This window comes from Urocitellus parryii, chromosome 7, assembly GCF_045843805.1.
Source record: "Urocitellus parryii isolate mUroPar1 chromosome 7, mUroPar1.hap1, whole genome shotgun sequence".
In the NCBI taxonomy this organism is placed as follows: domain Eukaryota; kingdom Metazoa; phylum Chordata; class Mammalia; order Rodentia; family Sciuridae; genus Urocitellus; species Urocitellus parryii.
This window is the reverse complement of record NC_135537.1, coordinates 146,228,480-146,289,427: the sequence shown is the minus strand read 5'-3', so window position 1 is coordinate 146,289,427 and position 60,948 is coordinate 146,228,480. Positions and strand designations below refer to the sequence as shown.

General features: G+C 41.0%; 2 protein-coding genes across 2 annotated transcripts; both read right to left on the bottom strand.

The window, feature by feature from the left end:
• Positions 1 to 739: 739 nt before the first annotated feature.
• Positions 740 to 14,239, bottom strand: LOC144256200 (ribonuclease SLFN12-like). Its single transcript, XM_077801270.1, has 5 exons — positions 13,210 to 14,239; positions 9,672 to 9,710; positions 6,829 to 7,411; positions 1,825 to 2,007; positions 740 to 923 (listed from the first exon to the last, which is right to left on the bottom strand). The coding sequence occupies exons 1-5, from the start codon at positions 14,237 to 14,239 to the stop codon at positions 740 to 742; spliced, it is 2,019 nt and encodes a 672-aa protein (XP_077657396.1).
• Positions 14,240 to 40,175: 25,936 nt separating this feature from the next.
• Positions 40,176 to 47,732, bottom strand: LOC144255905 (schlafen family member 13-like). The gene is made up of 5 exons (XM_077800993.1): positions 46,770 to 47,732; positions 46,673 to 46,691; positions 43,653 to 43,781; positions 41,186 to 41,909; positions 40,176 to 41,006 (listed from the first exon to the last, which is right to left on the bottom strand). Exons 1-5 carry the CDS (start codon positions 47,715 to 47,717, stop codon positions 40,217 to 40,219), a joined length of 2,610 nt encoding a protein of 869 aa, XP_077657119.1. The 5' UTR covers positions 47,718 to 47,732; the 3' UTR covers positions 40,176 to 40,216.
• Positions 47,733 to 60,948: the final 13,216 nt, after the last annotated feature.

Sequence of the window (60,948 nt, the reverse complement as noted above, 5' to 3'; positions counted from 1 at the left end):
TCTTAATAAAAATGGTAAAAAAAAAAAGATGGAATTAATACTTCAGTAGCTGTGTTATACATTAGTAAGTAGAACTGAGATGAGAATCTGTCATTTCAACCTATTGATGTTGGGATGTGTCCACATGAGTCTAACCCAGGACTGGAGGCATGCTTGGCAAGAATCTAGAAGACCTGTAGATTTTTAAAGACTTTTTTTCTATTCCTGTTCCTTAGGAGCTTATACACACCTATAGAATCTGATTCTGTTCCATAATACAATCTTCTGTTGAAATCCAGAAAAAAAAAAGAGGTGTATGTGTGCTTTCTCTTGGTCTAAAATTTCTCTGAAAAAGGGCAACTGAAGTACCTTACATATCCAGACCAGTGCTCTTTGTTCTGCCAAAATGCTTGAGATAATTCAGTGACTGAATTATCTCGGGAATCTTCCATGTCCCAAATCAATACAGCAAAGACAAATTTCAAGAATATAGGGAAAATGCAGATGCAGTGGCTCACATTTCTAATCTCTCTCTCAATTTGCATAGTTCCTTACAACCCGGAAGTTGTTCAGCTTTCATAAGCACCTCCAAGGACCCAAGGGGGATGTTGCATGGTGGTTTTCTTCTAATGACCTTCATCACTTCTGGTAGGTATTGGGCGACTTCATCTGCATTGGGGATCACTCTGGTGAGCTCTTAGCTACTGGGATGAAAGAGGAGGGAGACCACTAACATCCAAGTGGCTGGTCTGAAAATGGTTCAGAAAGTTCCAGAGAATTTCTGAGCTTCCTTTTCCCTCTGAGTGATGGCTTTTGACTTCCCATATAAGTCCCCATTTTCAATGTGGAAATTCTGAGCTTCATCCACAGTGATGTGTTGAATGTCTTCAAAGTCTCTCTTCATGAAGGTTTTCTGGGACACTGCCTCCCAGATCCTTTTATTACTGTAACAAGAAAATGACACACTCAGCTTTTCTTCACTTTATAAAGGAGAAAATCACTCTTTTGTGCTCCCCTGAATATGATACCGTTGTCACAAATCATTTCACCATGTAATTTTCAAGCAACAAGTTGGCTTAGCAGAAAAATAATCCCTGGTTAGATAACACATATAGGTATAAGATCCAACTGCTTACCAGATGAAGTTCTTCAGAGGCTGGTTGTGGGAGGCCATCCTCGCACGAGATTTGAGTTACTCCCTGGCTGGGTGAGAGGCACTTAGACATAGCTGTGTCTGAGCCTTCCCCACCCTGTCCCAGGTCCGAGGGCTTGTCAGTGCAGAGGCATGCCTGGCCACTGCCCTGAAGACCAAATCTTGACCTTGGGATGCTGCCCCCCTTAACCTTCATTGGATGGGATTTTCCCTGGAATTTTTTGTTCCCCAATAAAAGCCCACTCCCTGGCGTGTTCTCCCTCTCTCGCTAGTCTCTTCTGTAAACCTCACCACCGCATTAGGTGGCTGGACGCAGGAGCTAGGAGAAGCCATCTTGGAGCTGGTATTAAAGCTGGTATTAATGAGAGTCTTGTCTTTTAATTTTAAACTCCCTAGCAATTACTTATGAACCAAACCTTCTTTCATGAAGCCAGCACTGGTTGTGTGGCAGAGCTGGTTAGCAAATTCAAAATCTCACGGCCAAGCTCAAGAAAGAAATGGAGCATCTCAAGACAATCCTGGGTGTCTGCAAGATAACAGGACCAGAGAAATTGTTCCTTAAATGCACTCTTCATGGCTCTCAGATCTCAGGTAGAAGACCCTGGTAATGACACAAACTTTTCCCATTATTCTGCCCACGTTCACCAGCTTCTACTTCAAAGGAAAGAGGAAGTGGGTGCAAGGAGACCTACCCTTCTGCATCCTGCTCCCGGAGGACAATGCAGAGGAAGGAGATGCTGTTCAGTGGGATCAGCAGAGAATCCCAGATGACTCCCTGCTTGGCTTGCAAGTCCAGGTCCACAGCCCTGCTTCTAGAGAATTTCAGAATTCCCTGGGAGGAGGATGCATTTGCTGACTTTTTATCCCCTCCGGTCCTTCATGCCAAATTTGGCAGGATATCAGGAACATCCTGGTGGTTCTAGAATGAAAACATCAGAGATTATAAAATGTGTTGGTATTGTTTTGTATCAGTCTCAGTTAACACTTCAAAAAGAGAATAAAGCTCCCGTAATACAACATAAGAGAATTTCCCTCTGGGTCACCTCTCCTTAACCTGTATCCTAAAAATCTGGTGAAAAGAACGAGGTTGTTTTTCTATTATCTCATGGAGAGCACTTGTGCCAAATAAATGGAATTTGTTGAGCCCAAAGAAGTGAAAACCAGATATGCAATCACTCTTCAATCTCAGATCCTTGTTGTGGAATGTTTAAACACCTTTTTGTTAAGGACTAGAAAGATTTCAGGCAAATAAAATATTTTCTTGAAGGTGCAACTACAGGAGTCCTAATATTCTAATTACCTGACCCTTGACACAACTTTGGATATACATAAGACATGCCTATGTCACATGCTGTCGCATCTCACACTGAAAAGGTTCAATATGTGAAGGTAAAAAACACATTTCCCTCCTCAAACATGTACACTTCCTTTTCTAAGTAACAATTCCTAGACAAAATCTAGGTGAAAAAAGTCGGGGGCAGGGGTGGGAAAGGTCATCTAACATTGCACCTGATCTTGAATGATTATGTTGTGGTCCATTGGGACCTTAGTGATTTTTCCAAGAGAAATTACTCACTGTCTCTCCTTTCATATTCTATGAGCTGAATGCCTGTACTCTTTCTATAGGTGTTTCTCCTCTACACCTGAGAAGCTGAGAAGAGGGAGTCAATTAACCCACCATGTCCTCCAGTCTAATGCTCTCCCTATCGTGTCTAAATCAGTGGTTCCGACATGGGAAGAGCATCAGAATCCTTTGAGAAGCTTGCTCACGTGCACATGTTTAGGCCTCATACCTGGAAGTCATATGTGGACAAGTTCTTGATGAAGTAGGGACATCTACCTGTGTGTTTAACCACCTCCTCTACCATTTCTGACAATCAGCTGGGTTTTACAAGCACAAAGATGGATGATTTCTAAAGGCAGCTGAAACTCATTCCCCAACAGGCTTGTGACATTGCCTCTTGATATACCCTAGCTGCAGTACAAAATTTTCATCAATTTATAAATCAATGTTTTAAACTATCTCCCTCTCTCTTAAAGTAAACTGGCAGCTAACACCTGGAAAGAAAATTGAAAATCAGCTTTCTGTTCTAGACCTTTCCTAGAAGATACTAGTCTGCAACATGGAAGACACTGGGACAGACTCAGCTGAGATTCAAAAGTTTCAGACCACCCTGAAAGAAGAAAACATCTCAATTTAGGTGATTTCACCCCTCCTCACTGGAAGAGGCCAGACCAGGCTGTATCTCAATTTCACTTCCCCTGGTGTAATGCAGCCCAGCAGATGAGACGCGTCAATCTTTCTTGACCCTACACCCAGGTGCCCAAAGATCCATCATGAAGAGACTTTCTTTTGAATCTCCAGTCCTATTGCCCCACTCAGTATAAAGCTCCCTCTTGTACCTTTGAATAGTTCTTTACTGGAACTATACTATAACTTCAAGTGCTCTCCTAAAATTCTAAGCACAGTGTGTTTTATGCCCTTGCATTTCCTCTAAGCCCTTTAGAAACACTCCTGACCCAACATTGGCTCTTGCCTCCCAGAGTTGGTCTCCTGCTAGACTGAGGCACAAGCTAGTCATTATTCTGATGCTCCAGCCAACCCCAAGGAAAAGAAGCTAAGTAATGTAGAGTTCAACACGGGATCCCCCTCCGACATTTCCCTCTATTTCTTCTCTTGCGGAATATCATCATTCACCAAATATTTTATTTGGCTTTTCCTCATCCTCCCAATAAAACTTGTCCATTTATGAAGATCAAGGACATTTGGAGATAGCAAACTGCAGCAGGTTGGAGGAGCTCCAAGTCACAGAGACTAAAGGACCCAGAAGCGACAAAGAGGAAGAAAGGACAAGCAGGGTGGTGCTTTCTCCCTCGTACCTGGATCAGAGTCCATCCTCATTCCTCTCAGTCCTCAGGATGCAGATGTCCTTCCTCTGAATCACCATTCATGAACTGGGAGGAGAAGAGCTCCAGTCTCATCGCAAAGACATAACCATGCAATTCCCATGACAGACACTGGTGTTGGTGGGAGACCTTTTTCTCACTTCTCTCTTCTTCTTAAGTATGAAATTACCTCAGGGTAATGATGAGCCCTCAAGGGTCCAAAAGATAGTTGCATTTGCATAACGATTCTCAGCAGATTCACTGTATTCGAAAGGAATACTTCATACAAATGTCGACCACTCAGATTGGCAACTGTGTCCACATCAATTTTTTACTGCAGTCACTCGAATTCGGTGAAGGATAACCCAAGTCTACTGATGAGCCTGATCAAAACCAGGAGAGTCTCCGCTGCCTCTAAAACCACCCAAGAACTCGGATCTTTATAATTTTATCCTTCCAATCCCAGATCTACCAGAAAGACTCTCACTTATGGAGGGAGTTTCGCCATTTTTATCTATACGCACAATAATTCGCTAGAAAGTCAACACAACGCTATGGTAATGTACTTTCATGGAGTACAATTTGTAAAAGTGCAGAAACAAAATTGGACTCTCTAAAAGTCATTACACATCTATATTTCCAGTACTGGAAATGATATGAAGAAAAAATGCTCAAACATAGAAAAAAAAGATTAATTAAACTCATCGTATGACTGTGCATTAAAGGGATGCATTATATGCATGACTGTACTCCAACTCCATAAAATCTGGTTGAACCTCAGGCCTCCGGCTCATTATCGATAGATAGATAGATAGATAGATAGATCGTTGGGGGTATACCGGCCGTTAAACTCAGGGGCACTCAACTACTGTGCCACATCCCCAGCCCTATTTTGTATTTAGAGACAGGGTCTCACTGAGTTGCTTAGCGCCTCGCTTTTGCTGAGGCTGCCTTTGAACTCAGGATCCTCCTGCCTCAGCCTCCCAAGTCACTGGGATAACAGGTGGGTGTCAGGGAGCCTGGTTTACTGTGAAGCATTGACTGCCATGAATAGCTGCTTTTGAGCTTTAGGACTTGGATCTCCTGAGAGAACACATTGACGTCCATTTCCCTCATGGCTCTGCTCCTTTCAAAACTGTTGCATGTTCCATAAATACTGACGCAAGCAATTCCTATGAAATATTCGCAACCTCCGTGCTGTGTTTTGGGGATGTGGAAACCTATCCCACATGGCTCCCACACAGACCAAGGACTGCAGGAACAATAGAGTGACCGGAACAGTAACATGCATAGCGTCTTCTTATCATACGGCGCTGCTATCCATGTTACACAAGTCAGTAACCTCGCTGGCTCCTTCAGGCAAACTTGACATGAACTCAACATAAGCTCCTGGAGTTTCATCAGCAGGAGGGAACGTCAGTGCACACCTTGACACATTTACATTGAAGTTGTCACTGTTGCCTTGACACACCGCCTTGACCCATGGCCAGTCACTTGACCCATGGCCAGAATTCAGCTTCCTGTCCCTCTAAATGACCTCTTTTTTTCATGGGATTTGTGGTTTTGGGAATTGGAACTTTTTAGAATTTCACCATTGGAGATTTGAGCCTTTGGGGATTATGATTTGGGAGATTTTAGAATTCAAGTGTTCCAGGCTCGGCATTTTGATCTTTGGGGATTTAAACATCTGCAATGACGGAGTTTGGGATTACGTCTTTCAGGATAATGACCAGCACAGGTCATTAGCTTTTACATTCAAATGGCAACGTGGCTTGTAAATTTGGTCTGTGTAACGTTTACTTGTTCTCAGAATACTGAAGGCATTGCTCCTCTCCTCTCGACTGCGCCTTGCGGGGCTCCCAGCTCTATTCTCTGTTCCAAGGTCCCACTGAGCCTCCTGGATGTGGACTCAGAACACCCCAGCCAGGATGTATCTGGGTCCACTGGATTCATGGCCGTCCCCAGCTCATCTCTGATGAGGGAGAAACCCCAAACCCTGGTGCTCCTCTTCTTATGGAAACTCTCCATATCTGCGAGGCTTTCTACTTCCTTCAGCTGCTTTTCCCCAGAGATGAGTGAGAGAGCTTTTTTAGGATTTCATCCATTCACATGCCTTATTCAGAACCAATTGTAGAAAAACAACTTTTCGGGTGAGTATTTAAGGGTGCTACGAGAGTGATCAGGAAAGTTTCGACTCCTCCAAGTGAGCAGAGGTAAAGTAGTCCAAGAAGACCTAAAGAATTCCTGGGGTCTTTCTTTGGGGGAGATGACATTTCCCTTCTTTTTCATTCCCACTGGGGAAATTATGACTCTCATCAACAATGATATTTTCCAAGTTACAAAGTTCTATGAGTAGTTCCTGGACAGTTCTCATTCTTTTAAGGGATGGCAATCTGTCCTGATCCAAAAATGGAACAAAGTCTATCCATGAAACATGAACCGAGTAAATAACTATCGTGCACAGAATAGTGAACTGATTAAGTTTCCTAATCACCCTTAAGCATAACCTTTTTACATATGTAAAAATCTTTTTACATATGTTCGAAGTCTGGAACACTTGAATTCTAAAATCTCCCCAATCATAATCCCCAAAGACTCAGGAAGAAGTAAACACAGGCTACATTTATTTTTCCAATTAGGTGAAGTTGCTTCGCTTGCAGCATTTTTGGAGATCATTTTTCAGACTTGGAGATCATCATCCTCTTTATGATGAAAAATTTCTCTATAGCCCAGTGCACCTTCCATGATTTGGATGAGGCCTTGACACCATTTAAACTTCCTCAGGGAATTTTCCTATAAGCGATCTATACCAATTGAAAATCTCAGAGGCCCACTGCTCACTCACAGACCTGAGTTTCTTTAAGACCATAAAAAGAGCCTTCAGCTGGTCTACCATGGTTTCGAATGTTGCAACATAGTAGGACGCAGGATAAAATGCTTTCTCACTTGAATCATAAAAGGCAATTATTTTTCCCTTAGGGCTCAAGCAGAATATCTTCGTCATGATACATATTTTCTCCGTATAATTACCAAGTTTTACAAGCATCTGCTTTAAACTTTGGGCAGTTTGGGAAGAATACCCCTTTATCTTCTCATCTAGTTCCCTGTGGAGAGTGGAACCATTTTCTAACTCCTCATCCATCCTGAGGAAGGTGTACAGGACTGGTGGATTGTCCTTGGAAATCAGAAGCACATCGCAGATGACTTCCTCGTTCTTTGGTAAGTGCAGATCCACAGACCAGCTCCTAGAGAAGATCAGTATGCCTTGACCAGCGGAGCCCGTCTCCTTCTGCACTAACTGTTCAAGTGCTTCCTCTTGCGAGAACAGTTCTCTGCAGAGGGCTTCTGGAACACATCTCATCTTCTCTGTGAGCACTGGATATGGGGAAAATGCTAACAAAGCATAAAAAAGAAAACACTGAGAACATGCCATGGAAACTGTGACTACTGTAGCACCAAACCTCCCACCTGAAACAGCCACTAAGGCTGTACAAAATAGAGCCAACTGTGGCATCCAGAACTGGAGGGCAAGTGGGACAAGCAGGACGACAAGGCCAACACGTGTGATAGGAGCACAGGAAGCCGCTGCACACTCCAGCCTGCTTCTCCCTCAGATATTTCCGTGTCGTGGGATGGGTCCCCAGAGCCCAGACAGCAGTCAACAGGCCACTGGGATGAGGAGAAAGGAAGGGGTCCAAATTTCAAGGCTGCCAGAGGGGCTAGAACTTGAGACAGAAAAATCCCAGAGAAGTTGAAACTGCAGAGGAGGAGCCTAAGTCAATTTACAAATTCCCCTCAACTCACTGACTGATCCAGGATGAGAAGCTGGGAACACAGAAGAAAGTAGAAACTAGAGGCTTGAAAAACTAAACTAAAATTTCAATAGCCTTGTAGGACTACAAGCAGAACTACAGCAAGAATTCATGATGTCCCAGCAAACAGGAGGCCCTTGGTGAACACCCTGACATAAGTTCAGACTCCATAAGTCATAACCTAGTAGTAAGAGGAAAATCTTAGCTAGAAAAACATAAAACTAAACTTTAGTTTTACCTGGATCGCATCTACCTGCCAGAAAAAAAGCAGAACCCTCCAGGAAGGACCTGATCATATTCCAAAGGTTCTCTAATTCATAATCTCTGATACATGAGAAGTTAGGAGACATAATAAAATGGGACAAATTAGAGAGAGAGAGAGAGAAAGAGAGAGAGAAGAAACACATAACGGGAAAAGAATGGTAACTTCTTAGGACATAGTTACCAAAGAGTGACTTTAAAAATCACTGTAATTAATATTTACCCAAAAATGAAGAAATGATGAAAAAATATGAAGATGTCCTGATTTTCTGTCAGGATCATAAATTTGAAATTAATGAGTAAAGATTATGTTGATATTCTATAACTTAAAAGGATAGTATCTGATGTTAAGATTGTTATTGCTCCCTGTAATGGACAAACAGCAGAAAACACAATGAAGACGACCAAATAGGAAAAAAAAAAAAAAAACTGAAGCTGTCTGCAGTCTGCAATACCTGGGACAACAAGGGGACCGATTCTCTAATCTGTAAGATACTCCAACAAAGCAAAGAGAAAAAGACAAAGTCGAATTGAAATATGGGCAAAGGACAGAACAGGCACTCCAAAAACTGTGAAGCAATTCAACTAATAAGTATATTAAGATATAATCCATCAAACTATTAAGTATAAAAGCGCATACCACAAAGATAGCACCTCATACCCATATATCCCATCTTGTACCTTCTGTACTGGGCAGACAGAGAGGAGAAGAGAGCCAGAAAGATGAAGAAAAATCTGACAATTGGAGGAAAGGTGGAATGTCTAAGATGGTCCCCAGGGTAGTCAAGTGAGCTGTCTAACTGGGAAAGTATCAGCAGTATCTTGTTACTTGAATGTTCTCACACCTCCTCAACCAGCAATTCAACCACTAGGTGTGTCCTAAGACAAACTTCCACACATGCACCAGAAGACTGAAAAAGGATGTTGAATGTTCTCACACCTCCTCAACCAGCAATTCAACCACTAGGTGTGTCCTAAGACAAACTTCCACACATGCACCAGAAGACTGAAAAAGGATGTTGAAGGTGACATAAAACAGGAACCAGGAAAGTTCTATTGGTAAAGCAGAAGCCAGGAAATGAATCAGTTACCCATCATCAACAACAGAAACAAATAAATGAGAGATGTGGGGGGCTGTTGGCTTTTCTTCAGCAACTGAATATAGCCCTGTTGGAAGCCTGATCTCAAGCTAGACTTCCCGGAGACGTGATATCTAGGCTGCATATTTTGCTTCAACTAAACTGAGTTGGTTTTCTCTTACTTTCACATAAAGGATCTCCAATTGCACAAAAAAAAAAAAAAAGAGCCTATTCAGATGCTGAAGAATTTCAGGATACAAAATCAGCATACAAAACCCATTTCACAGAATGAGGAAAACACCAAGGTATTTTGATAGACACAAGTATCTGGTTCCATGACACATTTTAAGACAGAGCTGACTTGCAGTATGCAGGCTTGAATACCACCAGATCAAGACAAGCCAAAATGAAACTACTCAGAAGGTGGCATCTCTGCTGCTGATTCTCCAAACTCATATTCATAAACAGGGCGACTACAGGGAATAATTAATGTTGACATACCTGGCGGAAGACACGCTTCTTTAGATAAGCTGGAAAAACCTAAGGAAACAAAAATTACATGTTAAATTGGCCACAAGGAAAACTAACTGCTGCCTATACCTTAAAAGTTGACATAGAACTGACCCCATTCCCAAGAGAGTCCTGGTCAGATATTGTAGTTGGATTCCAGAAACAAATTGTAAAATTAACTCCTGGTGCTACTAAAACACTGTGTTTGCAATGAATTGTTATAGTGAAAATAACCGCAATCGTAATTGAATATATTACCAAATAACTTGGCTTCCTTTAAAAGCAGTTAAAATCAGGGCAGGTGAGGGCTGGTGAAGGAGTGCAGAGTTCTGTGCTGTCTCAGCAAAAGCTTGCATTTTCAGAGATTTGGAAAGTCGGTAGTGCTTGTCTGATTTCATGGGAGGCTTTCCTTTCCCAAAACAAGACAAAATACCAACATTTTTCTTTTCCATAGAATTTAGGGCTACGTTTGGTCTTACCAATGTGAGAAGAAGACGGAAGAGGTTTTAAGGTACAGGGGTCCATGAAAAGTGAGGGTAGAAAAATGAAGGAGCAAAAAAAGGAGCAAGTGTTCCTGAAAGACATGGTCAGTTTCTGAGACTGAGCTTCGGAAGAAAAAGGAGGAGGGAGCACATTTCTCTGCAGTGTGAGTAAAGAGGTGGTAGGTGGAACCATCAGGGGTTCTGGATCTTTCTACAATATAGGGGGCTATACTTTGCAATTTATGTGTTCCCTAAAGGTCCACGTGTGAAAGGTGTTCTCTGCAGGGTGGGTTATAGGGAGTGATGGAGCCTCTACCGGGAGGGTGCTGGGGGAGGTCTTTAGGTCATTAGAGAGCCCAGCCCTTGAAGATGCTTGTGGGGCCCAAGCCCCTTGCTCTTGCTCTCTTGCTCTCCCTGGCCATGATATGAGCACTTTGGGTCCACCATGCTCCTTCCACACCATGACACGCTGCCTCACCACAGACCCAAAAGCAATGGAGACAACTCTACTCAAACCTTCAAGACTGAGAGACAAAATACACCTGCTTCCTTTTTCATGTTGCTTTTTCATCATCTCAGGGATTTCTCACAGTGAGGGAAAGCTCACACAGAAAGTTGGTAGTGAGAATGGGATCCTTGCTGTGACAGTATCTGATGATGTGCTTCAAAAGTCTCAGGAATTGGTTCATGAGAGCAATCTGGAAATGTTTGAAGCCGGCTACAAACAGTGCCCTCAGTGGAACTTCAGCAATTCTGCTGAGGGCTCAGAAGGCCAAAATACGGAGAGGAACATGGACTATAAAGGCTATGCTGATGAAGTGTTGAGCAGAATTGAGGATTCCACGGGACACTGGACTAGAGGCTATTCTTATTATAGTGTAGCAAAGAATTTGACTGCAATTTGTCCATTTCCTGAGACTTTGGTGGAGGCTGAATTTAAAGGTGATGTGCCAGCTTAAATGGTGGAAAAAATCGTTAAGGCAGAAAAGTATTGCCAAAGTGGCAGTGGGTACCTACCACTCACTGGCTGCTTTTAGCCAAGTGAGAATCAGGAACATAAAACAACACAATGGAAATATTGGGAAACTTGCAGTATGACCCAAAGAGGTACACGTGTAAAATTTTAGCCTAGGAGGGGGTAGCTGCTGAAGAAATTAGTACCCAGAAAAAGAATCCAGGGGCTTTGAACATAAGACAATGGGAAAGACAGCCTGGGGTCTTCTGAGGAATAGAAAAGTGACAATTTGTTTCAAAGACGGCAGCTCAAGGAAACAGTCCCAAGGGCACACTGAAACCCAAGACAGCCTAAGGAACTATATCAGGGTATGGTGAAGACAGCGCTGCAGCCGAAACCCCAGCGAGAAAGAGATGCAGGCAATGACTGATGTTTGACAAAAGCAGCAACATTCAGCATACAGTGCCCCCCTAAGAGAGTTGTGTGGCCTGCAACCAGAAAAGCTATTGGAGCAATGTGCCCCCTGGATTGAAGATGCAGCTGTAGGATTCAATGCTGGCCTTGAGTTTCAGTCTCGCAGTGCTCCTGGGTCTCCCCACAATCTTCCTGTTCTTCCCTTTTGCCATTAGAATGTTCATGCTGTTTCCGTACATCAAAGAATCTTGGAAGTATGCCATCAGTTTTTGTGTTTTCTTTTAAATTTGGGACTTACAGCTGAGTTGGCGTCCAGTCTCAGAGCATGCTTTGAACTTGGATTTTGAGCAACTTTAAAAAACAGTTAAGACTTCTGGACCCTTGCAGATGAATTATATGCATTTTCCTTTGTGAGAGGGACATGAACCTTGGCAGAGTGGGGCTGCAGTAGAATGACCCAGCTTAGAACTTAAGGATCTCCCAGAGGGCCAGGTGTGAATGCCTTACTCCAGAGTGAAACTATTGGGAGGTGATGGAGCCATTAGAATGCCAGACCTAGTGGGAGGTCTTAGAAAAAGCTCCCCAGGCTGTAAGTAGAGCTGCACAGGGACTCTGGTGGGGGCTCAGAACAGCTCTGAAGGGAATTATGGCACCCAGCCTCTTACTCTTACTCTCTTGTCTCTTCAGGAGGATTGTGGGTCCCTCAACCCTTCCTTTTCCCCACTTTCACTCCCTGCGACATTACATGAACAGATTGCATCCACCACCTGCTCCCTGCCAAGATGATGGGTCCCCTTCTTTTCCTCCCTGGGTTTCTGAGGATCTGCCGCCATCATGAATGACACAGTGACTATTCAGAACAGGAAGTTCATGACCAACTGACTACTTCAGAGGAAACAAATGGTCATTTATGTTCTTAACCTGGGGAAAGCAACAGTATCTAAGCAGAAATTTGGAAACAAAAAAAAAATTCACCAGAAGGTACAAGACCACACCAGATGTCATCTTTGTGTTTGGACTCACAACCCTTTTTGGAGGTGGCAAGACAACTGGCTTTGGCCTGTTTTAGGATTCCTTGGATTATGTAAAGAAAAATGAACCCAAACATAGACTGACAAGACACAGCCTGTAAGAAAACAACAAAACGGCACAAGGAAGAAAGGGGGGGCGCACTGCAGAGGCAAATGTTAGTACTGGCAAGAAGTGAGCTGGAGATTGGATAACAGCCAAAGGAGTGAAGATTCTGCAAAGACTTTATCTGTGTTGATTGTGTGAATTTTTCACAGGGATTAATAAACTGTAAAAACTTACAAAAAAAATGAGCTGTCCCAAAAAGAAATGGGTCCAATCCACTTTGGACTGGAACCTCCAAAACTGGGTGCCTACGGGAAACTTTTCTCTTCCTAAGTGGATTAGCTCAGAAATCTGTCATTGTGTTGGAAAGATGACCAAAGCATGGGGCTACTGACGGGAGCTAAGGTGCTTGCTGTGTGTAATATGTGTCTTCTAAGTGGGCAGAGGAAAACAAGAGATAGTGAACTCCTGATGGGATCCACTAGAGATTGATAAGGTAGAGGTTGACATTTGAGGACTATTGATCTTGCTAAAAATCACAATGATAAAACTTCCCAACCATCCTGACCAAATGTATGTTCACTGCTAATCCCCCTTCCTCTACCTTGCTTGGCATCCATGAGGTACTTGATACACTCCTCCACAGTCAAATATAAAACAGGTTTCTTTTTCTCAAGCAGGATGGGCTCCTTGGCAAACACGGCACAGCAGAATCTCTCCACATGGAGTGCACAGAAATATCTATGCAGACCTCCTTCGTCATGGACTTCTAGGAATTTGCATGAGTAATTAATCTTTGCTTTCTCCTTACAGAAATGATAGACAGGCAGCCTGCTAATATGCTTTTCGATTTCACTTTCTATCTTCGAGAAATAACGCCGCTTTCTTTCAGGACCACTTCTTTCTATTTCCTGGGCATTTAAACCAACGAACAAATATCCGCCATCAGTATTTCCAAATGCAGAAACAGATCGAGCGACAATCTCCTTAATGCGCTGTAGCGCCTTTCCTGTTGAGAAAAATTTCATCTCAACGTTTGTGGATTCAGTCAAGTCCAAATGTTTTTTGTGTATAGGTTCCCTCATGTTAAAAAATTCAGCAGCCTTCTTTTCTAGGTCAATTTCTTCTTGTACATCGTCGGGGGCCCTCTTTGTGTGCAGCTGTGATCTTGAATACGAGCGGCTTCTACTTTTTCTCTCTCTGAGGAAGTCCAGTGCACTGGAAGCATTCATGACAACTGTATGTGTTACATTTCTTTGGTACAAATTTGTTTGCAAGGTGAAAATACTCATACCGGAGCTATTCTCAATCCCTGGTTTCAATAAATTCAAGATTTCCTCAGGATCCTGCATGGACTCAAGGTCATTCTGAGCATATGACTGGATATTATGCAAAGATTGGTCCAAATCTTGTCCTATTCCGTCTTTGTTATCCTCTTTCCTCTCAATTTCAGGCTTCATCACTTTTCCTCCAGAATTCGGTAAAGCACTCGTATCTTCTGAGAGAGAGTCATTCTGCCTTTTTCTCAGTCGACGATCCTCCATTTCTATCTCATTCTTCACTCCAGGAGGGACCTTTTCAGCTTGCCACATAGAGTCTCCAAGTCCATACATGTTCATGTCCACAGTGGCCATGTGATTCGAGCTGAAATTCTTTCCTGTAAAACAGACAAAGCCAATAGAAAGGGGCATAAGCAGGAGTGAGCATATTCTGAATTCTGAGAAAAATGGGGGCAAAATCTGCTGCAGAAGTCCCACTGGACGGTAATTGCACACCTCGGAAGTCATGATTTTTTCAACATATTTTCATCTAAGACTATAATATCTTGCACTTTTACTGATTTTTCAAATTTGTAGGTGTAGTTTTCTATCATCCTCTTCTAATTCTCTAAATCTTAACCCATGCTTACATCTCCATTCTAATAATTAATATTGTATAACACATATTCTGTTATTTAGAAGCTGCCTCCCCCACATCGAGGGTGATTGCTTATAGCACCCTGAATGTTCTAAGGCAGTCTGCCTTAGTCTGTGTATTCCTAATCCATTAGCTTGTGCCTTTAAGATCATTTGGACAACCCAACACGGCGGCTGGTGAGGAGGCAGCACTTTCAATACCTCCACAGTAAAGGGATCAGAGAGACCCATTAATACACCTACATGCTACCTGCTGAGAAACTTCTAGCAAAATTCCGCTGAAAATAGACCTGCCAGGAATTAGTAAGTTTATTGGGAGGTGTCAGTTCGTCCCAGATGAGTGAATCTCAGTCACGCGGTGCAGGGGCGGCGGCCGCTGCTAGCCCGGCGGCGAACGTTCGAACAGCCGCTGCCTGCCCAGCCCCTGCCGGCCCAGCTCTGTGAACCGCCCCCGGCAGTTCGGTGCTGCAAATGACCACCACCGCTGTTCGGCACTGCAAACGACCCCCCCTTCCCCCCCTCCAGTGAACAGCCCTGCCCACACGGCCAACGGCCCCCGCCTGCACAGCGCTGCGAACAGCCCCGCCCCCACGGAATGGGCCCCTGCCCGCCTGGCTCTGCAAACGACCCCGCCCAACTGGCAAAAGGCCCCGCCCACCCGGCTCAGGAGGTGACGTGAAGGGACTCTAACCAAGCCTTTATGAAATAGCGAACGGGGAGCTAAAACCAGAGATTGAGTCAGACCAGAGACAAGCCAGTCCCACCCCTCCCTTCGAATACTCCGGCAAGGAGCCAGGGGCCCGCCATAGCAGAGAGGGGAAGTCACCAGAGTTCGGCCAACGAGATTCCTTCCCAGCGGAATCTACTTTAGCAGGTGTATGACTCCCACCAACACCAGATACAAACAACCGGGAAAAAAAAATCTCTCTGTGGGCGTGACCGTAAGGGCCAAGGGACTCCCGACCCCCAACTCCCCCTACCGCCAGTGATGTGGGCTTGACGGTACGGGCGGAGGGAAACAGAGGGCACTCCTGACCCCCAACTCCTCCTACCGCCAGCGAAGTGGTCTTGATTGTAGGGGCTGAGGGTAGTAGAGGGGATTCTCGACCCCCAACTCACATTACCACCAGTGGCGACACCCAAGGTCTTAGCCGCCAGCTTCCCAGGTCATGCCCACCAAAGGGGTCAAAAAAAAACTATTGACTCCCAGACCATAGCTTCACAGCACTGGGGCTTAGATGAATGGTAGAGAGAGTGCTCAGTCGTTCGGGAAACAGGGCATGCAGTGGGGCTGAAAGTGTAACCAGATCCTTGGGGAACCGCCTCTGGTGAGCAGGACCTGGCTGACTGGCAAGAGGAAGGGGAGGAGGGGCCGGAGAAGTGGAACGACTCTGGACTAACAGAATTGAGAGACTCCCAGGAGCCGCCTTACAGGGATTGCTGTCGACACATAGAGGGCAAAACTCATCTCGGAGAGCACAGCTCTGCCTATGGGAAGAGAAGAAAATGGATCTCTAGGACCTAATTTAATTTCTTATTTTATTTTATTCTATTTTTTTTCTCTCCCCTTTTCCTTCTTTCTTTCCCCTTTCAAGTTTTATTGTTCTTTCCATTCGCCTCTATTCTATCTATCTCCCTCTCCTTCTTTCTTTTTAAGAGCACCTTCCTTCCCCTTCTCCCCAACTTTCATCCCAAGATTACGTCCTCCATTACGTGTAATTGTCTAAATGCAAATAGGTGAATGTTTCGAGGCTGTCTATAGGGCTCCTAAATACTTAGCTGCTACCAAAACCCTGATCCAATCGACGGTTAGTGTCCCCCCTTCAGTAGAGCAACCTTCTAAAGTAGCCAAGACATACTAACCCTTATACTTTCATAGCACCTAACCTAAACATAAAGTCCTAAGAACAAACAAAAAATCACTATATGCATACAGAGTCCGGAAGCCCTTTATAAATTGAATGAATCAGCTTTAAAATACAATAAAGCCCAACATCTCTTGGCATAATCTCCCACCACAAAGGAGAGACAACAGAGATATACAAAGCCAAAACAAATGTATAGGAGAAAGCAGTTACAAAGCAGTCAAACAGAGCTGGAAAGTAACGTGAACATCATGAAAAAACAAGGGAAAAAAGGAGTACAAACAATGCAGGACAACTTAAGTCTACAGGAGGACCTAGAAGCATCAGAAGCATGGATAGGGAAAGAATTCAAGGCATACCTAACTCAGATGGAAAGGAATATTAGAGAAGACATGAGACAGCAAGTCCAAGCAATAAAAGTATATTTTGAAAATGAATTAAACAAACAAATTCAAATGGCAAAGAACGAGCTTTACCAGGAGATAGAGATCTTAAAAAAAACCAAACAGTAATCCTAAAAATGCAGGAAACTATAAACCAAATTAAAAATTCAAACGAGAATATTACAAATAGACTAGATCAAGTAGAAGTCAGAACATCAGACAATGAAGACAAAGTTTATCAACTTGAAAAGAATATAGTCAACACAGAAAAGATGCTTAAATCCCTCAAGCAATCTATTCAAGAGATATGGGATGTCATAAAAAAACAAATTTGAGAGTCATCGTGATAGAAGAAGGCATTGAGATTCAAACCAAAGGAATGGACAACATATTAAATGAAATAATTCTAGAAAACTTCCCAGAGATCAAAGATGGAATGGATTGCCAAATCCTGGAAGCCTACAGGACCCCAAACATTCAAAACCACAATAGATCAACTCCAAGACATATAATTATGAAGATGGCCAACATACAGAACAAGTAGAGAATATTAAAAGCTACAAGAGAAAGGAGGCAGATTACATTCAGGGGTAAACCAATTAGGTTAACGACTGATTTTTCATCATAGACTTTGAAAGTCAGAAGATCCTGGAACAATGTATTTCAAACACTTAAAAATAATGTATTCCAATCAAGAATACAGTATCCAGCAAAATTAAGCTTCAGATTTGACAATGAAATTAAAATCTTTCACAATAAACAAAAGCTAAAAGAATTCGCAGCCAGAAAACCAGCACTACAAAGCATTTTGAGCAAAATACTACAAGAAGAGGAATTGAAAAATAGTGCCCAAAACTAACAGCAGGAGGTATCTCAGTAAAGGTGGAGGAAAATAACCAAAAAGTAAAAACTAGCCAAACTAAAATAAATAAACATGACTGGAAGTACAAATCATATTTCAATTGTAACATTAAATGTTAATGGCCTAAACTCACCAATAAAGAGACATAAGCTAGTAACCTGGATCAAAAAAACTAATCCAACAATATGCTGCCTTCAGGAGACTCATATGATAGGAAAAGACATACACAGGCTGAAGGTGAAAGGTTGGGGAAAATCTTACCACTCACATGGCCCTCGGAAGCAAGCAGGAGTGGCCATACTCATATCGAATAAAATCAACTTCAAACCTAAATTAATCAAAAGGGATAAAGAAGAACACTATATACTGTTAAAAGGAACCATCCACCAAGAAGACATAACAATTATCAATTTGTATGCACCAAACAATGGTGCGGCAACGTTCATAAAACAAACTCTCCTCAAGTTCAAGAGTCAAACAGACCACAACACAATAATTATGGGTGACTTCAACACACCTCTCTCGCCATTAGACAGATCCTCCAGACAAAAGCTGAATAAAGAAACTAGAGAACTCAATAACACAATCAATAACCGAGACTTAACCGACATATATAGAATATATCAACCATCATCTCAGCAGCACATGAATCTTACTCAAAGATAGATCATATATTATGCCATAGGGCAACTCTTAGTAAATATAAAGGTGTGAAGATATTACCATGCACCATATCTGATTATAATGGAATAAAACTGGAAATCAATGATAAAAGAAAGAAGGAAAAATCCTGCATCACATGGAAAATAAACAATATGTTACTGAATGATCAATGGGTTACAGAAGACATAAACGAGGAAATCAAAAAATTCTTAGAGATAAACGACAATACAGACACAACATACCAGAATCTATGGGACACAATGAAAGCAGTTTTAAGAGGGAAATTCATTTCCTGGAATTCATTCCTCAAAAAAAAGAAAAAAACAACAAATAAATGAACTCACACTACTCTCAAAACCCTAGAAAAAGAAGAGCAAAACAACAGCAAATATAACAGAAGACAAGAAATAATTAAAATCAGAGCAGAAATCAACGAAATTGAAACAAAAAAAAAAAACATTGAAAAAATTGATAAAACTAAAAGTTGGTTCTTTGAAAAAATAAATAAGATTGACAAACCTTTAGCCATGCTAATGAAGAGAAGAAGAGAGAAAACTCAAATTACTAACATACGGGATGAAAAAGGCAATATCACAAGAGACACTACAGAAATACAGAAGATAATTAGAAAGTATTTTGAAACCCTATATTCTAATAAAATAGAAGACAGTGAAGATATCGATAAATTTCTTAAGGCATATGATCTGCCCAGATTGAGTCAGGAAGACACACACAATTTAAACAGACCAATAACAAAGGAAGAAATTGAAGAAGCCATCAAAAGACTACCAACCAAGCAAAGCCCTGGACCGGATGGGTATACAGCGGAGTTTTACAAAACCTTCAAAGAAGAATTAATACCAATACTTTTCAAGCTATTTCAAGAAATACAAAAAGAAGGAGCTCTTCCAAATTCATTCTATGAGGCCAACATCACCCTGATCCCAAAACCAGACAAAGACACTGCAAACAAAGAAAACTACAGACCAATACTTTAATGAACATAGATGTAAAAATTCTCAATAAAATCCTGGAGAATCGAATACAAAAGCATATCAAAAAAATTGTGCACCATGATCAAGTAGGATTCATCCCTGGGAAGCAAGGCTGGTTCAATATACGGAAATCAATAAATGTTATTCACCACATCAATAGACTTAAAGATAAAAACCATATGATCTTCTCGATAGATGCAGAAAAAGCATTCAACAAAGTACAGCATTGCTTTATGTTCAAAACACTAGAAAAACTAGGGGTAACAGGAACTTACCTCAACATTGTAAAAGCTATCTATGCTAAGCCTCAGGCTAGCATCATTCTAAATGGAGAAAAACTGAAGGCATTCCCTCTAAAATCTGGAACAAACAGGGATGCCCTCTCTCACCACTTCTATTCAATTTAGTCCTTGAAATACTAGCCAGAGCAATTAGACAGACAAAAGAAATTAAAGGCATAAAAATAGGAAAAGAAGAACTTAAAATATCACTATTTCCGGACGACATGATCCTATACCTAGAAGACCCAAAAGGGTCTACAAAGAAACTACTAGAACTAATAAATGAATTCAGCAAAGTGGCAGGATATAAAATCAACATGCATAAATCAAAGGCATTCCTGTATATCAGCAACAAAACTTCTGAAATGGAAATGAGGAAAACCACCCCATTCACAATATCCTCAAAAAAAATAAAATACTTGGGAATTAACCTAACAAAATAGGTGAAAGATTTATACAATGAAAACTACAGAACCCTAAAGAGAGAGATAGAAGGAGATCTTAGAAGATGGAAAAATGTACCCTGTTTATGGATAGGCAGAACCAACATCATCAAAATGGCAATATTACCCAAAGTTCTCTACAGGTTCAACGCAATGCCAATCAAAATCCCAACGGCATTTCTTGTAGAAATAGATAAAGCTATCATGAAATTCATATGGAAAAACAAAAGACCCAGAATAGCAAAAGCAATTCTAAGCAGGAAGTGTGAATCTGGAGGTATAGCGAGTTCAAACCGTACTACAAAGCAATAGTTAGAAAAACAGCGTGGTACTGGTACCAAAACAGGCGGGTGGACCAATGGTACAGAATAGAGGACACAGAGACCAATCCACAAAATTACAACTTTCTTATATTTGATAAAGGGGCTAAAAGTATGCAATGGAGGAAGGATAGCATCTTCAACAATGGTGCTGAGAAAACTGGAAATACATATGCAACAAAATGATGCTGAACCCCTTTCTCTCACCATGCACAAAAGTTAACTCAAAATGGATCAAAGAGCTTGATATCAAATCAGAGACTCTGCGCCTGACAGAAGAAAAAGTTGGCTCCGATCTACATATTGTGGGGTCGGGCTCCAAATTCCTTAATAGGACGCCCATAGCCCAAGAGTTAAATACAAGAATAAACAAATGGGACTTACTTAAACTAAAAAGTGTTTTCTCAGCAAGAGAAACAATAAGAGAGGTAACTAGGGAGCCTACATCCTGGGAACAAATCTTTACTCCCTACACTTCAGATAGAGCCCTAATATCCAGAATATACAAAGAACTCAAAAAATTAAACAACAAGATAACAAATAACCCAATCAACAAATGGGCCAAGGACCTGAACAGACACTTCTCAGAGGAGGACATACAATCAATCAATAAGTACATGGAAAAATGCTCAACATCGCTAGCAGTCAGAGAAATGCAAATCAAAACCACCCTAAGATACCATCTCACTCCAGTAAGAATGGCTGCCATTATGAAGTCAAACAACAATAAGTGCTGGCGAAGATGTGGGGGAAAAGGGTACACTTGCACATTGCTGGTGGGACTGCAAATTGGTGCTGCCAATATGGAAAGCAGTATGGAGATTCATGGGAAAGCTGGGAATGGAACCACCATTTGACGCAGCTATCGCCCTTCTGGACTATTCCCTGAGGACCTTAAAAGAGCATATTATAGGGATACTGCCACATCAATGATCATAGCAGCACAATTCACAATAGCTAGACTCTGGAATCAACCTAGATGCCCTTCAATAGATGAATGGATAAAAAAAAATGTGGCATTGATACACAATGGAGTATTATGCAGCACTAAAAAACGACAAAATCATGGAATTTGCAGGGAAATGGATGGCATTAGAACAGATTATGCTAAGTGAAGCTAGCCAATCCCTAAAAAACAAATGCCAAATGTCTTCTTTGATATAAGGAGAGCAACTAAGAACAGAGCAGGGAGGAAGAGCATGAGGAAAAGACCAACATTATACGGAGACAAGTGGTGGGAGGGAAAGGGAGAGAGAAGGGAAACTGTATGGAAATGGAAGGACACCCTCATTGTTACACATAATTACATATAAGAGATGGTGAGGGGAAAGGGGAAAAAACAACAGCTGATGGGGTAGAGAGGGAAGATGGGACTGAAGGGGAGGGGGTATAGTAGGGGATAGGAAAGGTAGCAGAATACAACAGTCACTAATATGGCATTATGGAAAAATGTGGATGTGTAACCGATGTGATTCTGCAACTTGTATTTGGGGTAAAAATGGGAGTTCATAACCCACATGAATCAAATGTATGAAAGATGATATGTCATGAGTTATGTAATGTTTTGAACAACCAATAAAAAGAGATCATTTGGAATACTGCATTGCTATAAGTTGAAAACCACAAGACTTTTGGTTCATCATCAGGCCCAGAGATGGTTGAGAGAAAAGTCCATCTTAGGTAGTCATCGCTACCCAGAAAATGTTATCAGAGGGTCATAATATTCCTGTTCTCTGCTGGACCATAGGTGTAGGCATAGGTGTAGTGGTGGGCTGTGAATACCTCCATTGTGTCTATGAATTCCTGATCACATGTGAAGAAGGATAACTTTGAGGCCCCAGACCATTTGAGAATTTATATGTCAATGATGAGCACTCCATATCCAGGAAAGAAAGAGGCATAAATCCATAGAACAGCAGTTTACAGGGACCAGATAGGCCTTTCAGTACATGCCACCCCTCGACAGCATCAGAGTGAGCACCATTCAACATGTGCTTTTGCCCAGGGGTGCGTGTGATGCTACTGCCTTCCTCCGACAGATCTCCCATGTTCATCCTTCTCGCCATGGTATTTCCACTAAACTATAGATCCATGCCTGTCTCTAATTCCACCATAGATCGAGAGAAATCTTTAGAAACTGCATTGAAGTGTGCAGAGAATGGTTTTCAAACTACAGGAAATCTGTATTTTAAAAATCACTTAAGACATCAGAAGGAAAGGCTTTAAGGCTTGGTTTCTGTCATGGACACTGAATCTTGGGAGGTTGTGAGTGCTCTCTTTGCTCTGTAACGCCTTCCTTGAAATTTCCTAATCCCTTTCCAGGGCCTACAGGAACCCAGGACCAGCAGTGTCCTCCAGTGAGGCTGCCCAAACCTAGATAAAACTGCCCACATCCTATTTCTCTCCTTTGGGATGTGCCACGACCCTCTACCCAAGGAACTCTGGGCCTATGGAGTTGTTCTGGGACCCTGTGGTTGGCTGTGGATTCCAAGAGACCACCCAACAACAGATCCCTCTCACCAGATGAAGGGGTATTTCTTTCACAGGATCAAACAAGGTCAAACTGCCAGGATGGTGTCAATAGGCTGAGTTTCATTGACACCAATTTTTATATTGACAAGGGAGCCCAAACACATTTGCTTGGGTAGAATACACTTCTGATTCAGAGGTTTTCTTTTTGGGGAGCATTTGTTGTTCTCATAATTAACTCAATGTCCTTCCTACTTATTGATCTGTTCCAATATTCTCTTTCTTCCTGAACCTCATGACCAACTCTTTTTATTTTTATTTTTTTTTTAATTTTGAGACATGGTCTCGCTAAGTCACTTAGGGCCTCACTAAGTTACTGAGGTTGGCTTTCAACGTGTCTCCTGCCTCAGATCTCCAAAAGAGGTGGAATGGGAAAACCCCATGATGTGGGCAGCTGTGTGGATTGCGTTTGGGAGGATTAGGACAAGGTGTTGATCAGCTGAGGGTGAGGATGGTAAATTTCCCCACCAGATGGCGCTCATGCTTTTTCCTTTGTTTTTGTTTTCTGTCTTGGGAGAAAAAAAACAAGTTTTAGAGTTTAATTAGACACAGAGCCCTGATGAACATGGCTTTCACATGTGGGAACGATCTTGTATTGTCATTTTCTTGTCTCCCCTGAGTCTCATGGTTTCTTTTCCGACATTTCTCGATGGGCCTTCCTTTGAGTTTTGGGGTTGTGACATTTTGATTCCTTTCTGATTTACTTTTGTGTATCTTCTACAGATAATTCCTTGAGAAGCTTCATAAAGATCACATATGAAGTCCTAAAGTCTTGACAATCTACCTTAATTCATAGTAACTTCACTTCAGTTACATATAAAATCTATTCCTTTAGAGACCCGTCCCTCTCCAATTTATTAGGATGTCACACCTTTATGTCTTGAACACCTGTTTACACAGATTTTTGCAATCATTTTTTGGTGCTGAATGTCCTCTCTGTCTTGCGCTGCTTTTAAGATTCTCTCAGGGTTGGCTTTTCATCACAATGTGTTTTGATGTGGGTCCCTTTGGGTCCATCCTGCTTGGAGTTTGTTGCGTTTCTTGGGTCTGTAAAGTCACATCTTTCATCAAAATTCAGATGTTTTCTGCCACTATTTCATCAGATAATTTCTCTGCTGCTTTCTCTCTTCTTCTTGGGCCAAAATAATGATATATTGAGCTGCTTGAAAGTGTTCCATTAGTCCCTTAGGCTCTGTACCCTTTTGTTGTTGTTTTGCAGGCTAAATAATTTTAATGCTCTTGTCTTCAAGTTCACTGATCTTTTCAATCTCCCGTTTCTGCTCTTGAATCTTTTTAATAAGCTATTCAATTTGGTTATTGTATTGTTTAGCTCAACACATACTTTGGTTCCTTTTCATAATTTTTAGTTTTGTTGATATTCTCATTTTATTCATATATTTATTTCCTGGTTTCCTATAGTGATATATACATATTTTTGTCTCTAGATCTCTCAACAAATTTAAGACAGCTGTGGCATTTTGTTTCTTTCATTTTTTAAATGTTACAACTAAAATGTATGTATTTATAATGTAGGAAATGTTATTTGAAATATTTGGATGTTGTGGAATGACTGCTTTAAGCTAATTAGGATATTATTTACTTCATATACTTGTCATTTTTTTGCGGTAAGAATACTTAAAATCAACTCTTTGATTTTTCAAGAGTATGACACATTGTGATGACACAGAGGCAAAGAGGAGAAGAAACAGTCTGAACATGTAGAAAATCAAGGTTCAGGCTAAAACAGGAATTGCACCAGATCTTGCGCTTTAGGTTTTAAGTTAACTACAATTATGTAAGCATGTAAAATATATATACACACAGTGAGTGGTTTATGAAAGTTGAATTACTGGGGCAGCTGATGAAATACTAAGAACTTGGATATACATTATCAAATGATATCTTATCCGATTTTTCCTTAGCAACTTTATCTTGGGGAGGAGGATTACAGGGCTTCACCTATGGTCAAGACCATGGTTCCAAACCTATAATAAAATAGCACCCTGCCCAGACAGGTCCCAGAAAAAGTGAGGCTACAGGAAAAGTCTTGACTCCTGGTAGATGAACAACCAAGAAGCTAGGTAAGCACAATCATTTCAGTTTAAATTTAGAACAATAATTTTTGTCATGTGACATCATTAGGCAAAAAAAGCAGAGAAACATGTCTATTCCTGCCATACTGAGCTTTCTCCACAGTATTAGGGCATAATTCGTGTCCTTTACCCCATCACTTTACCCCAAATTTCTTACGCACAGGCCAGCTCAAACATGAGTCACCTTCCTGTTGAGCATACAGAAAAGATTCTCCATCCCAAGGAGGGCAGGGGAATCAGTTTAACTTCTGCTCAGTGACACATTTGAACTTCTCCATCTTGGGTTTATGCTTTTCCAGGAACAATATGGTTCCTCATCTCATACTGTAGCCTCTGAGAACAGACTGCTGTCACCTTTCCTCCCAGCCCCATTTCCAGCACCCTCCGCATCAGTCCCTGCTATCAGGGACACTTCTGGTTTATCCACCATATGCAAAAGGAACAGGAATCAATCACACCTGCCTCCCCCCACCACCCCCAACATGCCTAAGGAGCATTCTCATACCACTGGGGAGCTTGAAACTAGTGGCGGCTGCAGAAGACAGTTCTTTAAGGAGAATGTATGGGCTGGCCTGGGTCCTTAGCAATCTCAACCAAACACCCAAGTCTAGGTACAAATTTTTATGGTTCAGAATCCCTTCTTCAGGCATATATCTGGGACACAAGCCTTCAAAAAAATAAGCTGGAGACGGGACGCACCAATTCAGTAGGACCTTAAACTCAATATCCTCTGTGAGACCTTGGGTCTGGGTTCACAAGTTAGTTTTCTCTAAAATCCGTTACCTGTGGGGAAAAATTCTATGAGACCTGAACTTGGGATAAAGGTTGTGCTGTTAGTTACCTCGAGTCACAAAGGGGACTACATACAATCCCTTGAGTTCTGCCAGAAGAACAGGTTGGTAGAACTGCACAGAAAGGTGGGACCCAAGTGACAGGAGAAACCTCAGGAACAAAAATCAAGGAACATTCCTTGCCCCTACTTCTGCTAGGTGCCACTTTGAATTGCATCTGGGAAGGCGCTTTGTCCTTTCTCCTCTTCTAGTTTCTCAACTTCAGGCAGGGCATTCCTGTGTTTGCTTTCTCTTTCTAGACCTAGAATGCAGTTCTTCAGTGATATCACCACGTTCCTCAACACCCCTCACGTTCAGATCTCTAGGAGCAGGGGCACCCTGTGGCACTCTGCAGACCACAGGAGCCTGACCCGCACCCTCTGCACCTGCCTCTCTAGCCCCTGGTCCTAAAACGCAGGCCCCTGGCGCCCTGTCCCAAAGCTGTTTAAGGTCTCCCCTACCCAAGCAGGGACCAAAGTCCTGCTGGCACCAGTACCCCGAGGTCTGAGTTTGAGGTGCCTCCATGGCCTGTTGAGATTTGATAGAAAAGCCAAGTGATCAAGATTCCCAGAAGCGAAAGAAACCAGCGGGTTTGGGGAGGCAGGTCTCCAGACACCGGTGGCCAGATGCTGCCAGCGCCCCTCCTCCCCCAGAGCCAATCGCCCATACACCCGGGACGAGATGCGCAAAGATGGCCCCATGGAGCAGACAGACTTACTAGAGCACCCTTGCCTGGTAGCAGGATCCCTCGCAGGAGCCTTGTGAGGCAAGTGAGTGCGGGCTCCAGAAAGACTAAGCCGGCGACTGGGGCACCCTGCCCCGGGGAACCTTGGTCTGCACGCGAAATACCAAGGCCAAGCTGCTGCTTCTCTGCGCGCCCTCGGCTGGGGGCGGCTGGGGGAGGCTGGAGGGAGGTGTCTTCCAAAATGGCCCCTGGCACTCCAAGTGCCTTTCTTATGAATGAATATTCGGAGCCCGCCCACTGTGATCAGCTGACACTGAAGGAAGTGGAGCCAGGGCGGTATGCTATTGAGTTCTTGCGAGATTGTCCCTGGTTTATTACCTCGGCTGCTTGGTGGCGCCCACTGTCCGCAGAGGGAAGAACGCAGCGGCGCCGGCGACTCGGGTGGCCCTGGCTGGAGCCTAGGCTGAGGTGCGGAGTGAGCCCCGGCTTCTGCGGCGGCTCCCCCCAGGCACGCGCGAGCCTGGCTTGTGCGAGAGGGCAGGCGAGACCCCAGAGGCGGGGGCGAGGGATGGATAGGTACAATGTTCTATGGTTCGAAATCACCTCTTCCCCTATGTATCTGGGACACAATACTTGCAAGAATATATTGGAAACTAGAGCCTACCAAATCCCTAGGGCTTTAAACTCAATGTCCTCCCTGACAGCTTGGATCTGGGTTAAAAAGTTGATTCCTTTAAATGCCTTTATTCTTTGGCCTGTAGGGAGAATTCCATGAGACCTGAACCTGGTACCTGAGACCAGAACCTTGAATATCAAAAAGGACTGCATACAGATCGCCTCAGAGTTCTGCCAGAAGCGCAGGTTAGTAGAACTGCACAGAAAGGTGGGACCCAAGTGACAGGAGAGCCCTCAGGGGAACGAAAATCAAGGAACATACCTTGCTCCTCCTTCTGTCGGGTGCCACTTGGGATCCTATCTGGGAGGGCAATGTTCTCATCTTTCTCCTAGTTTATAAACTTGGGACAGGACACGACTGTGCTTGCTATCTCTTTCTGGACCTAGATTGCTGTTCCTCAGTAGCGTCACCACGTTTCCTCAACTCCCCTCACATTCAGATCTCCAGGAGGATGGGGCACTCCGAGGCGCTCTGGAGACCCCACAAGCCTGACCCGCACACTCTGATTCTGCCTCTCTAGACCCTGCTTCTAAACCGCTGTCCAGCACAAGCAGGCATGGACGTCCTGCTAGCACTCCTAAACCCAGAGGTGCGAGGTCCGAGTCCGAGGTGCCCAAGTCCTCCACAGTCCTATTTGAGGGTTCGTAGAAGATGCTATGAACGCATGACCCATGTGGTCAAAATTTCCAAAAGCGAGAGAATCCAGCGGGTTTGGGGAAAGCGGGTCTCCCAAACAGTGGTGCAGTGTCAGAGAGTCGCTGAGATACTGAAGCAGGCCAGAGAACCCCGCCCAGAAGACCCTTATCATAATTAAGCAGAAACCCTCATCATATTTGTGGCACGTAAGTTCCTCTCAGTCTGCCAGAAAGCTTTTTATCAGCAAAAACTTCTGCAGGAGAGGCACCGTGATTGGTAGTTTCCTCTTGTAAATGCCAGGTTGAAGGAAAAACGCTTGTCAAATGAACCTCCTAGCCGCCCCCCCACCCCACACACACTCTTCCAAAATCTTTGTTCAAAGGAAGAATTCTTAGGCAGGAGCCACCTCTGAACCCTGCAGTCAATAAACCTACTTCCTGAAAATTCCTCGGGTGTCCAGCCTCTTCTGTCCCACTCCAACATGGGGGTCCAGAAGCTGATGCTGGGACATGTGCCAATAGAGCTGGACAGACTTACCCGCTGTTGCCTAGAAGCAGGAGCCCTTGCAGATGCAGCGCACCCAGGGGCCAGAGCAGACTCTCACTAGGTGAGGTGAGGGCGGGCTCCAGAAAGCGACATTAGCCCCCTGCTGCAAGAAACCTTTGTCTGTAGGCTCCAAACCGCAAAGCCAAGCTACTAGTTGCCCGAGTGCAATCCGCTGGGTAAAGGCACTGGAGTCCTTTCCGCTTTCCCCGCAGCCTCCTTTTATCTTTCAAGAGGGCGCAAGGGGCTCTATAGTCCAGTCTCCCGCCTACCGTGGCCAGCTGGGGGTACGCTTAGTACCCCAGGGCAAGCGTCTTTAAATTTCCCACCAAGAAATCCTGGCAGGTCTTGAGGGAAAGATGTCAAGTCCTTGAGGAAGGACTTGTCACCGCAAGATGTGGAATTCCAAAAAAACTAAGGACGCGTCCAGTTAGTGGTAAACAAGCCTCACTCACCCGGAGAGTTATCCCATCCCTGGGAGAATGAGGTTGATAATAATTAAAAAACAAACAAACAAACAAAAACCAACGCGGTGGCGCATGTTTTTAATCCCAGAGGCTCAGAAAGCTGAGGCAGGAGGATCACAAGTTCAAAGTCAGCCTCAGCAAGTTAGTGAGGCTCTCAGCAACTCAGTGAGACCCTGTCTCTAAACACAAAAAATGGGGGAATAGCTAGGGATGTGGCTCAGTTGTGAATGAGGAGGAGGAGGGGGGAGGAGGAGGAGGGGGAGGAGGAGGAGGGGGGGGAGGAGGAGGAGGAGGAGGAGGGGGGAGGGGGGAAGGGGAGGAGGAGGAGGAGGAGGAGGAGGAGGAGGAGGAGGAGGAGGAGGAGGAGGAGGAGGAGGAGGAGGAGGAGGAGAAGAAGAAGAAGAAGAAGAAGAAGAAGAAGAAGAAGAAGAAGAAGAAGAAGAAGAAGAAGAAGAAGAAGAAGAAGAAGAAGAAGTCCTAAATTTTCATTCTGAAATGTTTCAGATGCAGAAAAAGCTACACCACCACCAGTGCATCCACGATCTGGCTTACGAAATGAAAGGTGCTACAAAGCCCTGGGTCCTGCCTCCCCTCCTCCCTTTCCGTCCTCCTGCTCCTCCCCCTTCTTTTCTCCACCCTCCCCCAGCCTTCCTCTGGTTCTTACTGGCCCAAGCCAGCAGAAGCTGGAGCCTGGGTCCTGCCTCTAGTCCACGCGGCCTTTATGGCGGCTGCGTAGTGTCGCTGTCTGCACCGAACCCGCGGTTTGCTGTTGTCTCCAGGTCTGGGCGAGCTCAGCGCGGGTTTCCTTCCCTGCTGGTTGAAAGCAAGACTGCCTGCCGGCCTTCTCTCTGCACCCTTCCCAGGCCTTCACCTCTGGGTGATCTGTATAGGGGGTCACCTATTCCGTTCTGCAAAAAGTTACTGAGGGCTTAAAATGCTTCCTAAAAGAAACAGGACGGCTTAAAATTTCATCCCTTGAAATAAGTAGAATAACTCTGTAGGCCCACGTAAAGGGCTATTTTCCGAGGTTATCAAAAACCAATGTAGGCGTGAGCTGGCAGAATGGAGGAGGGCTAAATCCTGCACGGTTGGGCAGCCCCCGCCTCGCTCCGGACCCACAGCATCCCCTCCTTCTGCTGTGGCCGCAGTCCCCTGCGAGGAAACAGGCGTCCTGAGTTGTCCTTTCGTTGAGTCAGCAGTGAGGCACCCGCCACTGCGTGTCGTCGCTGTCTCTGCCATCGGGCGGAGGCGAGCCCCTCCCAGCCAGCTCCAGAGCTCTGGCCCCAGTCTGGGCCAAATGGTGGGCGGCTTCCGCTGCGGTTGCAAGCTGCTGGGTTTCCCACAGCGAATTTTCCTGAACGTGTAATAGATAATCTTCTAGCTGATGTACCCACTGGCATTTATTATGGTTGGACCAGCACTGGAAATGAAGATGTCCATAAGATGGTAGGGAGCATAGGATGGAGCCCATACTACAAGAATATGAAAAAGTCCAAGAAACTCATATCATCCATACCACCAAAGAGAACTTCTATGGAGAAGTCCTTAATGAGGTTACTGCTGGCTACCTCAGACAAGAAAAAAAGAACTTTAATTCTTTGGAGTCACTTACCTCAGAATTCACCGTGCTATTTTTTTTTTTTTAATGTGGTGCTGAGAATTGAACCCAAGGCCTCATTTGTGCAAGGCAAGTGCTCTACCACTGAGCTACAACCCCAACCCCTTCGCAGTGCTATTGAAGAACCTAAGAAGCATCTAGATTGACCAGAACATTTGAAACTCAAAGATGACAATTTCTTCCAGTTTCCTAAAAGGAAAATAATGAATGGCCACTAATAAATAATTACCGTCTTTATTTATTTCACTGCTCATAACTATGCTGTGTCATATTTTAAAAATCAAACATTTCCTCTTCCTGTAAACTAAACAGTATTATGTAGTTACCCAATTATGTTTCAATCATTTATCCCATCATGCTATAGCACTAAAAGGAATCCTTTAAAAATCAAGATTGTTTTTTATATAATCTGTTGATTTAAAAGGGATAATTAGAAGATATAAAGTGCCTTGTAATGGAAATGAAATATATATAAGTATGGATAAAAAAGCAAGTCACTAAATTGAAATGAGAACTGTGATTTGGTAAAGTATGAGCATGTATACAGCATATGTTGCTAAACAGAGAAGGCTCATAAAAATAACGTATTAAACAGAAGTTTGATAATTTACTATGAGCCTAAGGAGGAAATTACAGACTGTAATTTTGATATTTTGTGCAATAATACATTATTACTGACATGGAGATTTGTGAAATTTGGTTTTCCTCATTTCTCTTCTGTGGTCAATTCATTGTACTTTCTCCATTTTTTTGTGTAGAGCTGCCTTGATTCTAAGTGGTTTAGATTCCCTCTGTCTATTGCTTTCTCTAGTTTGTTTTTTAAGACAATAAAATGAAACTTTTCCAGATCTATAGGTTTTGCTTTTTTATGTTGATCTTTCTTTTAAAAAGAGAATATAATTTGGGCTGCGGTTGTGGCTCAGTGGTAGAGTACTTGCCTAACATGTGTGAGGCTCTGGATTAGATTCTCAGCACCATATATAAATAAATTTTAAAAAGGTCCATTTATAATATATATATATATATATATATATATATATATATTTAAAGTATATAATTTTATCTGTCAATATTTTTGATGACTTTGACTCTTTCTTTAAACGATTACCAGTATCAATTTTTTTCCACTTGGAATATCCTATAACTGTATATTTTGGAGATTGCATCTGTCTAGACCATTCTATTCCATCAATGTATGCAGTGATTAGGTACATATTTGTATTGCATTTTTAGAAAAAAACACATGCCATCTTCAGGTTTCTTCAGACTTTACAAGAATGCATAGCCATTCCTTTGCATTTGCCAGTTTCTTAAAGAACACGAAATTTATATTTGAATCAACTAAGCTATGAAATACTTAGAAGGTCATTTATTTTTAGTGTGCGTATATGTTCCAGAGCAAATCCAAACTACTATGGCTGTGTTCATTCAATATTATTTATCGTTAGTCTGAAGTGCACTTGTAGCTTGCGGGAAAGATGTAAATAAAATTTTATTAAATAATCTTCATACTTTGCCTTTTTTCTCCTACTAATCATAACTTTTGGCCACTTGAGTCCTTTTATTTATATTGGCAGAAAGTTGATATCTTTGGATACTTAGGAAATTGCTGGACTTGTAGGTCAATGGCAGAGTGCCTAGCATGTGTGACGCCTTTGGTTTGATCCTCAGTACCACAAAAAGAAAAAAAAAATTTAAAGAGTACAGATTGCTTTGTAAATCCTCAGATAATACAGTGTATCATTGTTCATTTGTAATGGGACATGGGCTGGGGCAGGGTGGAGAGTAAAGGTTGAAGTGTGTAGAAGGTAATTTTAAAGAAAACTTATTATACATTATTATTCCTAATCTGCATAAATAAATCATACTTATATAATGTTCATAGATAAACATCTAAAGCTTTTGGAAACGAGGGATGCATGAATAAATTCAGTCAGATAATATTTTAGTTTATGACAAACAATGCCATTTTTTACTTTTTAATTTTGTTATAAAAATCTTAGAAAAAAATATATACACATATATATTTGTAGTGCTGGGGATTGAACCTAGGGTTTTGTACATACCAGACTTAATCAAATGCTCTATGATTAAATCTCCAGCCCTGAAATATAATTTTTTAAAAATATTTTTTAAGATGTGATAGATCTTTATTTTGTTTATTTATTTATATGTGGTGCTGAGAATCGAACCCAGTGCCTCACACATGCTCTGCCACTGAGCTACAACCCCAGCCCCCTGAAATACAATTTTTAATGTTAAAAATCTTATACTTGATACATGTATGAGGACAGGAATTGGTGTGAGTTACTATGTATACAACCAGAGATATGAAAACTTGAGCTCTATATATGTAATAAGAATTGTAATGCATTCTGCTGTTATATATAAAAATCTTATACTTGACAGAAGCCTTCATTATCACTGACTTTAAGAAACAAAGTTAAAAACATGGAAAGTGTGAAGATGGGAGGCTGTTGTGTTCTCATTGAGTACGTGGAAGTTCTTTGATGTTCTCTTGTCACCTTTCGTCTTCTAAAATGCCTTTGCTTTTGAAAATTATATAGTATGTTTAGGGGTTTGTTAATTGTGTCTACATTGTTTAAAGTTTTATGTTAAGTGTTTATGTATTATAAGAAATTTCAGCCCTGAGTAGTGGCACATGCCTGTAATCCTAGAGGCTCCAGAGGCTAAGACAGGAGGATCATTCAAAGCAAGCCTCTGCCATTTAGGGAGGCCCTAAGCAACTGAGTGAGACCGTCTCTAAATAAAATGACAAAAGGGATGAGGATGTGGCTCAGTGGTTATGCACCCCTAGGTTCAATCTCCAGTACGGAAAAAAGAAAGAAAAAGAAAAGAAATTACAGTAGTTCTATTTTGATTAGTCTGAATATTTGCAGGTCTTGAAAAAATCTCAACTAAGTGATGTTTAAAAAAAATGTAAACCTATGTTAGTCATTTCTGTCACAGCTCAGTCAAGGCCACATTTAAGGTATCCTATTGGCATATTTAATCAGGTAATATACTCATATGACCTCATAGCTACATGGAGTTATTTTGGAAATTCCAAAGCAATCCAAAAGTCTTGAAAAAAATCTTCTTTGTGTCTTTTTTTAATGTTGATGGATCTTTATTTTATTCATTTATTTATATGTGGTGCTGAGAATCGATCCCAGTGCATTGCACATGCTAGGCAAGCACTCAACCACTGAGCCACCACCCCAGCCCCCTTCTTTGCATCTTTATTCTTGCCTTGAAACATCACAAAGAAGATAAATAACTACTTTGCCTTCCTTGAATTCATTAAACCATTTTCTCAAAGAGGACACCTCAATTAGAAACATCACATTCCATTCATTTCCATTTATTTTACTACATAACACAATCTTCCAAATCTCCATTTGAGGTCTTAGTAGAGAAAGGATTATTAAATTAATTAAGTACTACACATTTCTGGATGAAAGTTTATTTGAATGCCTTACTTCCTCACCCAGATTCCCTTTCAAGGAAGGATTTGGTGCCCAGGTTTGGAGAGGACATTCAGCAGACAGCCTCCAAATGTCAGCTTGACTCAGCTGCAGAGAAACCTTGCTAGCCGTCATGAGCAAGTTTACAACTGGTATCCAGGCCAGCCATTCAGCCCAAAGCAGGTCTCTTTTCATTCCACTGCACGCTGCCAGGGTGTCATAGTCCAGCCTCATAGTCCAACTTCTTTCTCTGCTCAATTCTGCTTCCTCCCCACTCCTATCATGGATCTTTATCCATCTAAATTTCTTATACCTGACACTCATCTCATCTGATTCAGTACACAGGAAGGGAGCAAGGGAAAATACGGGGACTCCTCAAGGATAGGGCTGTTAATCATCTTTCCCTTTTGTAACAAATACCTGAGATAATCAACTCCTAAAAAGGAAAGGTTTATTTTGACTCGCAGTTTTAGAGGTGGACCTGTTGCCTTGAGTCTGTGTGAGGCAGAATATCATGGTAGGGAGCCTGTAGTAGGGGAAGCATTGGTAAGAAAGGAGAAGACATGGTGGTCCCATAACCCCTTCTAGGGCATGCTCCCAATGACCTAAATGCACAATTTTTAGTTTCCTCTACACTCCAGTAGCACCGCTGGCTGGAAACCAAGCTTTGAACACCTGGGGATGTTCCAGATCTAAACTACAGGGAGGAAGGACTGGTACAGTAAGGGTAAGGAGAATGATGCAAATCCTGCAATAGGGGGTTATGTCCTGCTGTATTTAAAATTTTCACATTTTATTCATCATGGGCATTTATGTTGACTCTGATTTTTAAAGTATTGCTTATCTAGGGCTGGATTGTGACTCAGTGGTAGAGTGCTTGCCTAGCACGTATGACACCCTGGGTTCCAACCTCAGCACCACAGAAAATGAATGAATAAAATAAAGCTATAAAAAAGTATTTCTTATCTTGATTACCAAGAAGTTGGGTTTTTGTTGTTGTTGTTGTTGTTGTTGTTGGGGGTTGGTTTTTTTTTTTTTTTTGGTGCCCCCTTCCATTTTGTACCTTAGACTAGAGCCTCTCTTTCCTCATCCTAGCCAGCTCTAAAATCTTCATTGTCTTAAATGTGGTAACAGTTGCAAATGTTTTTATATATGTCAAAATTCATCCAATGGTATTTTTAAATACATATATTTTTAGTTGTAGGTGAACTCAATACTTTAATTTTATTTTTATATGGTACTGAGGATCAAATCCAGTGCCTCAGGATGCGTGGTATGCGAGCATTCTACAATTCCAGCCCCATCAGATGGTATATTTTAAACGTGCAGTTTAATATGTCAATTATAGCTATTTATAAAAGTAGATATAGTAAGCTGTGCTCCATGATGCACGCCTGTAATCCCAGCAGCTCAGGAGGCTAAGGCAGGAGGATTCAAGTTCAAAGCCACCCTCAGCAAAAGTGAGGCACTAAGAAACACAGTGAGACCCTGTCTCTAAATAAAATATAATGTAGGGCTGGGGATGTTGGCACAGTGGTCAAGTGCCCCTGAGTTTAATCCCCAGTACCAAAAAAAAGTAAATACACTATCATGCACTGAATAGCTGCCTATTGTTTAACAACAACTGTATCCCACAGTGGTCCTATAATAGTGTAAAGAAGCTGAAAAATTTTTAGGCATACTCTTATTATTGTACCCGTTCTGTGTTTCGATATGTTCAGATACACAAGGAACCATTTGTGTTACAATTCTTCAATGTTATCCCAGTAGCATTCTGTGAAAGTGTAGCCTAGGAGCATAGGCTACACCATATATGTTTGTGTCACTACTCCATGATGCTTCTTCCACCAGGAAATTCAAATCACCTGACCAGCATTTCTCAGAACGCATCACCCTGGCTAAGCAATGGGCATGACTATAGCAAAGGCTCCATGGGAGGATCACCTGTCATTCAAGGTCCTGGGTCAGTTTGGCACTTGCCAAGAATGCCAAGGACAAGATCCCCTCAAAGCATTGCTGGTGGTGAGGGACAGCCATCTCTTCACTCTCAACCTCTTTCACTCCAGCTGGGAGGGGCATGGTGGCAGAAGCTTGGGCTGTGCCTCCTTTCCTACCCCTCAAGGCTTTGTGGTCCTCCTCAGCTCCAGGGATGCAAAGCTTGGTGCCCACTCATTCATTTTTTTCCCAGAGCTAAAATCCAGGCCAGAATCTAATCCCAGAGGGTTCTACCTTGTAGTTCACTGATAAGTGGTCAAGGTTAGGACCCTAGATCTGCCAAGATTTGGGAAAATCTGAAGCTCACAAGTAAATGAAAGAGATTAGAGAAGCTCATCTGAAAAAAAAAAAAAAAAGAGCTATGTGCAGCATCCGCAGCTTCTAGTGGGGGCATCATTAAATTTTCCATGGAGAAATCTAGGCACAGGGGCAGGTCCTGAGGTTCTGCCCTTTGCAGGGCTGGGGATTAGAGTCTCCTGGTGTTATGGGCCAGGCTACATGGGCAATGACCAGACTCCATTGTACCCTGGGACTCCATGTCATGTAAGAAATGCTTCTCCCATGGGAAAACCCATCTCTGTACCCACCAGTAGTTGCTTAGCGTAGCACATCTGGCAACACAAAATGGCAATTCTTTTACACTATACTTGTGCAATGTACCCTAACCGCACAGAATGTCAGAGAATATTTGTTTAGACGTTAGTAACCATCCTTTAAATTGTACTTAACTAGGGTTTTGACCCACTCCCCACTTGCTTATGATTTTAGATCTCATGATTTTTCTTTGTGGTTTTTGAATCAAAGAGTGCAGACTTGCAGCCTGCCCTCTTCCTGCCAGCTGGTGAATAAAGGTTCCACCTCCAGCTCTGAGACTGACTCTGTGATTTACCGCAATCACACCTAACACTGGGATCCAGGAGTTGCCACCACAGGGAGGAGAGCTCCTGGGGAACTAAGGGCGCCACCCGACACCTGGGAAACACGTCCTACTCAACCGGGTAGAGGGAGAATGAGGTTAAGAATGATACCTAAATTTTTATCGTAAAATGTCTCGATGTACAAAAAAGTACTCCACCACCGGTGCATCTAGATCCCGCTTTGGAAGTGAAATTCTACTTTAACAGAAGCGTCCTGGGGGCTCCTCCGGCCTCTTCTCTTTTCCCTCCTGCCACTCTCTCTCCCAAGCCCTGTCTCCTTCCTCTCCCATCAGACCTCCTCCCCTTCTTCTTGGCAGGAGCCAGTGGAAACTGGAGCTCAGTCCTGCCCCACATCCACGGGGTATTTACAGTGTCTACCTGGTGTCGCTGTCCCGGTGGGAGACGGAGGTTTGCTGCCATCTCCAGGTCTGGAGGAGATCTGCGCTTGGGTTTCTTCCCTGCTGGTTGAAAGCAGAACTGCCTTCAGGTCTCCTCTCTGCACCCTCCCCAGGTCTTCAGCTGAGGGGACTAAGTGATTCTGGGTGACAGATGCTAGAGGTCACCCATCCCGTTCTGTAAAATATAACTGGAGCCTCAAAATATTTCATCAGAGAGATTGGACAGCTTAAAAAATCACCCCAATGGAATAAGATTATCTCTGTAGGCCCAGGTATTGGCCATTTTTTCTAGGTTATCAAAACCCCATGTAAACCGATGGTAGTCATATTCATCATAGTTCAACTCAGTAGAAAGCCATGATTAGGGTCTCCTATTGCCATATTTAATGCACCCATCTGACCTCCTAGCTATGTGGAGCTGTTTTGGAAATTCCAAAGCAATCCAAAAGTCCTGAAAATGTCTTCCTTGCATCTTTATTCACACTTTGGAACATCACAGAGAAAATCACCATTTTGAATTCCTTGAATTAATAGAACAATTTTCACAAAGGCAATTCCTTAATTAGAAGCACCACATTTGATTCTTTCCTATTTATTTTTACTACATAACAACAGAGCCTTCCAAATCTTCACTCCAAGTCTTAGTAGAGAAAGGATTCCTAAATTCTTAAGTACTATTCATTTCCAGGTAAAAGTTAGTTTAGATGTCTTCTTTATCAGCACTGGGATTACATTCCTGGAAGCACATGTTCCTATATCTCAACCAAAATGTTTCTAGAGCGATGAATGGCTTAAATTTGAGGGAATAAATATTGTTTAAACTTTACTATTTATTTTCATATTAATTTTCATGTTTTTTATTCTACTCTGATTTTACTGTTCAGTAAAGAGTTTTGCAATTGTAATGTTTTTGTTTTTTATAACCAGAAAGCATCATGAGATTCAGAGTTCTGAAGAGATTCATCAGACTAACCAATGCATTTAATATGTTTGTGCAAGTTTTAGAGACTCATGTCTTGGGAATGACCATTTAGTTTATACATTCTTATTTTCTCCATGCCTGGAGTGTTTCTTAAAGAGTTAGCTTATTTAAAGAATAAAACCGTTTAGATATGAATTTGTTATTTCCCCCTGAGAATCTTAGAAACCCCCACTACTAGATTTATATAAGCACTTAGCAATATGTTGCAATGGATCAATATACTTCCACAGAGTTTAAGAAACACTAAGCCTCTAAAGATAAGCTATTATTCAAGGACACCACTTCCTTTATTTCACCTTGGCATTGCCTACACTTCATAAGGAATAAAAATCTTTTGCAACTATATTACTTCAGCATCTGAGAAAGGTAGAATCCCCACTGGGGTCACAGGATCTCCCAGGACTCTTCATTCCAAATACCAATTCACTAGCAATACAAAACAGGATGCCTCGGTCCTTCAGGCCTCAAGTATCACAAGGGAAGAACTCCAACCTGGAATACTTATTTAAGGGACGGAACTAGGCACATCAAGATTTGCCAAACTCGGCCCTTTTGATACTTTGGGCTGGGAAATTTTTGTTGTAGGGTGCTATCCCGTACATTGTAGGGTGTTTATCAGAATGCCTGCCTTTACCCGTTAGATACCATTAACACTCCCCTTAAGTTGTGAAACTAAAAATAACTAGACATTATGTACCTTGAAGGGAAAAGTCCTATTCTCTCTCCACCCTACTGAGTCCTCTGCTCTAGTCGAGCATTGAAAAGTCTCATTTTTAACAATGCACACACTAGTGCTGCTCAACAGAAATATAATGCAAGCTACATATGTAGTTTAAAATTTTCTGCATTAAAAAAAGTTAGAAGCTAAGCAGGCACAATTGCTTTTGATACTATTTCTTATTTAACTCAACACTTCCAAAATATGATCATTTGAACATATAATCATTATAAAAGGATGATGAAGGGGATATTTTCATTCTTCATACCAAATTTTTGAAACCAGTTTGCATGCATATTTACACATCTCCATTTGGACCAGCCACACTGCAAGGAATCATCTGCTACATGTGGTCGGTATATGATAGGTTGGACAGTGCAGCCACATACAGTGACAGTGGCAAAAGCCAGCAACAACAAAGTAAGCTAACAAGTAGCAACCAGCATAGGCAATGTCCAGATTTTGGTTTCTATTACCATTCTCCATGAAGGAAGCAGGACTTTGTGGAGAAATAGATGACCCCAGGGATGAAGCAGGATCTGTGAGATGGGCCTGAGTTATATCTGATTTAATGCACTCAGAAAGAAAGAAGCAATATTTTCCTCCCTATTTTGCTGATTTGTCCTATTTTGTTGAAGTTAGAGGAGCCCAGGATTGAAGGACAGATGCAATGGCTCACATCTGTAATCTGCAACTTGGGAGGCTGAAGAAGTATGATTATAAGTTTAAGGCTGCCCTGAACAACTTAGCCGGACCCTGTGTCCAAATAAAAAATAAAAAGGGCTGAGGATGGAGCTCAGTGGTAGAGTGCCCCTGGGGTTAATCACCAGAACCAAAAAATAAATAAATGATAGTATAAAAAAAAGAATTCAAGAAACAAATTATGCTTCCACAATGAACAAGTGACTTTTTAACAGACTATCCTTCTTCAGAAAACAAGTGGCAATTGGATAAATGTTTAAAAAACAAAAACTATGTGTAGTCACAATGAAAAAGTCTAGACTTTAAAGAAAGGTAGGCTAGAGGAGCTGTTTCTTGTTTTCATGGTTTTCACCCTAAGTCCAGGACAATGGTCTACCCTGCAGGGCAGCTAAAGTTCCCTTGAATGCTATCACCTATCTAACAGGAAGAATGGAACTGGAGGAAACCACAGTCTTTGGAAAGAATTCGGGGAATAATCTCTGAAAGGAGTAAGCAGGACAGGAGCAGTTCCCAACTCTTAACTCTGCCCTAATCTGACCTGTAAACCAAAGAGAAAAGTTTCTGCAAAACCAAACAGACACAGATATCTCCAGAGCAGTTGTCTTAACCCATTTCAGGTTGAGGTTCTTAGTAAAAGCTATCACAAAACAGAATATAGAGCTGTTGCTTTGCCCTGGAAGCCAGACAGGCCAGAATATTGTTTAAGATAGGAGGCTCGGCTGTTTTTGAATGGATCCCAAACACAATGTTCCTTTCCAGGCCTGAGAACCGACGGACACTGTCCAACACGATGCGATCACTCAATACGCCACTTGCATCGCAGAACTGCACCATCCTTTTCTTCCTCATCGCTCTTAGGAGGTCATTCTGGTAGTCACCCACTTCTTCTGTGGTACTAACAAGCACAGCAATATCTTTGAACGTATATCCCTTTTCAAACAGCCCCTTGCAGGTGTCTGCCACAAAGTTCACGATTTGAGTCTGAGTCAAATTTTCCTGAATCTTTAAGATTCCCTGGACATCCCGAACCCATTCAGCTTCAGGAAGCATCTCCAAGGATCTACGGGGGATGTTAGGTGGTGGATTCTTTTTAATGTTCTTCATCAGTTTTTTTAGGTATAGGGCTATTTGATCTGCATTGCGGACCACTCTTGTGAGCTCTTCTCTTGGATACTGGGATGAAAGAGGAGGGAGACCACTAACATCCAAGTGGCTGGTCTGAAAATAGTCCAGAAAGATCCAGAGATTTCCTGGATGTTCCTTTTCCCTCTGAGTGATGGCAATTGCCTTCCCATACCAGTCCCCATCTTCTTTTCGGAAATTTTGAGCTTCATCCACAATGATGTGTTGAATATCTTCAAAGTCCTCCCTCTTCATGAAGGTTTTCCGGGTCACTGCCTCACAGATCTGTTTACTCCTGTAATAACGAAAATGACACACTCAGTTTTCTTCATTTTGTGAAGGAGAAAAATCACTCTTTTGTGTACCCCTGAATATAGTACTACTGTCACAAATAATTTCTCAAGAAACAAATTGGCTTAGCAGAAAAATAATCCCTGATTAAATAACATATAGGTATAAGATCTAACTGCTTACCCGATAAAGTTCTTCAAAGGCTGGTTTTCACAAATGTAGAGAATATTATTTTTCTCACAGTGAAACATATTCCTGATCTTCTCCATGATTTTCATGGCCATGACTGTCTTCCCAGAGCCAGGCAAGCCATGGACAAACCACTGTCTGTTCTTATGGAGGTTTGTGGATAATATCTCATACTGTTGGACTGTGAGCAGATTTAAAATCTCACAGCCAAGCTGGTCACTCAAGAAAGATCTGAAGCCAAGCAGGACAATCACAAGAGCCTGCAGCAAGGCTTCCATTTGCTGAGTGTCTCTAAGGTAATAGGACGAAGGATAATCTACCAGACAGCCCGACCCCTCTGTGGTCTCTGGTTTGCTCCTGGGACTCAGGTAGAGAACCTTGGTCATGACACACACTTTCCCAGTGTAGCCACCCATGTTTACCAGCTTCTGCTTCAAAGTAAATGCAGTCTGGGTGCAGTAGGCCTGGCCTTCTGCATCCTGATCCCTGAGAACAGTGTAGAGGATCGGGGGGCTATTCAGAGCAATCAGCAGAGCATCACAGATGACTTCCTGTTTCCCTTGCAAGTCCAGATCCACAGCCCAGCTTCTAGAGAAGATCAGAATTCCCTGGGAGAAAGGATGCATTTGCTGACTTATTAACGCCTTCAGTCCTTCATGCTGTGAGAACAGCTCCTTCCAGACGGATTCAGGAGTGTATCGCAAATTTTCTTGTGGCACTACACATAGAAAGAATGATAATATGGGAGACAAATATATATATATATATATATATATATATATATATATATATATTTATGGTAATTATTAATTATATTTAATCATAATTAACTGGTTGATTATGATGATGATGGTTAATGACAGATTTTAAAATATTTTTGTGAATATTATTATATTACAAGGAAAAAGATGCCTTGGAATATCTGACATACCTCATCTAAATCCATGTGTCTATTATTTCAATGTCTTGAAAAATTCCCTAACCTTTGTAAGACACTGATTCCTCTCCTATAAATGAAAACTCACAGGTCTGGGGTTGTGGCTCAGTGGTAGAGCACTTGCCTAGCATATGTGAGGCACTGGATTCAATTCTCAGCACCACATATTTAAAAAAATGAATAAAATAAAAGTCCATCTCTTTAACACTACGTTTGTAGAGAAGATGGAATCATGTAAAACCTACCTTTATTTATTTTATTATTATTATTATTAATTAATTTAGTAATTAATAAATAAATAAATTTATTTATTTATTTATTTTTGGTACCAGGGATTGAACTCAGGGGCACTTGACCACTGAGCCATATCACCAGCTCTATTTTTTTAAGAATGTATTTTTTTAGTTATAGGTGGACAGAATACCTTGATTTTATTTTTATGTGGTGCTGTGGATCAAAACCAGTCCCTCTCATGTGCCAGGTGATCACTATACCACTGAGTCACAGCCCCAGTCCTCTACCTCTATTTTGTATTTTATTTAGAGACAGGGTCTCACTGTGTTAGCAGTTTTGCCATTGCTGAGGCTGGCTTTGAACTCAATATCCTCCTATCTTAGCCTCCAGAACCTACAGGCCTCGGCCACCAGGCCCTGCCCCGATGTAAAACCTTTGTTGAGCAGGGAATTTCTTGCAGTTCTGGGCTGGAAGACCCTCAGGCTAGGCCCTTCGGTACCTCCTGAAGCAGAACCCTTGTTTCCATCCCTTACTATCATGGTGGGGCTCTGTCTATCACAAAAGTTTCCCTTTGCTTCAGGCAATAGGAACAATTATGAGAGGTAAGCATAAATTTGCACTTTAGGGTTTCAAACTAAAAGAAGGGAAGATGATATTGTTTTTCATCCTGTCGAGATGATATGAAAGTATATATGAGAATCAAGATTTATAGGGATGGAGTTGTGGCTCAGTGGTATAACTCTTGCCTGGCATGTAGGAGGCCTTGGGTTTGATCCTCGGCACCACATATAAATAAATAAAATATTTGTAGTGGTTATTTTAAATGCAGTTGCTCCTATTCCTTTGGTAATTGTTTTGCTCATTGTATAAAATGGAGTAACTGAAGGATATGTTTGGAATGGAGCTTTGAAAAACAAATGAAGTCGAAAATAAGAAAAGACATTGTTTGTCAATTGTCCTAGGAAGTTTCATAACTGGAAATAATAATCCTGGATTCTACGTGCTGTGCTGTCTTAGTCTATGAGGTCAGTGAGGGTTCACTTCCAAACCACCTCTCACCAGGGCTGAGGATGTAACCTAGGTATAGGTTGCTTGCCTAGTATGTGCAAGGCCCTGGGTTTGATCGCCAGCACTGGGGTGGGGGAGTAAATCACCTATCACCTATAAGCTTGGAACAATCACTTTGGACATAAGAATTTGCAGTTTTCAAAACACAAACATGACAACCTGTCTCCCTTTATCATAACATAAAAACTGACTGGTGTCAAGTAGTCAAACCATAGTTACTACCTGAAAATAAGATTCTCTGGAGATCCTCTTTATGTTCCAGGCCTTTCTTGGAGTACACAGGTCTGCTGAGAGGAGGTGCACTAGATAGGTTCAGCTGAGATTCAAAGTCTTTGGACAAGCACAGAAGATCTTCACAAAGAAAGAAAACTCATGTTATTCTGAGATTTCAGTTCATCCCCTCATGACCGAAAGAGACCTTACCATTGGGTAGCATATATGATTTTCTTGGTGGTGTGACTTGAGACGTGATAGACACAACTCCCCACTCACGTGTCTAGACAGAGTTTTACTGTGTATTAACATGGCCAAAATCTCCCACTGAAGAGCCATTATTTGGAAGTTTGTATCTCTCCATTCAATATCATTCTTCATTCTCAGTCAGGATAGCATTATGTTCATATGTCTCTCATAATACATAGCACATACTTTTAGTCCCCACATCTGTGTTACATCACCCCTCTATCCTTCACCACCTTCCCTGCACCCAACTCTCATCTCTGTTAAATATTCTATAGTTCCATGTATTTTCCTCTAGTAGTCATTATAACAACTCTAATGATATTTTATTAGTTTAGGGACTGATTAAATGATTATCTTCTTTGATAGACTAAGCTGCATGAAGGTCAGGAACTATGTCTGCTTTGGATCTGTGTAGATATTTCTAGTATAAATATTTCTCAAATTAAAATGAAAAAATGAATTAACTATAATGCACCAAAAAAATGTGAGGAAAGAATGAATGAATGAATGAAGGCCCTTAGAAGCATAAACTTTTCCTTACCTTATATCCCCTGCAGCATAGAGCACAAGGATCATCACATTTTAGAATTCCAACCAGCCCCTAACAGCAAATGCTTAGGTGAAATTCACTAGCCACATTCTCATTCACTCACTTAAATCACTACTATTTTTCAGGTTGAACCATGACATTACTCTCAGCTTACTGAGAAGATATATGGGTACAAATCATTTCTTTAAATTTATTTTTTGTATAAATTTTTTATAACTATTTATTTATTTTTATGTGGTGCCAAGGATCCAACCCAGGTCCTTGCACATGCGAAGCAAGCACTCTACCACTGAGTCATAACCCCAACCCCATTTAAATCGATTTTTAAGTAGTTAAAATAAGCTCAATTTATTTTTACATAAACTTTCCAAGACCATGGGAGTTGTGTTTATGAATGTTTACTTCTACCTATCTGGAGTACTAGTGTGAAGCAAAAAGACTTCCATTGAAAATATCAGGAACAAGAAACTCATGTAAAAATCTCAATGACAGACAGACACCTATGTTTATTCCTAAAGGTATAAGGTATAAAATCAAAGGACATTAGGAACTGCATTATTAAGTTCTTCCACTTGTTTTGGAGATGGAAATCCAACAAGCTATTTATGTCACACAAAAGACTGTGTCCCAGATTTTATATGATTCTCTGTGTCTCTCCAGGCTTGACAAATTCTCAGTCATTCTAGAAAGACTGAGATATCCCACTAATCCACCAAATTATAGAATGATAAGAAAAATATGCAAACAATCTTAGGAAGCAATAGTAATGCCGAGTAAGGAAAATTGTTAGAAGCAGAGTAGTAGATCAGGTTATGGCTTGTGCATAGCGGGTGCATGATGATGAGTGGAGGTAAAGACAAATTATTTAGAGCACAAGCAGATCAGGAAGAATGCGAGGGTACTGAGGACAGACCTGGCATTGGGAAGGCCTTCATCACCCTGAGCTACTTTCAGGTTTTCCTGAACTGCAAAGTCACTAAGGTCTCCAAGGATCAAGACACAGAAGGCATCTTAATTTAGGCAGAGATACTATTATGAGGTTACAGCAAACTTCAATCCAAAGGATTTTAAATATTTCAAGTGGCCAATCCAAGGAAAAGGCACTATGCTAGTAAAAGTCTAATAACCAGGTCTAGTTGAGAAAAGATTTTTTCATTTGCAGTCAACTGCTTGTTTCTGTGGTTGTAAATATTCCCACCATGGACAATTTCAAACCATCCATATAATGTCATTAAACGCAGAGTTGGGAAGAAACGCACAGTAACAGGGCTGGTATTGTGGCTTAGTGGTAGAGTGCTTAGCATATGTGAGGCACTGGGTTGGCTTCTCAGTAACACATACAAAAAAATAAATAAAATAAAGGTCCATTGACAAGTAAACAGATATTTTTTGAAAAGAAAGAAATGCACAGTAGCACTCCATTTTATAGTATTTCCACCACACAGACACAGTAGATATAAACGACCACACAAGCATAGATGATAGTAAAATTTAGTAAATAATTAAGAAGTGGTGAGTTTGTATTAGTACACTTGTTTGTAATATACATTATTTAATTGCAATCATATATTAAAACTTAACCACGCCTAGGGGCTAGAGATGTAGCCCAGTTAGTAGAGTGCTTGCCTAGCATGTGTAAGGCCCTGGGTTCAATCCCCAGCACCACCACAAACAAATAAAACAAAAACTTAGCCAGGCGTGGTGGTGCACACCTGTGTTCCCAGCTCAGGAGGTTGGGACAGGAGGATTGTGAGTTCAAAGCCAGCCTCAGCAATGGTGAAGCCCTAAGCAACTAAGTGAGACTCTGTCTCTAAATAAAATACAAGATAGGGCTGGGGATGTCTCTCAGTGGTCAAATGCCCTGAGTTCAATCCCTGGCCAAAAATAAAAATAACAACTACTCATAATGACAGTGTTTAACGGCCAGCTCTGAAAATTTAAAAATTTACCTTGGAGCCAATAAAAGCCAGTTCTAGAACATCACTTCAAGGGCAACCATTCCCAAATATTTTTCTTTTCAACTTCTAATGTGGAAAATTTTCACTATTCGACAACTGATTTAGGTTTCTGATCTACCTAACAAAACTTTCTCTTGTATGAAAAGCAAGGTACTTGGAGAATCAAAACACTTAGTAAGATTTCCAGAGTAACAGGAAACAAAGGAAAACTGTAATATGGAGTTGCCCAAGAGGCAGAAAGGACAGGGAAGGAGGAGCTTTCTGCCCCTTACCTGGATCAGCGTCCGTCATGTCTACCCATTTCTCAGTTGTCGGGCTGTAGATGTTTTTCCTATCATTCACCATCCATGAACCAGGAGAGTACATCATCATGTTTACCCATTTCTCAGCCGTCAGTCTGTAGATGGTTTTCCTATCATTCACCATCCATGAAATGGGAGCTTCTGAGAACACCACACAACAGAATGGTTCCACTTTAATTGCAAAGCAATAACCGTACAAGTCTTCCCCACGAAACACCTCTATGACTTTGGTCCTATAAGACAACTGCGTTTCAGAAGAGCAGAAATGGACGATGGGCAGCTTTGAAACTGCATCTGCTATGGCTGTCTCCAAAGATGCACAGTCAACCTGGTCTTTTGCACATCCTAGGACTTTCCTACTTTCATTCTCCACCCCAACAAAAAGATAGCCTCCACCACTGTTTGCAAATGCAGGGATGTACTTTGGAATTAGGCTTTTTACATTTTTTTGTATGTTTTCTGTAATGAGCTTAAACTCTACAGATTGAGACTCAGGAAAAGGTAGGATGTCATTATGTTCAAGTCTGTTGCTTTGGAACACTTGGAAAGCAAGATTTGATTCAGAAATGTTCTGATGTACAGCTCTGGGAATTTTACTCTGTGAAGATCCTTCATAACTCAGACTACATTTTACACTCTTTTTCTTGGTTACTAGGAAATCAAATGCTTCTCTTGACTTCATGGGGATCACAGAAGTGCCAGATCTACGTCTCAATGAGGAGCTCAGGCTGCAAATGCGAGGCTTGGGGGAACTGTCTTCAGGTGAAGGGGCACTGCTCCAAGATTTAACAAAAATGTAAAAACACTTTCCTTGGTACTTGAATTCGAAGAAAGTCTGCAAATCTGAAGATTGAATAAGCTCTCTCAGCGCCTCTTCCAAGTCCAGTCCGATCTCCACTGGCTGTTCATCTTCGTTTGCCATTTCCATCTGAATCACTCCTCCTCCTGAGTTTAATAAAGCACATGCAGCCTGTAGCATGTTCACTTTCTCTTGCCTTTTCCCAGTTTTCTCCATCTTGTCTCTGTATTTTTCACCAAGAGTCACTTTTCCTATGTTGAGGACTAAGTCTGGGTGAGATAAATCCTCCGCCAAGGATGAATTATGTTTCTCTTTGTTTGTTCTGCAACTGAAAACCATTAAAACATGCATCTCATGTTAATAAAAACGTAAATTGAGTAGTACACACAAAATACATTCACTCATTTATTCAAAAATGTTTGTCAAGTTCCTGCTAGGTACTGGGAGCTAGAGATTCAGTGGCAAATCAAGAAAAGGCAGAGCCCCTGCTTCTTGCAGCTTACGGTTTTCGAGGAAACATGGTTGAATAAAATAATTGATCAATGTTTGGAAAGTACTCTGAAAGACAAAGCATCAAATATTAACAATCAACCTAATATGAATAAAGAAGGCCTCCTGGTTGAAGGAGCACTCAAGCTAAGATCCAAATTAACCAAAGCTTTAATATCAGAGTGAAATGTGGGAAGTCCTGAAACCAGCAAAGAAAATAGTGTATTAGGGCTGGGGATGTGGCTCAAGAGGTAGCGCGCTCACCTGGCAAGCGCGGGGTGCTGGGTTCGATCCTCAACACCACATAAAAATAAAAAATAAAGATATTGTGTCCACCTAAAAAATAAATATTAAAAATAAGAAAGAAAATAGTGTTTTAAAGCAGTAAAGAGACCCAGCATCATGGTATATGCCTGTAATCCCACTGACTGGGGAGGATGAGTCAGGAGGATTGCAAGTTGGGAGCCAGCCTCAGCAACTTAGCAAGACCCTACCTCAAAAAATAAAGAGGGCTGAGGATGTTGCTGAGTGACACAGAGCCAATCCCCAGTACCAAAAAATTAAAATTAAAAAAGAAATTAAATGCTCAATAATAATAAAAAAAAAAACAGCAAAGAGATGTTCAGTCTGACCAGAACTTTAGAGTGATGAATGATGTTAGGTGAGAAAAAAAAGAAATAGTGAAAGAGGAAGCTCAAAGTTAGAAAAGGGACACTGTGGGCTGGAGTTGTGGCTCAGTGGTAGAGCACTTGCCTAGCATGTGTGGGTTCAATTCTTAGCACTGCATATAAATAAATAAATAAATGTCCACTGACAACTAAGAAAATATTTCGAAAAGAAAAGGGACAATGCTCTTAGCAGTGAAAAGCTAAGGAAGGATTTTTAAAGAAGGGAGAGTAACATGAAAAGGTAGCCATTAAAAGGCGTATTACAGGGGCTGGGGTTGTAGCTCAGTGGTAGTGCACTTGCCTGGCATGTGTGAGGTACTGGGTTTGATTCTCAGCAGTGCATATAAATAAGTGAATAAAATAAAGGTCTATCAACAACTAAAAATATATTTACGAAGACATGTTACAGATGAAGAACAGATCCATGGTTGCCATGGGCTAAGGGAAGGGGGAAGGTGTGATTACAAAGGGATGGCACATGGAACTATACACCTAGAAATGTTAATTTTACTGTATCATAATTTTTTTAAAGGGGCAGACACTTTATTAATTCAGAGTAGAGAACCAATTCAAGAGGGCAAACCAGTAATAAGGATTTGACAATAAATGACACGAGAGATGATGGCCCAGACACCAGAGGTGGCATTGAAGGTGCAAATAATTTATTATTATATTTACATATATTTATTATTATATTTTCTTTAAAAATGTTAGCATTTTTATACATTTATATATTTTATATATATAAAATATTATTCAAGATTCAAGGATGAAAAAGATCAATCAGAGTAAAAATTATTTAATAAGGTATTTATAAAGGTAAGGGCAAGGTTGAGGGAAACTAGCAAATTTTGTGAAGCACCTTTCCTTCCGTAAACTTGGAAAGGTAGGAGGTGAAAAAAGAGAGTCATTATGAAAAATTTGTAGGAGAAGGTGACCTAACTGAAGTTATTCCCACCAAAAGCATGTAGAAACCAAATCACAGTCTAATAGAGTCTTATAGGGAGGAATAAAACACCTCATTCTACTCTTGTATCTTCTAAGCTCATCTCTTTGGTGTTCCTTTCTGATAGAACTCAACAAGAAACCACATAACAAGGGGACTTATCATGCACCCTACAGCATATGTCTCACCAATAGGTGAAAGATGGAGAAAGGAGCCAATATGGCAGCCATTGGTTACAGGAGGACACTGAGTATTTGAAATGTGTCTAGTCTGAATTGAGGCGTGTTATGTGTTAAATAGACATTAGATTCCAAAGAATTACTAGGACAAAGAAAATGAACATGAAATATCTAACAATTATTTTCTTTGTAAATTATGTTGGTAATCCATTGGGTTAAATGAAAATATATTAAAATTAATTTCTCTATTTGTTAAAAAAAAGAAAGAAGTAAAGGAGAACAAGGTAACATATTCTGTATCTTCACTGTAGTTCTATCTATCCATATTTATATGTTGTCAATTTTTATATTTGTTATCAAAGTTCATATAACTATAAAACTAAATAGGGCAAATTGTACCATATATAAACTATATCTCAACAAACATGACTTTAAAAAGAAATCTAGTTCATGAAGTGTTTTAACAGTATTGGGCACATATAACCACCTGATAATAAATAATGGCTATTATTATGATTCATTAAAACAACCAGCATCAAGCTGTTTCATAGTGGAGTAGGGAGGGGGAGCATGGGAGGAATAGACCAGCTTTAGATAGGGCAAAGGGGTTAGAGGGGAAGGGAGGGGCCAGGAGGTTAGAAATGATGATGGAATGTGATGGAAATGATTATCCAAAGTACATGTATGAAGACACAAATGGTGGAATATATTTTGTAAACAACCAGAGATATGAAAAATTATGCTCTATATATGTAATATGGATTGTAATACATTCTGTTGTCATATATAACAAATCAGAATTTAAAATTATTATTATTAATAATAATATTAAGCCAAAAAAAGGAAAATAAATTAATGGGAAACTCTGGTAAAGTTCTTCAATAAAATAATAAGAGAGATTTTGTCCCATCCAGATATATATTAAGGAAGTTGGAAAAATATTTTTCTCTTAATATGTTTCTGGATATATAGATATATATGTATATGTATACACACAAAAAAATATGTATTTTTTGTTTGTTTTTGTTTTTAGTTTTTGTTGTTTTTGGTACTAGGAATTGAACCCAAGGTGCTTTACCACTGAGCTACATCCCCAGCCCTTTTTATCTTTTATTTGGAGACAGGGTCTCACTAAATTGCTTAGGGCCTCACAAGTTGCTGAGCCTGGCCTCGAACTTGAGACACTCCAGCCTCAGCCTCCTGAGTTATTGGGATTACAGATGTTTGCCACTGTCCCCAACCAGATATGGTTTTAAAAAATATGCAGAGAAACAAAACTAGTGTAATAAAAGATTGAGAACTCAATAACAGAGTTCAATCAATAACAGTAAAACATCACAATAGTTATCAAAATTTTATGAAGTACCTGGTTCCATTGGGTTTACTGGAGAAAATTTTTTATTTTCAAAATCCTATAATAATTACATTATTAAATATATATCATTGGCCACATAAAAATATGGCAAGCTACAAAATTCAGTCTTATCCTGGGCTTTAAAATTTTCACAAATATTATGACAATAATCCTTTTACTTGTATTTCCCTTTCTTCTGTGGTTTTTAATAATATTACATTTTTATGAATTATATTCATCAAATGAACAGAATTTTGCATTGTTTTTATCTACCATTTCTCCAAATTTTGGAGAAATGTTGTCACATTTATAATTATATATTTCAAAGGCCACATTTCATTTTGCTAAGCATAGGCATGTCAATTGGTCATTTCTCAACTTCTCAACTGTGAAATTATTATTAATCATAAATTATAATCATAAATCATTTACTCAACAAATATTAATTGGACATCTATCATTTACCTGGCACTGTGCTAAATCCAGAGAACACAGTGGTGAACAAAGCAAATGTGGTCCTTGCTATTGAGAGCTTGCTGTTTAGGGGAGGTAGAAAGCAAATAAGCAACTACTATGTGCGATAGTTTAGATCATCAAGGGAGCTTAAGATGGTAAAGTAGGACAGAAGAGGCTGTACACCTTGAGGAATTTGCAGGAAGCAGGATTATTGACTACAGGATTCAGAGGTGGCTCTTGCCTAAGAATTCTTCCTCTGAACAATGAGTATAGAAATTCTTTGAATTTTATACCCAGTTTGGTAGGGGGCAGCTAGCAGGTTCATATGACAATCATGTTTCATTCCATCCTCTAAAGAGAGGTTTCAAAAGTTTTTCTTTTTTTTTTTCCTCTGCAAACCTGACATTAATAATAATAATAATAAAAAGAGGAAACTACCAACTACAACGCCCTTCTGCAGAAGTTTTTGCTGATAGAAAGCTTTTTGAAGAAGAGGAACTTCCATGTTACAAATATAATGGGGTTTCTGCTTAATTATGGTAAGGGTCTCCTGAGTGGGGGGGTGGTCTCTCGCCTGCTTCAACGGAACCACATAGTAAAGCTGTCAATTGTCCCTCAAATTGACATGTAGACTTGACATAATTTTTATCAGAATCCCTGGAAGACTTTTTTTTTACATATAGACAAAATTATTCTAAATTTTTTTTATGAGAAGGCATGGAAACTAACACAATAGCTAACATGATATTTTTTAAAAGGAGAATAAAGTGGGATTGACATTTTAGCTTAGTGGTAGAGCACAATGTGAGGCACTGGGTTTGATCCTCAATCTCATAAAAATAAATATATAAATAAAGATGTTAAGGTATTATGTCCATCTACAACTAAAAAAATTTTTTTGAAGGAATAGTACACAGAAGAATGATTCTAGAACTTTTTTCTTAAAAAAAAAGAATAAAGTATAAGGAATCACTCTATCTCATTATTAAAATTACTATATAGCCAGTGGCACAAGCCTATAAGAAGGCTGAGGCAGGAGGATCAAGAGTTCAAAGTCACCCTAAGCAACTCAGGGAGACCCTGTCTCTAAATAAAATAAAAGAGGGGAGGGGCTGGAAATGTTGCTCAGTGATTAAGCAAGCTTGGGTTCAATACCCAGTATCAAAAAAAAAAAGAAAAGATTGACTATATAGCTCCACTATATATAGAGTGTGATACTGGCAAGCAGTACACATAGATTAATGAGACAGAACAGAGAACCCAGAAATAGCCCAACATAAGACAGCTAACTGATTTTTGATAAAAAACATAAAAGTAATTTAATAGAGGATGAATGCTCTTTTCAAAAATGGTGCCAGAGCAATTTAGATGTACACAGGAAAAAAAATCAAACCAAAACCTGGTGCACTAGCACAAGACTAATACCAGATACTTGGAGGTTGAGAAAGGAGGATCACAAGTTCAAGATCAGCTTGGGCAACTTAGCAAGACTGTCTCAAAATAAAATAAAAAGTAGTAGGGATATAGCTCAGGGCTTGACTACCATGCATGAGGCCCTGGATTCAATCCCCAGTACCACAAAACAAAGAAAGATTAAAACTAACCCTTAAACAAAAATTAACTCAAAATGGATTGTAAAATTATGAAATATTTACAACAGGTGAATGGTTAAATAAACTGTGGTCTATCTATAACACAGAATATCACTCAGAAATAAAAAGGAACAGACTCTTGATTCACAAAATAACTGGATGGATTTTAAAGACACCCTGAGTGAAAAGAGTCAATCTCAAAAGGTCACAGGCTGTATTATTCTATTTATATAACATTCTTGAAATTACTAACCTATAAAATAAAAATTAATGGTTGCAAGAAGTTAAAGGTGATGACAAAGAGGCAGGTGGGTATGAACAGAGGAGGTTGAAAGAATTCTCCACGCAAAGACACTTCACCAGGAGAATTCCAATTTTATTGCAAAAGGCTGTATGCTTATATAGATCTAAGGGGCTATGGCAGGGCTTAGATAAATGGCAGGCCACCTGTTTATTGGCGGGTTCTTCCAGATATCAGCTCCAGAGCCCAGGAATTAGTTTTTATTGGGGCTAAGGTTCCCCGCCAGCGAGATGTAAAATTGGCGCCGGAGGGAGAGTTCACAAGGCGGGAACTTTTAGCGCCAGTGAGAAAAAGGGGAAAGTAGGAAGAGAAGGTCATTAGGCGCCATGTTGAGGTTTTTCTCTGGGGTACGGCTGCCCTTTATACTTTTCCCAACAGAGGTAGCATGAGGGAGATTTTTGTGTTGATGGAGTTGTGTTGCACCTTAATTAGGGTGATGATGCATATACAAATATGCAATAGAACATATACATGGTACCAATGTCAATCTCCTAGTTGTTGCTGTACTTTAAAGTAAAATGTAACTGTTGGGGGAAAATGGGTGAAAGGTACATGGGTCTGCTAGCTTTGAAACTCTCTGTGAATCTATAATTATTTCAAAATAAGGGTTTTTAAAAGACTTTTTTTAAAAACTGAATATTACATTTTTACAACCCATAAATGAAAGGATTAGTATCAGAGTATACAAAGAATGCCTATAGACCAGTAAGAGAAAAACATCCCTTTGGAAATAGGAGAAAGAAGTAATCAGGTAGCCAAGGATTCCATTATTTAAAAAAAAAGAAAAAGAAAGATAGAAAGAAAAGAGCTGGACATGGTGGCGTGGGAGCCTGTAATTTCAACAACCTTGGAGGCAGAGACAGGAGAATCCTGAGTTCAAGGACAGCCTCAGCAATTTAGTGAGGCCCAAGGAACTCCATGAGACTCTGTTGCAAAATAAAAAAAAATAAAAAGAGCGGGGATGTGGCTCAGTGGCTAAAATGCTCCTGGATTCAATCCCAGGTACAAAAAGAAAAGAAAGAAATGAAGAGGTATTCACAGAACAGGAACTGCAACTGACCTATAAGAATATGAGAAGATGGCTTGGCCTCAGAGTAGTCAAAGAAATGTATAGAAAGACAAAGATACCATTTTGTTTCCTTAGACTAGCAAGTATCTATAAGCCTAGCAAAACAAGGCATTTACCAAGATGTAGAAAAACTGGGAATCTTCATCATTTGTAGCTGTATAAAGTTGTGCAACATCATGGAGAGAAATTGGTTGATCTCTATGAAAAGGTTCTCCAGATTTTCAGAATATATGGGTTTTTTGTTTGTTTGTTTGTTGTTTGTTGTTTGTTTTTCAGGAGAAACTTGAGCTATATTGACTGGGAAGCTGTGATCCATTTGGATTTTTGAAGTTATTTTTTGCAAGTACGTGAAAAGACTTTTGGTTATTTTACCAACACTAATTAAAGCACATACTTGTGAAAGCACCAATTAGTGAATTTGCTCAATTTTAATGAGTTATATCCAGAAATCTTTATGGAGATGGGACACAAATGAATATGTAATTATGAATAAAAATCAGATGGATAATTGAGAGATGTTTACTGCTCTGCGATAGGAAAACAATTACCTATAACATTTATTTTCCTAAACAGACACTTATATTCTGGATATTCTCTAAACACTAATTGGCATATTTATTTTAACAACATAAATATGTTAATATCCAATTTTTTTTTTTTTAGAACTACTTCAGTCTGTGTACACAAGAAAATGTGGAAGACTATAAACAAAGTGTTAAAACGTGGGGGAAAGAAATGAGTAGAGGAGGCAGTCCACTCCTGATTCCAGGCCTGAGCAACCAGGCTTGCTTCTTCACATGTGAGGTTTAGGATGGCATGGGACTTGGAGGCCAGATCTGAGGATGTGGGTCTCCTCCATAAGGTGTGTTCCTTTGATACTGCTGGTTACTGATGACGAGTCCTGCTCCCTCACATGTTGAAGTATAACATTAGAGAAGCAAGCTGAGGCAAGTATATATAGCAGGGTTTATTTAAAAAGGGGTAACATATGGGCTGGGGTTGTGGCTCAGCCTTTCATAGAGATCAACCAATTGGGTAAGTGTGCTTTCTCTCTCTCTCTCTCTCTCTCTCTCTCTCTCTCTCTCCCTCTTTTCTTTTTCTTTCTTTGTTTGTTTCTTTTTTTTCTTTTTTTTTTTTTCGGAAGACATGGCTGCATCTGTATTCCTTTACATATGTCTAGAAGTTGGTAAAAATAAATAACATACCAAAACAATATTTTACCACTAGTAATATTCACTGAAAAGAGCATTATATGTCACACCTAAATATTATTAAGGAGCAGGGTTTGGTACATAATTTTGAAGTTCAATAAAAAAAAATATATATATTTATATATTTTTTTAAGCATGGATCCCCTGTACTCCCCTCCTCCTCTCTTGCAAGCTTCTCTGGCCACAGTGTTATTTTTTTTCCCCTCCAGACTGAGAATGGAACCCAGGGGCGCTTTACCACTGAGCTCCACCTCCAGTCGTGATCTTATTTTTTTATTTTGATACAGGGTATCGCTCATTGCCGACACCGGCCTCAAACTTGCCATCCTCTTCCCTCAACCTCCTGAGTCTTGAATCGCAGCCTCTTGAATCGCTAGGATTGCAGCAGCGTATCACCGTGCCCTGCACACAGTGGATTTTCATTTTAGAGTTTTTCATTTTAGAGTTCTGTGAACTCTTTTTTCTTAATATTTCTTTTTAGTTGTACACAACACCACTACTTTATTTATTCATTTTTAAACGTGGTGCTGAGGATCGAATCCTGCGCCTGGCATATGGCAGGCGAGTGCTCTAGTGCTGAGCCACAAGCCCAGCCCCCGGGATCTCTAAGACCGTTCGGTCGGTTGAATAAGCGTGGCGTGGATCTTTCCAGACAATCTGTACTTACCTTGGGAATGAAGATTCCCCAACGTTGGAATGCCGAAAGGAGAAGCAAGCTTCAGGCTCCATGATGCATTCACCAGGGCGCAGCTGGACTGAGGGCGCCGCTGGACTGCAGGCGCAGCTGGAACTGAGAGTGCGGCTGGACTGAGCGCGCCGCGGGACTGAGGGCGGTGGTAGCCTTCAGGGAGAAGAAATAGTTTTCAAGCTCCAGGAAGAAAAGAAAGAAAGCCCGGGAAGAATGCCAAGTTTCAGCCTCCTGGACCACGAAACTAGAATTTTCCCGCGTTTTTAAAGTTTCGATTTCTCAGAAAACTGTAAACTTGATCCCGCCCTCTTGGTGCTCACCTTTGGGAGGAGGGAGGGAATGCTCTTTGCCCGAGTGAACTCCAGTTATTTGGCTTGAGACTAAAGGAACTGTCTAGCAGAAGAAACACATTAAACCCTGGGAGAACAACGTCTGGAAAAAAATTTTTGGAATACACACTCAACTGTTATCCTCCCGGGAGGGGAAGAGTGGAGAAAGATTATGGAAAGGAAGAGGGATTTTACTTTGTACAGTAAGCTTTTGTCAGTAAGGAAAAGAAAGAAAAAAAAATAAGTAAGAAAATAAGAAATACGAGTCAGAGAATTAAGCAGTGCATTTTATTGACTTCCTCACTTAATTTTTCTAGTAGCTTCTATAATCCTGGGAGTTCTAGTTGGCACCCAGTTGAAATTCCTCCTGATGGGTGGGACACAGTGAGGTTTGCCTGTAATGTCAGGCACTCAGGAGGCTGAGGATCACAAGTTTTGTGAACCCAGGGCCACAATTGTGCATGCAAGGCAAGCACTCTACCAACTGAGCTATATCCCCAGCCTGGGAGGCTCACAAGTTTGAGGCCAGTGTCAACAAGTTAGAAAGCCGTATCTCAAAATGAAAAATTAAAAGGGCTTGGGGGAGTGGGGCTGGGGTGTGGCTCTGTGGCAGAGCACTTGCCTAGAATGTGTGAGGCACTGGTTCGATCCTCAGCACCACATTAAATAAATAAATAAATGTTCAGCAACAGTCATAAAATATTTAAAAGGGTGGGGGTGGGGTTGCTGGGGATGTGACTCTATGGTAGAGTGCCCCTGGGTTCTATCTCCTGTACCAGAAAAGAAAAGAAATTCCTGTTGGTTGGGCTGGTAGTGTAGCTCAGTGGTAAAGTCTAGCATGATCAAAGCCCTGGGTTGGACCCCCAGTACTGAAGGGGAAAAAAAAAAGAAGTTCCTGCTGGATCCCCTGTTATTGACCTGGCAGCTGATAGTGTAGGTGTCATTCTGATTGGCTGCTTCCCCTCCGTAGCTCACACAAGTCACTGTTCCCTTGAGCTTTTGTTCAGTTTCCTTTGGGTGCCCTTAGAGACTGCAAGAATTGTCCCAGCATGGATTTAACAATCATTTTTAGCGAGGAGAAAAGGTGTTGTGCAGTAGAGGGATTTGAATTAAAGATGCCACAAACCAGATCATTTATTCCCAGTCTTGGCTGCTTGTCAGATCCTTTTGACAGAATTTTCAAAAATGCCGATTCTAAGTGGAGTTTCTTCCCAGGCACACTGACTATTATATATTGGTGCAATATTATTCAGAGGCAGAATAATATTACAGCTACATAACACACTTACATAGGGATAAATATACATACCATAAGTTAGTTATTATTGAAAAACTTATAATTTAGGAATCGATTCTCATCTTTGCCTTAATATTTCCTTTCAATATAATCTTCCCATCAGTGATATTAAGACATCTATGTAGGATGACAGCTCTCTAAAATATCCTTCCAAGTCCAAATCTTCAGAGTCATACCAATCTTTTGCAGGGAGGGGACGGTGCATTGAACCCAGGAGTGCTCTATTACTAAGCTACATCCACAGCCCTTTTTATTTTTCATTTTGAAAAAGGGTCTCACTAAGTTGCTTAGGGCCTCACTAATTGGCTGAGGCTGGCCTGGAACTTGGGATCCTCCTGCCTCAGCCTTCAGAGTCACGGAGATTGTAGGCATGCACTATTGTGGTATACCAATCTTAATTGTGACTCATACCTTTTTATGGCTTAAAAGAAGTAAACCTTTGATGGCTTATTCATGGATGCAAAAGTTGTTGCTAAAGAGGTTGCAAAAAAAAAAAATGTAACCTTCCCAAGATCCAGAAAGTTCATTCCCAGAATAAGCCAAAGAAATCAAAGACTGTTGTCACAGAAAGCAAGAACAGTGTTTGCAAAAACAAATTCTTCAGTGGGCCATGGGAATGTGAGAGGCCTCTGGTCACAGACCCAATAACCTGTGGCACCAGGTGGGCTATGCTAGGATAAGGGTTTCCCAGCACTATCAAGACAATGGCATCTGAAACAACAAAGCCTCTTCTGAATTTGTGCTTCCTATTGAGACAAACTCCCCTGAGAACTGGCACAGTCAGATAAAGAGGATGTTGCTGCTTGTCACATGTTTTGTTCACAGACTGTTTGGAGAGTCACCTGATAAAAGCCAGCATTTGCACCTTCTGGCTGGGAGAGACCAGGGAAAATGTTTTCATTTGTCACAAGGTCAAGCTCTTGGAACATAAAACAAGACAAAAGAATATTCTCATAATTTTCCTCTTTATGACAAAATAAAAAAGACAGAGATGAGGATAAAAAGAGAACTATTCCTGGGAGGCTATTGATCACACCCAGAAACTAATTCACTAGAGTCACAATTCAGATAACAAAATTTTACAAATGTTTTTTTCCTGTCAATCTGCATTTGGAAAGGAGAGGACAAGGGGGAAATTTTCTACCTTCCTCTCTTTACTGAGCATTACGGAGAGGGATCTGTGAGAACTGACTTTGGAAAGAATTCTTACCTTCTGCTGTTTCTTGTTGGCTCTTTCAGGATCCCTTCCACAGGTTCCAGAGCAAATGGAGCAGGCCAACATTTTAGGATCTCATTGTCATTGGCAGAAACTGTAGAGAAGGCAACTTCTACTTTCTTAGGATTTTTAGCTGGGCCTGATAATTGACGTGACAAATTAACAAGAGAAAAGTCATAGATTTTTTTTTTCTTTTTGCGATGCTGAGAATCAAACCCAAAGCTTCACATATGCGCTCTACCCCTGAGTTACACTCTCACCCCTTTTTATTTTTATTTTTTATTTGAGACAGGGTCACACTAAGTTGCACAGGCTGGCCTCAAACTTGCCATCCTCCTGCCTCAGCTTCCTGAGTGGCTGAGATTACATACATGCATGTACCACCATACCTACTTCAAAATGCATTTGGGATGGCTGAAAATCTGCCACTGTTGGGCTGGGGATATAGCTCAGTTGGTAGAGTGCTTGCCTTGCATGCACAAGGCCCTGGGTTCAATCCCTAGCACACACACAAAAAAAAAAAATCTGCCACTGTTGGTACCTTTGGGCAAGTGGAGGTGTGTTTTATAGACCTCTTGAGTTCTGTCCCTGGCATGGCAACCACCACTCCTCAAGGAGGGCACAACTATCCATGCCAGCATCTGACAGTGGGGAAATGAGGGGAAAAGAATATTTTCATCTTAATTATGTCATTCTGTTGCTGAGTCCCCTGAAATGTTTGTACCCTACATTGCCCTATGTTTTATGGAGTTTGTGAAGAACTTTTCACCATTTGCCCACCCATCACCCTCTTCCTTTCTGTTGGTATGAGTTTAGGCTGCATCAGGGAATGAGCTGGAACCTAAGGGGCCCTATTGCACCGAACATCACTGTGCCCTGGGCTGCTGTGTGGAAAACGCCTCACCTACAACATAGGAGACTGTGGAGTGGGAAGAGACCAACCCAATCAGGATACAAAATGGAATGTACACCATGATTACAACTCTGCAAAAATATATCTGCCACGAGCAGGGATTGTGGCTCAGCAGTAGAGCACTCACCTAGCATGGGTGGGACCCAGTTCGATCCTCAGCACCACATAAAAATAAAGGCATTGTGTTGTGTCCATCTACACCTAAAAATATGCCAATGGACTAACATTGGATATGAACAAGCAAAAATGAAAATATAACTGCATGTCTGGTAAGAATTGGGATGAATTTTCTTTTGTGGTTCTCTTCTTTGTTTTAATCTTCCTGTCATTACATAGATTTTGAAAAGAAAGTTATATATTTTTAAATTTCTTAATGTAGACAATGCTTTTCTTTAAATATTTCCTGTTATGTCATTCATTTGTGCAATTATATTGATTTGGGACAAAAATTTTAGAAGCTAAATATAACCAAGTTGGTGAATACTAAAAATATATAAGTATATTCAATCCTAGTATCAACATAAAATACTATCAATATGGATACTTATGCCTTTCATATTTATGTAGAGAGAGGTGGCTTCAGAGGCATATATGAACTATGGAGGCAAACAAACGGATTTGAATCATCGTTTAGAACTTACTAGTTCTGTGATCTTGGGTAAGGTATTCACCTTTTAAGTCACAGATTTCTCACCTACAAATCAGAGTTTATAAGGGCCAATTTTTTTTTTAATTTCCC

Bases quoted from the DNA above. Each gene is read 5' to 3' on its own strand.
- LOC144255905 (XM_077800993.1), bottom strand. From the start codon at position 47,717: ATGGAGAAAACTGGGAAAAGGCAAGAGAAAGTGAACATGCTACAGGCT. The intron at 41,910-43,652 runs GTAGTAACTATG...TTCTATGTGTAG, and splicing joins CCAGAGAATCTTATTTTCAG to TGCCACAAGAAAATTTGCGA. The intron at 41,007-41,185 runs GTAAGCAGTTAG...TCGTTATTACAG, and splicing joins CCTTTGAAGAACTTTATCGG to GAGTAAACAGATCTGTGAGG.
- LOC144256200 (XM_077801270.1), bottom strand. From the start codon at position 14,239: ATGGCCACTGTGGACATGAACATGTATGGACTTGGAGACTCTATGTGG. The intron at 2,008-6,828 runs GTATAGATCGCT...TTTGGCATGAAG, and splicing joins GCCTCTGAGATTTTCAATTG to GACCGGAGGGGATAAAAAGT. The intron at 924-1,824 runs GTAGGTCTCCTT...TTCTTGTTACAG, and splicing joins CGGGAGCAGGATGCAGAAGG to TAATAAAAGGATCTGGGAGG.